We start from the raw sequence: 72089 nt of genomic DNA, 5'->3' as shown, positions 1-72089 counted from the left end.
ATACCCCTATAGTTGGAACACACCCTCCGGTCCCCCTTTTTAAAGAAGGGGGCCACCACCCCAATCTGCCAATCCAGAGGCACTGTCCCCGATGTCAACGCGATACTGCAGAAGCGTGTCAGCCAAGACAGCCCTACAACATCCAGAGCCTTGAGAAACTCAGGACGGACCTCATCCACCCCCGGGGCCTTGCCACCGAGGAGCTTTTTAACCACCTCGGCAACCTCAGCCCCAGAAATGGGAGGCCCCGTCTCCGAGCTCTCCGACTCTGCCTCTTCCGAGCACGTGTTGGTAGGATTGAGGAGTTCCTCGAAGTACTCCCCCCACCGACTCACAACATCCCTAGTTGAGGTCAGCAAAGCCCCGTCCCCACTGTAAACAGTGTTGACTGTGAGCCGCTTCCCCCCCCCTGAGACGCCGGATGGTGGACCAGAATCTTTTCGAGGCCGTCCGGAAATCGTTCTCCATGGTCTCACCGAACTCCTCCCAGGCCCGAGTTTTTGCCTCACAACCGCCGAAGCCGTGGCCCGTCTGGCCCGTCGGTACCTATCAGCTTCTTCCAGGGTCCCACTGGCCAAAAAGGCCCGATAGGACTCCTTCTTCAGCTTGACGGCTTCCCTCACCACTGGTGTCCACCAGCAGGTTCGAGGGTTGCCGCCACGACAGGCACCGACCACCTTACGGCCACAACTCCGACCAGCTGCCTCGGCAATGGAGTCACGGAACATGGCCCATTCGGACTCAATGTCCCCCACCTCAAATATGGTTGAAGCTCTGCCGGAGGTGGGAGTTAAAGCTCCTTCTGACGGGGGATTCTGACAAACGCTCCCAGCAGACCCTCACAATACGTATGGGCCTGCCAGGTCTGATCGGCATCCTCCCCCACCAGCGGAGCCAACTCACCACCAGGTGGTGATCAGTTGACAGCTCCGCCCCTCTCTTCACCCGAGTGTCCAGGACATACGGCCGCAAGTCCGATGATACAACCACAAAGTCGATCATCGAACTGCGGCCAAGGGTGTCCTGGTGCCAAGTGCACATATGGACACCCTTATGCCTGAACATGGTGTTCGTTATGGACAGTCTATGACTGGCACAGAAGTCCAACAACATAACACCACTCTGATTCAGATCGGGGGGGCCGTTCCTCCCAATCACACCCCTCCAGGTCTCACTGTCATTGCCCACGTGAGCATTGAAGTCCCCCAGCAGAATGAGGGAGTCTCCGGTAGGAGCATTCTCCAGTGCCTCCCCCAGAGACTCCAAAAAGGGTAGGTACTCTGAACTGCTGTTTGGCGCATAGGCACAAACAACAGTCAGGACTCGTCCCCCCACCCAAGGCGGAGGGAGGCTACCCTCTCGTTCACTGGGGTAAACCCCAATGTACTGGCACACAGCCGGGGGGCAATAAGTATGCCCACACCTGCTCTGCGCCTCTCACCACGGGCAACTCCAGAGTGGAAGAGAGTCCAACCCCTCTCAAGAGTACTGGTTCCAGATCCCAAGCCGTGCGTCGAGATGAGTCCGACTATATCTAACGGTCTGATGAAGTTTCAACAATAAACAACAAACTTTGTATTATGAGAAAGAACCAGACTCATTCTTCAGGAATCCGAAAATAAGCTCTATTTTACGAGTTATGCACGAATTCGGATTCTCCTATAAAACGAATTCCTTAACTCAAACCAAGTTAAGACTGCTTTGTCCTTCATATTTATTCATGTCTAATCAAGTTTCAATGATAAACAACGTTGTACTTTGTAGAATGAGAAAGAACTTCTTCAGCAATAAGCATCTCTCGACAAATGACGAAATAAAGATTTTGCTATAAAATTAATTGCTATCAGCCTGACTTAAAACTGTCTTCCTTATTTATCCACTTCAAATCAAGTTTCAACAATTAAAAAAAATTTGTAGTTTGAGAAAGAACAACTTAATCTTGAGCAATCAGTATAAAAAGAGGGTAAGCAAAGGTGCGAATGTCAAACCATACATGATCAAAACAGGGAGCGGAGGTGTTTGGCTGAGACAAGGTGTGAATGTCCACCCATAATTAATGAAAAGCGGGCAACAAGTAGGTTTGAATGCCCAACCATACATCATCAAAAGCAGGAGTGGATATGTTCGGCTACAAGAAGGTTTGAACGTCTGACCATATTTTGTAAAAAGCGGGTAAGAAAAGGTTCGAATGCCCGAACATACACCATCAAAGGAGGGAGCGGAGGTGTTCCGCTGTAAGAAGGTGTGAATGTCCGACCATAGTTGGTAAAAAACGGGTAAGAAAAGGTTAAAATACCCGACTGTACACAATCAGTAGCGGGTGCGGAGTTGTTCGGCTACTAAAAGGTGTGAAAGTCCGACCATGGTTTGTAAAAAGCGGGTAAGAAAAGGTGCGAATGCCCGAAAATGTATGATCAAAAGAGGGAGCGGAGGTGTTTGGCTGCAAGAAGGTGTGAATGTACACCCATAATTACTGAAAAATGGGTAAGAAAAGGTGCGAATGCCCAACTATACATAATCAAAAGCAGGAGTGGATGTGTTCGGCTCCAAGAAGGGTTGAATGTCTGACCATAGTTTGTAAAAAGCAGGTAAGAAAAGGTTTGACTGCCCGAACATACACCATCAAAAGAGGGAGCGGAGGTGTTCCGCTGTAAGAAGGTGTGAATGTCCGACCATAGTTGGTAAAAAGCGGGTAAGAAAAGGTTAAAATACCCAACTGTACACAATCAATAGCGGGAGCGGAGTTGTTCGGCTACTAAAAGATGTGAAAGTCCGACTATGGTTTGTAAAAAGCGGGTAAGAAAAGGTGCTAATGCCCGACAATGTATGATCAAAAGAGGGAGCGGAGGTGTTCGGCTGCAAGAAGGTCTGAATGTCCAACCATAATTTGTAAAAACCGGGAAGGAAAGGCTCGAAAGCCCGACTATACACCATCAAAAGCGGGAGCAGAGTGGTTCAGCTGCAAGAAGGTCTGAATGTCCATCAATAATTGCTTTAAAACATGAAAGAAAATTTTCGAATATCATCCGCACATGATCATAAGAAGGAGAGGAGGTGTTCAGCTGCAAGAAGGTGTGAATGTCCACCCATAATTCCTGAAAAATGGGTAAAAAAAGGTGCGAATGCCCAACCATAAATTATCAAAAGCAGGTGTGAATGTCAGATCATAATTTGCAAAAAGCTGATGAGAAAGGGTGAGAATGCCCGACTATACACCATCAAATGCGGGAGCGGAGGTGTTCGGCTCTGAGTAGGTGTGAATGTCCGACTATAATTGCTGAAAAATGTGTTAGAAAAGGAAAGAATGCCGGACCATACATCATCAAAAGCGACAGAGGTGGTGTTCGGCTGCAAAAAGGTGTAAATGTTCGACTAAAGTTTGTAAAAAGCGGGTAAGACATGGTGCGAATGCCTGACAAGGTATGATCAAAAGCAGGAGCGGAGGTGTTCAGCTGCAAGAAGGTCTAAATGTCCATCAATAATTGCTAGAAAACATGAAAGAAAATTTTCGAAAATCAAACCGCACATGATCATAAGTGGGAGAGGAGGTGTTCAGCTGCAAGAAGGTGTGAATGTCCACCCATTATTCCTGACAAATGGGTAAAAAAAAGGTGCGAATGCCCAACCATACATCATCAAAAGCAGGAGTGGATGTGTTCGGCTACAAGAAGGTGTGAACGTCCAACCAAAGTTTGTAAAAAGCAGTTAAGAAAAGGTTTGAATATCCAACCAAACATAATCAAAAGCGGGAGCATAGCTTTTCGACTGCAAGTAGGTGTGAATGTCAGATCATAATTTGCAAAAAGCTGATGAGAAAGGGTGAGAATGTCCGACTGCACACCATCAAATGCGGGAGCGGAGTTGTTCGGCTGTGAGTAGGTGTGAATCTCCGACCGTAATTTCTGAAAAATGTGTTAGAAAAGGTAAGAATGCCGGTCCATACATCATGAAAAGCGAGAGAGGTGGTGTTCGGCTGCAAGTAGGTGTGAATGTCCAGCCATAATTACTCACAAACGGGTAAGAAAAGGTAGTATTGCCAGACCATACATGATCAAAACAGGGAGCGGAGGTGGTTCAGCTGCAAGAAGGTGTGAATGTCTCACTAAAGTTAAAATATATTAACAAAAGCGGGAGGAGAGGTCTTCGGATGAGAGTGGTTGAGAATTTCCAACCATTATCTATAAAATTCGGTGAAAAAAAGGTGTGATAGAACACTAAAAGGTGGAGCGGAAGTGTTCGGCTGCAAGAAGGTGTGAATGTCCGACTATATTTGGTGAAAAGCAGGTGAAGCAAGGTCTGAATGCCCAACCTTACATTATCAAAAGTTAGATCAGAGGTGTTTGGCTGCAAGAAGGCCATAGTTTGCCAAAAGCGGGTAAGCTGCGAATGACCAACTAAATATCAACAAAAGTGGGGGCGGAGGTCTTCGGATGCAACTGGGTGTGAACATCCCACCATACAAGTATGGTGGAGAGGAAGCTGTGAACAGCCGACCATAGTTTGCAAAAAGCGGGTGAGACAAGGTGCGAATGTCCAACCATACATGATCAAAACAGGGAGCGGAGGTGTTTGGCTGTGACAAGGTGTGAATGTCCACCCAAAATTAATGAAAAGCGGGCAAAAAGTAGGTTTGAATGCCCAAGCATACATCATCAAAAGAAGGAGTGGATGTGTTCGGCTACAAGAAGGTTTCAATGTCCGAGCATAGTTTGTAAAAAGCGGGTAAGAAAAGGTTCGAATGCCCAAACATACACCATCAAAAGAGGGAGCGGAGGTGTTCCGCTGTAAGAAGGTGTGAATGTCCGACCATAGTTGGTAAAAAGTGGGTAAGAAAAGGTTAAAATACCCGACTGTACACAATCAATAGGGGGAGCGGATGTGTTCGGCTACAAGAAGATGTGAAAGTCCAACCATGGTTTGTAAAAAGCTGGTAAGAAAAGGTTCGAATGCCCGAATATATACCATCAAAAGCGGAAGCGGAGGTGTTCGGCTGCAAGAAGGTGTGAACGTCCGACCAAAGTTTGTAAAAAGCAGTTAAGAAAAGGTTCGAATATCCAACCAAACATAATCAAAAGCGGGAGCAGAGCTGTTCGACTGCAAGTAGGTGTGAATGTCCAGCCATAATTACTCACAAAGGGGTAAGAAAAGGTAGTATTGCCAGACCATACATGATCAAAACAGGGAGCTGAGGTGGTTCAGCTGCAAGGTGTGAATGTCTGACTATAGTTTGTAAAAAGCGGGTAAGATAAGGTGCGAATGCCCGACAATGTATAATCAAAAGAGGGAGCAGAGGTTTTCGGCTACACGAAGGTTTGAATGTCCGACCATAGTTTGTAAAAAGCGGGTAAGAAAAGGTTCAAATGCCTGACTATACACCATCAAAAGAGGGAGCGGAGATGTTCCGCTGTAAGACGGTGTGAATGTCCGACCATAGTTGGTAAAAAGCGGGTAAGAAAAGGTTAAAATACCCGACTGTACACAATCAATAGCGGGAGCGGAGTTGTTCGGCTACAAGAAGGTGTGAAAGTCCAACCATCGTTTGTAAAAAGCTGGTAAGAAAAGGTTCGAATGCCCGAATATATACCATCAAAAGCGGAAGCGGAGGTGTTCGGCTGCAAGAAGGTGTGAACGTCCGACCAAAGTTGGCAAAAAGCAGTAAAGAAAAGGTTCGAATATCCAAACATAATTAAAAGCGAGAGAGATTGTGTTCAGCTGCAAGTAGGTGTGAATATCCAGCCATAATTACTCACAAACGGGTAAGAAAATGTAGTATTGCCAGACCATACATGATCAAAACAGGGAGCGGAGGTGGTTTAGCTGCAAGGTGTGAATATCTGACTATAGTTTGTAAAAAGCGGGTAAGATAAGGTGCGAATGCCCGACAATGTATAATCAAAAGAGGGAGCAGAGGTTTTCGGCTACACGAAGGTTTGAATGTCCGACCATAGTTTGTAAAAAGCGGGTAAGAAAAGGTTCAAATGCCTGACTATACACCATCAAAAGCGGGAGCGGAGATGTTCCGCTGTAAGACGGTGTGAATGTCTGACCATAGTTGGTAAAAAGCGGGTAAGAAAAGGTTAAAATACCCGACTGTACACAATCAATAGCGGGAGCGGAGTTGTTCGGCTACAAGAAGGTGTGAAAGTCCAACCATCGTTTGTAAAAAGCTAGTAAGAAAAGGTAAAAAAAAAGGTGTGAAGGAATGAATTTTATAGCAAAATCCGAAATCATGCATAACTCCGCATAAGGAACGTATTGCTCAACCAAAGGGATGCTTCTTTCTCATTCAGGGTAATATGAGGAACTTTATGCTTGATACATTTTAGACATGGATTACTATGAAGGACAAAGCAATTTTAACTTGGTTTGAGCAAAGCAATTCATTTTATAGGAAAATCCGAAATCGTGCAGGACTCATGAAAGTAAGCTTATTCTCGGATTCCTGATCCTCCAGTGTTGCTCTTTCTTATACTGCAAAATACAGCCTTGTTCTTTGTTGAAATCGATATAGACATTGATAAATATGAAGGACAAAGCAGTTTCCACTTTTTTTGAGTGAAGGAATTAATTTTATACATAAAATCCCAAATCATGCAGAACGTATGAAAATAAGCTTATTCTCGGATTCCTGTTCCTTCAAGTGTTGCTCTTTCTACTACTGCAAAATACAATGTTGTTCTTTGTTGAAGTAAATCTAGACATTGATAAATATGAAGGACAAAGCAGTTTTCACTTGGTTTGAGTGAAGGAATTCATTTTATACATAAAATCCCAAATCATGCAGAACGTATGAAAAGAAGCTTATTCTCGGATTCCTGATCCTTCAGTGTTGCTTTTTCTACTACTGCAAAATACAATGTTGTTCTTTGTTGAAGTCGATCTAGACATTGATAAATATGAAGGACAAAGCAGTTTTAACTTGGTTTGAGTGAAGGAATTCATTTTATACATAAAATCCCAAATCATGCAGAACGTATGAAAATAAGCTTATTCTCGGATTACTGATCCTTCAGTGTTGCTCTTTCTTCTACTGCAAAATCCAGTGTTGTTCTTTGTTGAAGTCAATCTAGACATTGATAAATATGAAGGACAAAGCAGTTTTAACATAGTTTGAGTGAAGGCATTCATTTATAGTAAAATCAATAATCGTGCAGAACTCATGAAAATAAGCTTATTCTCGGATTCCTAAAACTTTTGATTTGATCTTTCTTTACTGCAAAGTAAGGATTTGCAGCTGAAAACCTCCCGCTCCCGCTTTTGATTGTGTATAGTTGGAATTTCGAGCCTTTTCTTACCCGGTTTTTAAAAATTATGGTTGGACATTCAGACCTTGCAGCCGAAGACCTCCACTCCCTCTTTTGATCATATATTGTCGGGCATTCGCACCTTGTCTTACCCGCTTTTTACAAACTATAGTCAGACATTCACACCTTGCAGCTGAACCACCTCAGCTCCCTGTTTTGATCATGTATGGTCTGGCAATACTACCTTTTCTTACCCGTTTGTGAGTAATTATGGCTGGACATTCACACCTACTTGCAGTCGAACACCTCCGCTTCCGCTTTTGATGGTATATATTCGGGCATTCGAACCTTTTCTTACCAGCTTTTTACAAACCATGGTTGGACTTTCACACCTTCTTGTAGCCGAACAACTCTGCTCCCCCTATTGATTGTGTACAGTCGGGTATTTTAACCTTTTCTTACCCGTTTTTTACCAACTATGGTCGGACATTCACACCTTCTTACAGCGGAACACCTCCGCTCCCTCTTTTGATGGTGTATGTTTGGGCATTCGAACCTTTTCTTACCCGCTTTTTACAAACTATGCTCGGACATTCAAACCTTCTTTTAGCCGAACATATCCACTCCTGCTTTTGATGATGTATGGTTTGGCATTCAAACCTACTTGTTGCCCGCTTTTCATTAATTATGGGTGGACATTCGCACCTTGTCTCAGCCAAACACCTCCGCTCCCTGTTTTGATCATGTATGGTTTGACATTCGCACCTTTGCTTACCCTCTTTTTATACTGATTGCTCAAGATTAAGTTGTTCTTTCTCAAACTACAAAATTTTTTTAATTGTTGAAACTTGATTTGAAGTGGATAAATAAGGAAGACAAACAGTTTTAAGTCAGGCTGATAGCAATTAATTTTATAGCAAAATCTGTATTTCGTCATTTGTCGAGAGATGCTTATTGCTGAAGAAGTTCTTTCTTATTCTACAAAGTACAACGTTGTTTATCATTGAAACTTGATTAGACATGAATAAATATGAAGGACAAAGCAGTCTTAACATGGTTTGAGTTAAGGAATTCGTTTTATAGGAGAATCCGAATTCGTGCATAACTCGTAAAATAGAGCTTATTTTCGGATTCCTGAAGAATGAGTCTGGTTCTTTCTCATAATACAAAGTTTGTTGTTTATTGTTGAAACTTCATCAGACCGTTAGATATAGTCGGACTCACCTCGACGCACGGCTTGGGATCTGGAACCAGTACTCTTGAGAGGGGTTGGACTCTCTTCCACTCTGGAGTTGCCCTTGGTGAGAGGCGCAGAGCAGGTGTGGGCATACATATTGTCCCCCGGCTGTGTGCCAGTACATTGGGGTTTACCCCAGTGAACGAGAGGGTAGCCTCCCTCCGCCTTTGGGTGGGGGGACGAGTCCTGACTGTTGTTTGTGCCTATGCGCCAAACAGCAGTTCAGAGTACCTACCCTTTTTGGAGTCTCTGGGGGAGGCACTGGAGAATGCTCCTACCGGAGACTCCCTCATTCTGCTGGGGGACTTCAATGCTCACGAGGGCAATGACAGTGAGACCTGGAGGGGTGTGATTGGGAGGAACGGCCCCCCCGATCTGAATCAGAGTGGTGTTATGTTGTTGGACTTCTGTGCCAGTCATAGACTGTCCATAACGAACACCATGTTCAGGCATAAGGGTGTCCATATGTGCACTTGGCACCCGCACACCCTTGGCCGCAGTTCGATGATCGACTTTGTGGTTGTATCATCGGACTTGCGGCCATATGTCCTGGACACTCGGGTGAAGAGAGGGGCGGAGCTGTCAACTGATCTGAGGATGCCGATCAGACCTGGCAGGCCCAAACGTATTGTGGCCCCAGCCGAGGCAGCTGGTCGGAGTTGTGGCCGTAAGGTGGTCGGTGCCTGTCGTGGCGGCAACCCTCGAACCTGCTGGTGGACACCAGTGGTGAGGGAAGCCGTCAAGCTGAAGAAGGAGTCCTATCGGGCCTTTTTGGCCAGTGGGACCCTGGAAGAAGCTGATAGGTACCGACGGGCCAGACGGGCCGCGGCTTCGGCGGTTGCTGAGGCAAAAACTCGGGCCTGGGAGGAGTTCGGTGAGACCATGGAGAACGATTTCCGGACGGCCTCGAAAAGATTCTGGTCCACCATCCGGCGTCTCAGGGGGGGGGGAGCGGCTCACAGTCAACACTGTTTACAGTGGGGACGGGGCTTTGCTGACCTCAACTAGGGATGTTGTGAGTCGGTGGGGGGAGTACTTCGAGGAACTCCTCAATCCTACCAACACGTGCTCGGAAGAGGCAGAGTCGGAGAGCTCGGAGACGGGGCCTCCCATTTCTGGGGCTGAGGTTGCCGAGGTGGTTAAAAAGCTCCTCGGTGGCAAGGCCCCGGGGGTGGATGAGGTCCGACCTGAGTTTCTCAAGGCTCTGGATGTTGTAGGGCTGTCTTGGCTGACACGCCTCTGCAGTATTGCGTGGACATCGGGGACAGTGCCTCTGGACTGGCAGATTGGGGTGGTGGTCCCCCTCTATACCCTCGGCAGGATCCTGCATGGGAGTTCGCCCAACCAGTCTACATGTGTTTTGTGGACTTGGAGAAAGCGTTCGACCGTGTCCCTTGTGGAGTCCTGTGGGGGGTGCTCCGGGAATATGGAGTGCCGGACCCCTTGATAGGGGCCGTTCGGTCTCTGTATGACCGGTGCCAGAGTTTGGTCCGCATTGCCGGCAGTAAGTCGGATACGTTTCCGGTGAGAGTTGGACTCCGTCAGGGCTGCCCTTTGTCACCGATTCTGTTCCTAACTTTTATGGACAGAATTTCTAGGCGGAGCCAGGGCGTTGAGGGTGTCCCATTTGGCGACCTCAGAATCGGGTCTCTGCTTTTTGCAGATGATGTGGTTCTGTTAGCGTCGTCAGGCCGTGACCTTCAGCTCTCACTGGAGTGATTCGCAGCCGAGTGTGAAGCGGCTGGGATGAGAATCAGCACCTCCAAATCCGAGACTATGGTTCTCAGCCGGAAAAGGGTGGAATGCTCTCTCCGGGTCGGGAATGAGATCCTTCCCCAAGAGGAGGAGTTCAAGTATCTCGGGGTCTTGTTCACGAGTGACGGACGAATGGAGCGGGAGATTGACGGGCGGATCGATGCGGCGCCTGCAGTGTTGCAGGCTCTGCACCGACCCGTCGTTGTGAAGAGGGAGCTGAGCCAGAAGGCGAAGCTCTCTACTTACTGGTCAATCTACGTTCCCATCCTCACCTATGGTCACGAGTTGTGGGTAGTGACCGAAAGAACAAGATCGCGAATACAAGCGGCCGAAATGGGTTTCCTCCGCAGGGTGTCTGGGCTCTCCCTTAGAGATAGGGTGAGAAGCTCAGTCATCCGGGAGGGGCTCGGAGTAGAACCGCTGCTCCTCCGCATTGAGAGGAGTCAGATGAGGTGGCTCGGGCATCTGGTTAGGATGCCCCCTGGGCGCCTCCCTGGGGAGGTGTTCCGGGCACGTCCCACTGGGAGGAGACCCCGGGGGAGACCCAGGACACGTTGGAGAGACTATGTCTCTCGGCTGGCCTGGGAACGCCTCGGGGTCCCCCCGGAAGAGCTGGAGGAAGTGGCCGGGGACAGAGACGTCTGGGTTTCTCTGCTCAAGCTGCTGCCCCCGCGACCCGACCCCCGGATAAGCGGCAGATGATGGATGGATGGATGGATATATCCTCCACCAACCAGACTTACAACCCCCGACTAGGGTAGCAGAATTTCTAAGCATCTGTACCCCAAAACTACTATAAAAAATATATAAATTATTGTCTAAGATAGATGACACAATGTCTCTTCCATCCTCAAAATGGGAGGCAGATTTATCCATCAGTTCTGGTCATAGCTTCTAACCACAAATATGTTTGAACACCTTCATAAAGACTCGAAATCCTAATTTACAGCTCATACAATACAAAATCCTTCATAGAACACACTATACAGGACAAAGGATGTTCAGGATGGGTCTAACACACTCAAACATCTGCTCACATTGCACAGATAACACACCTGATGATTATGCACACGCTTTGTGGTTTTTCTGCGCCTGTCCAGAAGTTCTGGCTTGAAGTCTGTGAGGACCTATCAACATGGCTAAAGTGTAGCATCCCTGCATGCCCCACACTGTGCATACTGGGTGACTTAGACAACATCAACATGGAAATTAACTCAGCACACATGGTTGTCACAGTGTTATGTATCGCAAAGAAAACTATTCTCATGAACTGGAAAGCGAAGAACAATCTGTGTATTAACCAGTTTAGAAATTTTCTTTTAGATTATATTAGCATGGAAACAATGTCTGCCTCCTCAAAACATCAATTGGCTGAATTTCATTCTCTCTGGTCCCCTCTGATTAGTTTTATCACATAGTGGTGGGTTGCTGAGTGATGGTGGGTCTCAGGCCCGGGCTGCTGCGACTGGTGTGACCGGGTGGTTTGTTTGTTTGTTTTTTGATGTTGTTTGTTTGTTTTTTGTAGAGGTCCTCCTGGGTGGGGTTGGGTTGAGTGGGGTGGGGCGGGATGGGTACCTTCTGGGGGTACAGTAGCTCCCAGAATATGGTCGCTGCAGCCTCGAGCCTGGTGGACATCAGGCCCTCCTGCCCATTGTTGGCTCCCAGGTAGCGGGGATGCCTATTGCAGCCAGTCCCTGGCTGCCCTCTCTGGGGGAGAGTAGCTCCCCCGGTATATATCCCCATACCCTTCTCCCTTCTGGCTCCTGTACACAGCACACACTCACACATGAAGGGTTTTGGTGGATTGTGGCCCTGTACGCTTATACACTCATAACTAAGCACGGTTATCATGTAGGTCCTGTGCCATGGGTGTTGCATGTTCTCACACACACACACACACATTCATTAGTCCAGTAGCATGGTCACTAAGCAGTTGATGTATTATCATGTCGTCTCAGGTCATCTATATCCACAGCTGTGTTGTATGCGATTGCCGCTTCTTGTGCTTGTTTTTGTTTGTTTTTGTGTTTGTTTTTTCTCTGCTTGTCTGCTTTCAGGTGCTCCTGGTGGCGCTAAGGCTGGATTCCCCTCAGAGGCCATGGATTGTTGTCTGTTTTGTTTTTTACAGGTGTAGCAGCTGGTTGTCTGGTTTTTGTTTCTATTTTTTTTTCTGTTTCCTCTTCTTTCCTCTTCTTCTTTCCTTGTCCCCCGGTCCGGTTTAGTTCAGTTCATGTCATATATTGTAAACAGAAATAAATAAATGGGCATCAAGGGGAGCTTTACATTTATAAAACTTCCCTTGGCAAAGCAAATCTGTTTGGCATCAAAGGTATTCAGACTACAATTCTTCTGACATAATGCTGAACAGGACAAGGGGAAAAAGTTCTATACTTTTTAAAAGGGGCATGTTTATCAACTATGGAATTAGAAGATTTACAAAAATGGTCAAGTGCTAGATCTTCATCTGAGATTTTAACAGTGTCATATAACTATTCAACAGATCAGTTAAAAAAAAGCCTGCTCATGGAGATGTTTCAGGATCTGGATACCAACCGTGGACCTAATGTTTTCATTTTTGCAATTCTGATACAAACTATTGAGCAGTGATAACTAACACCAAGTTCAGATACTGCGGATTTTCTACCTTTGATGTGTTAAGATTGAGCCAATCAGGGACAACCTTGAAGGATCTCTTAAGTTTGGTTTAGTAGGATCAGTAATTACCTGAGAAAGGTTGATATTGGTACACACCTTTTTTAAATGATCAGAGGCAGAGTTCAACTTGTTTAAATTAAAATTGCCACACAGAGATTGGGTTTAGGCCACATGCACACAGAATGACATCAACAAATATAAGAAATATTAAACATTTACACATAGATTTTTGAATACATGTAGAGGAATGATACTTTGAAATGTGCTCATTGCGGAGTTATGATCAGTTGAGTAATGAAGGTTGAACTATTCTGGGAAAGAGGTTCTATTCCCAGCATCATGATGGACACTCCTGATATAGAAGGTTTCGCTAACGCATTGGAATTGTTTTACTATTTTCATATGCATGTGCAATGAAGAATTGCTTGCTGCTGATAAATGCAAAGAAGAACAGCTTACACATAGATGCTCACATATAGGTTACTGAATGCAATGAAGACCTGCTTATCCAGTAAAGTTCAATGTCAATGTGTAATATTCAATTAGGATTTGCAAAACAGTGAAGTTAAACAATGAATGGGTCCATAGTCGGTATGAGAAGACTACAGGAATATTTACCTGGGTGTACGTTCAAACAGAGATGAGAAAATCGCGATAAATAATTGTTTGTTTGTTTGTTAGTATGTATATGAATGTTACGTGTATAAACTGTGTTGAGTTATAGTTACTCAGTAGTGTCTCAGTGAAACAACCGACGGGGGATGCCTTGCGGTGACAACAAAAGCAGTGTTTTACTGATCAGTCAAGTTGCTCCAGTGTACTCCATACAAACTGGTTGGCTACTGAAGGGATAGAAAATGGGGAATTCTTGTTTTAAAGCAAACAAGGAATTAGATGGGAAAAATACATGTTTTAACGGGACCTAGACAATATTAAATACTCAGACAGATGGGAGAAGAAGTGTAGTTTTGTAGGAAATCACAAAATTATTACATAGAATTAGTGAAATCAATTCAAGAATGCCTTTCTGAAGAGCTGTTTACCACAGATGAGCAGCTTTGCGACCAAGCACAATGTAGATTGCTTTACTGACAAAATGATCTAATTTAATGGATTGGTTTAGACATGCATAACAGCATTTTAAGAACAAAGAGAGAAACAAAAAGGGACAACGCTTCATGGTGGAAGGTGATGTATAAATAAAAGTTTATATGATGAAGGGGGTGGCAACACCCATTCCGAAATCCCGCCATTCCGACATCCCGCTATTCCGACATCCCACCATTCCGACATACCACCATTCCGACATACCACCATTCCGACATGCAAACGTCCCACCATTCCGACGTTCAAATGTCCCACCATTCCGACAAGGCTTTCTGTATAAGGAAATGTGTGTTACTCAACAGGTGAGTCCCTTCTTTCTGTTCATGCAATTTATATGTTTAACACATGTTTATAGACAAGCGTTATTAAAAACACAAAGTCTCGGCAACTGGAGGAGGAGAAGCAGTCCGCGGTGGTTTTCAATCACATACTCCAATGCCACTTGTTTCAACTTCCGAAAATTTAATCCAGGAAAAAAAGGCTTACAAACATGGACCAAAACGGCTCCATAACACGCACAAGAATCCAAAAGAAACGAAAATTAACTAAAAGAAAGCAAAAAAACAGTATGAAGTGGTCAAAATTGGTTTTACGCATGCCTATGTGCGTCTGGCACATGCGTCTTCGGGCTCTCCCACATTGGTTTGTGGATGAAAGCTATATGTTCAGCTGTAATGTCATGTAAAAACAATCTCTACATGACATTTACTACCAGGTGTGACCAGTTACGTCCTTAAGATATCAACAGGCTGTATAAAGCCTTGTGCAACGGCTGTGTGTTTGTGCCAAATGCGCAAAGCCCATCCGCGCTTCCCAAAATTGGAGCGAGTACTCATAAATCACGTGAATAACATGAATAAACGTTTTTACTGCATTTTGTTGTGTTTTATACGTTCTATGCTGTCATTTCTCTCTTCTCCTATTGGCAAGGCAAGGCAGAGTGCTCGCAACTGTGTCCTGTGCCGTAGCCGTGATATCTGTGCAATTATTACTTTTGTATATGATGACAGCGTGCAAAAGACGCATGGGCTCTGTGGAGAGCTCCGCTCCAGCTGGCTGCTGTGACAGCTCACTGACAATGTATTTCTGCTTAATCAGTTTCAGTCTCGCCAGAGTTACATTAATATCTGTATTTTTACATTTGAAATTCAGGGGATTTTGATAATAGATTATTAAAGTTTGTTTGCGAGGCTTTGGCCTCTGCATGTGCAGAGCTTGTGCGCCAAACTTTAGGGCGTATTTGCGCCGGCATATCATTAGTGCAAAATGTTTTGGGTAAAAAATAGGCTATTAAAAGGAACTGTCGGAATGGCGGTATGTTAAAAAAAAAAAACATACCGCCATTCCGACCATAGGAGGAAAAAAGTGTCGGAATGGTGGGACGTTTGATAAAAAATTAAGTGTCGCCATTCCGACAATTGGAGACCCATGTCGGAATGGCGAGATGTCGGAATGGCAGCATGTAACCATGATGAAGGAGAGACCATTTGAGCAGCACAGCCATTTCGCAGCACAGGGACAGCAGTCCAAGTTACAGGAGATCCCACGTGGTATCACCTGTCACATTGTGTCAAGGCATCAAAAGAAGAAAAAATCACCAAACTCAAGGACAAAAAGACGAAGACGCCGGTGAACGAAGAGAGAGCACTGACAAACCAGAAATACAAAAGGATTCTCGATATCAAGATCCAGAAGAAGAGGCTAACAATGCCACGAACACTTACGATGCTGGGAATGATGCCAGCAATGAACAGAGAAGAAGATTCAGTGTCATCAATCTGCAACACGTGCCTCTAATGAGGGGGTGAATATAGAATCCTCAACGATTACAACGTCTCTGGGAACTGTGACAAAAACAAGGTTTAAACCATTTTGATATATATTGTAACCTATTGGCTAAGGAATGGTGCTGAAAATGAGGTAAATCTAATCCACCATTGTCCTTGGTCTTCTGTAGGGTTTTTAAACTAATACGTGGTGGTTTGTTTTTCCACAGAAATTTGGAGATGCATGAATCTAGTGACTTAAACCAAGTAGCAGATGGTTTTATGGGGATCATTGAGAACAAATAGTTAACTTTTGGTAGTATCATCATTTTAATGGATGTAACTCTCCCCATAAGTGATATAGGTAAGGACTTCCAACGAGAGATCGTCCTCTACTGTCTTTAATAATTGCACATAATTTAGCTTTGTTAGCTCTGAGAGCCTGGAGGAAATGTTTATGCCTAAATATCTAATATTTCCTGACTGTAAAGTGATCGCAGGTATATTATGGACCCTACAGTTAATGGGCAGAACTGTGGTCTTAGACCAGTTGATAGAGTAGTCAGAAAGTGTTGAGAATTTATTTATGAGTGTGATCGTGTGAGTGAGAGACGTCTGTGAGTTCTGAAGGAAAAGTAATACATCATCAGCATAAAGACTTATTTTATGCTCAATATTTTGGGATTAATTACTCACAAACGGGTAAGAAAAGGTAGTATTGCCAGACCATACATGATCAAAACAGGGAGCGGAGGTCGTTCAGCTGCAAGAAGGTGTGAATGTCCAACTAAAGTTTATAAAAAGCGGGTAAGACAAGGTACGAATGCCCGACAATGCATGATCAAAAGAGGGAGCGGAGGTTTTCGGCTGCAAGAAGGTCTGAATGTCCACCCATAATTCCTGAAAAATGGGTAAAAAAAGGGTGCGAATGCCAAACCATACATCATCAAAAGCAGGAGTGGATGTGTTCGGCTACAAGAAGGTTTGAATGTCCGACCATAGTTTGTAAAAAGCGGGTAAGAAAAGGTTCGAATGCCCAAACATAGACCATCAAAAGAGGGAGCGGAGGTGTTCCGCTGTAAGAAGGTGTAAATGTCCGACCATAGTTGGTAAAAAGCGGGTAAGAAAAGGTTAAACTACCCGACTGTACACAATCAATAGCGGGAGCGGAGTTGTTCGGCTACAAGAAGGTGTGAAAGTCCGACCACGGTTTGTAAAAAGCGGGTAAGAAAAGGTTCGAATGCCCGAATATATACCATCAAAAGTGGAAGTGGAGGTGTTCGGCTGCAAGAAGGTGTGAACGTCCGACCAAAATTTGTAAAAAGCAGTTAAGAAAAGGTTTGAATATCCAACCAAACATAATCAAAAGCGGGAGCAGAGCTGTTCGACTGCAAGTACGTGTGAATGTCAGATCATAATTTGCAAAAAGCTGATGAGAAAGGGTGAGAATGCCCGGTTATACACCATCAAATGCGGGAGCGGAAGTGTCCGGCTGTGAGTAGGTGTGAATGTCCGACCATAATTGCTGAAAAATGTGTTAGAAGAGACTAGAATGCCGGACAATACATCATCAAAAGCGGGAGAGGTGGTGTTCGGCTGCAAGTAGGTGTGAATGTCCAGCCATAATTACTCACAAATGGGTAAGAAAAGGTAGTATTGCCAGACCATACATGATCAAAAGAGGGAGCAGAGGTGTTCAGCTGCAAGAAGGTCTGAATGTCCACCAATAATTACTGAAAAATGGGTAAGAAAAGGTGCGAATGCCCAACCATACATCATCAAAAGCAGGAGTGGATGTGTTCGGCTACAAGAAGGTTTGAATGTCCGACCAAAGTTTGTAAAAAGCAGGTAAGAAAAGGTGAAAATACCCGACTGCACACAATCAAAAGAGGGAGCGGAGTTGTTCAGCAACAAAGAGTGAAAGTCTGACCAAGGTTTGTAAAAAGTGGGTAAGAAAAGGTTTGTATGCCCGAATATACAACATCAAAAGCGGAAGCGGAGGTGTTCGGCTGCTTGAAAGTTTGAACGTCCTACCAAAGTTTGTAAAAAGCAGTTAAGAAAAGTTTCGAATATCCAACCAAACATAATCAAAAGCGGGAGCAGAGCATTTCGACTGCAAGTAGGTGTGAATGTCAGATAATAATTTGCAAAAAGCTGATGAGAAAGGGTGAGAATGCCCGACTATACACCATCAAATGCGGGAGCTGAGTTGTTCGGCTGTGAGTAGGTGTGAATCTCCGAGCATATTTTGTAAAAAGGGGGTAAGAATAGATTCGAATGCCCGAACATACACTATCAAAAGAGGGAGCGGAGGTGTTCCGCTGTAAGAAGGTGTGAATGTAAGACCATAGTTGGTAAAAAAACGGGTAAGAAAAGGTTAAAATACCCGACTGTACACAATCAATAGTGGGAGCGGATGTGTTTGGCTACAAGAATGTGTGACAGTCCGACCATGGTTTGTAAAAAACGGGTAAGAAAAGGTGCGAATGCCCGACAATGTATGATCAAAAGAGGGAGCGGAGGTTTTCGGCTACAAGAAGGTTTAAATGTCCGACCATAGTTTGTAAAAAGCGGGTAAGAAAAGGTTCAAATGCCTGACTATACACCATCAAAAGCGGGAGCGGAGTTGTTCCGCTGTAAGACGGTATGAATGTCCGACCATAGTTGGTAAAAAGCGGGTAAGAAAAGGTTAAAATACCTGACTGTACACAATCAATAGCGGGAGCGGAGTTGTTCGGCTACAAGAAGGTGTGAAAGTTCAACCATGGTTTGTAAAAAGCTGCTAAGAAAAGGTTCGAATGCCCGAATATATACCATCAAAAGCGGAAGCGGAGGTGTTCGGCTGCAAGAAGGTGTGAACGTCCGACCAAAGTTTGTAAAAAGCAGTTAAGAAAAGTTTCGAATATCCAACCAAACATAATCAAAAGCGGGAGCAGAGCGTTTCGACTGCAAGTAGGTGTGAATGTCCAGCCATAATTACTCACAAACGGGTAAGAAAAGGTAGTATTGCCAGACCATACATGATCAAAACAGGGAGCTGAGGTTGTTCAGCTGCAAGGTGTGAATGTCTGACTATAGTTTGTAAAAACCGGGTAAGATAAGGTGCGAATGCCCAACATTGTATAATCAAAAGAGAGAGCAGAGGTTTTCGGCTACAAGAAGGTTTGAATGTCCGACCATAGTTTGTAAAAAGCGGGTAAGAAAAGGTTCAAATGCCTGACTATACACCATCAAAAGCGCGGAGCGGAGGTGTTCCGCTGTAAGACGGTGTGAATGTCCGACCATAGTTGGTAAAAAGTGGGTAAGAAAAGGTTAAAATACCCGACTGTACACAATCAATAGGGGGAGCGGAGTTGTTCGGCTACAAGAAGGTGTTAAAGTCCAACCATGGTTTGTAAAAAGCTGGTAAGAAAAGGTTCGAATGCCCGAATATATACCATCAAAAGCGGAAGCGGAAGTGTTCGGCTGCAAGAAGGTGTGAACGTCCGACCAAAGTTTGTAAAAAGCAGTTAAGAAAAGGTTCGAATATCCTACCAAACATAATCAAAAGCGGGAGCAGAGCTGTTCGACTGCAAGTAGGTGTGAATGTCCAGCCATAATTACTCACAAACGGGTAAGAAAAGGTAGTATTGCCAGACCATACATGATCAAAACAGGGAGCTGAGGTGGTTCAGCACCAAGGTGTGAATGTCTGACTATAGTTTGTACAAAGCGGGTAAGATAAGGTGCGAATGCCCGACAATGTATAATCAAAAGAGGGAGCAGAGGTTTTCGGCTACAAGAAGGTTTGAATGTCCGACCATAGTTTGTAAAAAGCGGGTAAGAAAAGGTTCAAATGCCTGACTATACACCATCAAAAGCGGGAGCGGAGATGTTCCGCTGTAAGACGGTGTGAATGTCCGACCATAGTTGGTAAAAAGCGGGTAAGAAAAGGTTAAAATACCCGACTGTACACAATCAATAGCGGGAGCGGAGTTGTTCGGCTACAAGAAGGTGTGAAAGTCCAACCATCGTTTGTAAAAAGCTGGTAAGAAAAGGTTCGAATGCCCGAATATATACCATCAAAAGCGGAAGCGGAGGTGTTCGGCTGCAAGAAGGTGTGAACGTCCAACCAAAGTTGGCAAAAAGCAGTAAAGAAAAGGTTCGAATATCCAAACATAATTAAAAGCGAGAGAGATTGTGTTCAGCTGCAAGTAGGTGTTAATATCCAGCCATAATTACTCACAAACGGGTAAGAAAATGTAGTATTGCTTGACCATACATGATCAAAACAGGGAGCGGAGGTGGTTTAGCTGCAAAAAGGGGTGAATGTCCAACTAAAGTTCAAATATATTAACAAAAGCGGGAGGAGAGGTCTTCGGATTAGAGTGGTTGAGAATTTCCAACCATAATCTATAAAATGTGGTGAAATAAAAAGGTGTGAAGGAATGAATTTTATAGCAAAGTCCGAAATCATGCATAACTCCGCAAAAGGAACGTATTGCTCAACCAAAGGGATGCTTCTTTCTCATTCAGGGTAATATGAGGAACTTTATGCTTGATATATTTTAGACATGGATAACTATGAAGGACAAAGCAATTTTAACTTGGTTTGAGCAAAGCAATTCATTTTATAGGAAAATCCGAAATCGTGCAGGACTCATGAAAGTAAGCTTTTTCTCGGATTCCTGATCCTCCAGTGTTGCTCTTTCCTATAATGAAAAATACAGCCTTGTTCTTTGTTGAAATTTATATAGACATTGATAAATATGAAGGACAAAGCAGTTTCCACTTTGTTTGAGTGAAGGAATTAATTTTATAGCAAAATCCCAAATCAAGCAGAACGTATGAAAATAAGCTTGTTTTCGGATTCCTGATCCTTCAGTGTTGCTATTTCTTCTACTGCAAAATACAATGTTGTTCTTTGTTGAAGTAAATCTAGACATTGATAAATATGAAGGACAAAGCAGTTTTCACTTGGTTTGAGTGAAGGAATTCATTTTATACATAAAATCCCAAATCATTCAAAACGTATGAAAAGAAGCTTATTCTCGGATTCCTGATCCTTCAGTGTTGCTTTTTCTTCTACTGCAAAATACAATGTTGTTCTTTGTTGAAGTCGATCTAGACATTGATAAATATGAAGGACAAAGCAGTTTTAACTTGGTTTGAGTGAAGGAATTCATTTTATACATAAAATCCCAAATCATGCAGAACGTATGAAAATAAGCTTATTCTCGGATTCCTGATCCTTCAGTGTTGCTTTTTCTTCTACTGCAAAATACAATGTTGTTCTTTGTTGAAGTCAATCTAGACATTGATAAATATGAAGGACAAAGCAGTTTTAACTTGGTTTGAGTGAAGGAATTCATTTTATACATAAAATCCCAAATCATGCAGAACGTATGAAAATAAGCTTATTCTCGGATTACTGATCCTTCAGTGTTGCTCTTTCTTCTACTGCAAAATCCAGTGTTGTTCTTTGTTGAAGTCAATCTAGACATTGATAAATATGAAGGACAAAGCAGTTTTAACATAGTTTGAGTGAAGGCATTCATTTATAGTAAAATCAATAATCGTGCAGAACTCATGAAAATAAGCTTATTCTCGGATTCCTAAAACTTTTGATTTGCTCTTTCTTTACTGCAAAGTACAATGTTGTTCTTTGTTGAAGTCGATCTAGACATTGATAAATATGAAGGACAAAGCAGTTTTCACTTGGTTTGAGTGAAGGATTTGCAGCTGAAAACCTCCCGCTCCCGCTTTTGATTGTGTATAGTTGGGCTTTCGAGCCTTTTCTTACCCGGTTTTTAGAAATTATGGTTGGACATTCAGACCTTGCAGCCGAAGACCTCCACTCCCTATTTTGATCATACATTGTCGGGCATTCGCACCTTGTCTTACCCGCTTTTTACAAACTATAGTCAGACATTCACACCTTGCAGCTGAACCACCTCAGCTCCCTGTTTTGATCATGTATGGTCTGGCAATACTACATTTTCTTACCCGTTTGTGAGTAATTATGGCTGGACATTCACACCTACTTGCAGTCGAACAGCTCTGCTTCCGCTTTTGATGGTATATATTCGGGCATTCGAACCTTTTCTTAACTGCTTTTTGCAAACTTTGGTCGGACGTTCACACCTTCTTGCAGCCGAACACCGCTTCCGCTTTTGATGGTATATATTCGGGCATTCGAACCTTTTCTTAGCAGCTTTTTACAAACCATGGTTGAACTTTCACACCTTCTTGTAGCCGAACAACTCCGCTCCCGCTATTGATTGTGTACAGTCAGGTATTTTAACCTTTTCTTATCCGCTTTTTACCAACTATGGTCGGACATTCACACCTTCTTGTAGCCGAAAACCTCCGCTCCCTCTTTTGATCATACATTGTCGGGCATTCGCACCTTTTCTTACCCGTTTTTTACAAACCATGGTCGGACTGTCACACATTTTTGTAGCCAAACACATCCGCTCCCGCTATTGATTGTGTACAGTCGGGTATTTTAACCTTTTCTTACCCGTTTTTTTACCAACTATGGTCGGACATTCACACCTTCTTACAGCGGAACACCTCCGCTCCCTCTTTTGATGGTGTATGTTTGGGCATTCGAACCTTTTCTTACCCGCTTTTTACAAACTATGCTCGGACATTCAAACCTTGTAGCCGAACACATCCACTCCTGCTTTTGATGATGTATGGTTGGGCATTCAAACCTACTTGTTGCCCGCTTTTCATTAATTTTGGGTTGACATTCACACCTTGTCACAGCCAAACACCTCCGCTCCCTGTTTTGATCATGTATGGTTGGACATTCGCACCTTTTCTCACCCGCTTTTTGCCAACTATGGTCAGCTGTTCACAGCTTCCTCTCCACCATACCTGTATGGTGGGATATTCACACCCAGTTGCATCCGAAGACCTTTTGTTGATATTTAGTCGGTCATTCGCAGCTTACCCGCTTTTGGCAAACTATGGCCTTCATGCAGCCAAACACCTCTGATCTCGCTTTTGATGATGTAAGGTTGGGCATTCAGACCTTGCTTCACCTGCTTTTCACCAAATATAGTCGGACATTCACACCTTCTTGCAGCCGAACACTTCCGCTCCACCTTTTAGTGTTCTATCACACCTTTTTTTTCACCGCATTTTATAGATTATGGTTGGAAATTCTCAACCACTCTCATCCGAAGACCTCTCCTCCCGCTTTTGTTAATATATTTGAACTTTAGTCGGACATTCACACCTTCTTGCAGCTGAACCACCTCCGCTCCCTGTTTTGATCATGTATGGTCTGGCAATACTACCTTTTCTTACCCGTTTGTGAGTAATTATGGCTGGACATTCACATCTACTTGCAGCCGAACACCACCTCTCCCGCTTTTGATGATGTATGGACCGGCATTCTTACCTTTTCTAACACATTTTTTAGCAATTATGGTCGGAGATTCACACTTACTCACAGCCGAACAACTCCGCTCCCGCATTTGATGGTGTATAGTCGGGCATTCTCACCCTTTCTCATCAGCTTTTTTCAAATTATGATCTGACATTCACACCTGCTTTTAATAATGTATGGTTGGGCATTCGTACCTTTTCTTACCCATTTTTCAGTAATTATGGGTGGACATTCACACCTTCTTGCAGCTGAACACCTCCTCTCCCGCTATTGATTGTGTACAGTCGGGTATTTTAACCTTTTCTTACCCGCTTTTTACAAACTATGGTCGGACATTCAAACCTTCTTGTAGCCGAAAACCTCTGCTCCCTCTTTTGATTATACATTGTTGGGCATTCGCACCTTATTTACAAACTATAGTCAGACATTCACACCTTGCAGCTGAGCCACCTCAGCTCCCTGTTTTGATAGTGTATGTTCGGGCATTCGAACCTATTCTTACCCCCTTTTTACAAACTATGCTCGGAGATTCACACCTACTCACAGCCGAACAACTCCGCTCCCGCATTTGATGATGTATTGTCCGGCATTCTAGTCTCTTCTAACACATTTTTCAGCAATTATGGTCGGACATTCACACCTACTCACAGCCAAAAACTTCCGCTCCCGCATTTGATGGTGTATAGCCGGGCATTCTCACCCTTTCTCATCAGCTTTTTGCAAATTATGATCTGACATTCACACCTACTTGCAGTCGAACAGCTCTTTTCCCGCTTTTGATTATGTTTGGTTGGATATTCGAACCTTTTCTTAACTGCTTTTTACAAACTTTGGTCGGACGTTCACACCTTCTTGCAGCCGAACACATCCACTTCCACTTTTGATGGTATATATTCGGGCATTCGAACCTTTTCTTACCCGCTTTTTACAAACCGTGGTCGGACTTTCACACCTTCTTGTAGCCAAACAACTCCGCTCCCGCTATTGATTGTGTACAGTCGGGTATTTTAACCTTTTCTTACCCGCTTTTTACCAACTATGGTCGGACATTTACACATTCTTACAGCGGAACACCTCCGCTCCCTCTTTTGATGGTCTATGTTCGGGCATTCGAACCTTTTCTTACCCGCTTTTTACAAACTATGGTCGGACATTCAAACCTTCTTGTAGCTGAACACATCCACTCCTGCTTTTGATGATGTATGGTTTGGCATTTTCACCTTTTCTTACCCATTTTTCAGTAATTATGGGTGGACATTCACACCTTCTTGCAGCTGAACAACTCCTCTCCCGCTTATGATCATGTGCGGTTTGATATTCGAAAATTTTCTTTCATGTTTTAAAGCAATTATTGATGGACATTCAAATCTTCTTGTAGCCGAACACATCCACTCCTGCTTTTGATGATGTATGGTTTGGCATTCGCACCCTTTTTTTACCCATTTTTCAGGAATTTTGGGTGGACATTCAGACCTTCTTGCAGCCGAAAACCTCCGCTCCCTCTTTTGATCATACATTGTCGGGCATTCGCACCTTATCTTACCCGCTTTTTACAAACTATAGTCAGACATTCACACCTTGCAGCTGAACCACCTCCGCTCCCTGTTTTGATCATGTATGGTCTGGCAATACTGCCTTTTCTTACCCGTTTGTGAGTAATTATTCCCAAAATATTGAGCATAAAATAAGTCTTTATGCTGATGATGTATTACTTTTCCTTCAGAACTCACAGACGTCTCTCAGTCACACGATCACACTCATAAATAAATTCCACAGTTCCCAGAGACGTTGTAATCGTTGAGGATTCTATATTCACCCCCTCATTAGAGGCACGTAATGCAGATTGATGACACTGAATCTTCTTCTCTGTTCATTGCTGGCATCATTCCCAGCATCGTAAGTGTTCGTGGCATTGTTAGCCTCTTCTTCTGGATCTTGATATCGAGAATCCTTTTGTATTTCTGGTTTGTCAGTCCTCTGTCTTCGTTCACCGGAGTCTTTGTCTTTTTGTCCTTGAGTTTGGTGATTTTTTCTTCTTTTGATGCCTTGACACAATGTGACAGGTGATACGACGTGGGAGATCCTGTAACTTGGACTGCTGTCCCTGTGCTGCGAAATGGCTGTGCTGCTCAAATGGTCTCTCCTTCATCATGGTTACATGCTGCCATTCCGACATCTCGCCATTCCGACATGGGTCTCCAATTGTCGGAATGGCGACACTTAATTTTTTATCAAACGTCCCACCATTCCGACACTTTTTTCCTCCTATGGTCGGAATGGCGGTATGTTTTTTGTTTTTTTTAACATACCGCCATTCCGACAGTTCCTTTTAATAGCCTATTTTTTACCCAAAACATTTTGCACTAATGATATGCCGGAGCAAATACGCCCTAAAGTTTGGCGCACAAGCTTTGCACATGCAGAGGCCACAGCCTCGCAAACAAACTTTAATAATCTATTATCAAAATCCCCTGAATTTCAAATATAAAAATACAGATATTAATGTAACTCTGGCGAGACTGAAACTGATTAAGCAGAAATACAGTGTCAGTGAGCTGTCACAGCAGCCAGCTGGAGCGGAGCTCTCCACAGAGCCCATGCGTCTTTTGCACGCTGTCATCATATACAAAAGTAATAATTGCACAGATATCACGGCTACGGCACAGGACACAGTTGCGAGCACTCTGCCTTGCCTTGCCAATAGGAGAAGAGAGAAATGACAGCATAGAACGTATAAAACACAACAAAATTCAGTAAAAACGTTTATTCATGTTATTCACGTGATTTATGAGTACTCACTCCAATTTTTGGAAGCGTGGATGGGCTTTGCGCATTTGGCACAAACACACAGCCGCAACGGTTGTAGCTTTATACAGCCTGTTGATATCTTAAGGACCTAACTGGTCACACAATGTCATGTAGAGATTGTTTTTACATGACATTACAGCTGAACATATAGCTTTCATCCACAAACCAACGTGGGAGAGCCCGAAGACGCATGTGCCAGACGCACATAGGCATGCGTAAAACCAATTTTGACCACTTCATACTGTTTATTTGCTTTCTTTTAGTTAACTTTCGTTTCTTTTGGATTCTTGTGCGTGTTATGGAGCCGTTTTGGTCCATGTTTGTAAGCCTTTTTTTCCTGGATTAAATTTTCGGAAGTTGAAACAAGTGGCATTGGAGTGTGTGATTGAAAACCACCGCGGACTGCTTCTCCTCCTCCAGTTGCCGAGACTTTGTGTTTTTAATAACGCTTGTCTATAAACATGTGTTAAACATATAAATTGCATGAACAGAAAGAAGGGACTCACCTGTTGAGTAACACACATTTCCTTATACGGAAAGCCTTGTCGGAATGGTGGGACATTTGAACGTCAGAATAGCGGGATGTCGCAATGGTGGGATGTCGGAATGGTGGGACGTTTGCATGTCGGAATGGTGGTATGTCGGAATGGTGGTATGTCGGAATAGCGGGATGTCGGAATGGCGGGATTTCGGAATGGGTGTTGCCACCCCCTTCATCATATACACAGTTATTTATACATCACCTTCCACCATGAAGCGTTGTCCCTTTTTGTTTCTCTCTTTGTTCTTAAAATGCTGTTATGCATGTCTAAACCAATCCATTAAATTAGATCATTTTGGCAGTAAAGCGATCTACAATGTGCTTGGTCGCAAAGCTGCTCATCTGTGGTAAACAGCTCTTCAGAAAGGCATTCTTCAATTGATTTCACTAATTCTATGTAATAATTTTGTGATTTCCTACAAAACTACACTTCTTCTCCCATCTGTCTGAGTATTTAATATTGTCTGGGTCCCGTTAAAACATGTATTTTTCCCATCTAATTCCTTGTTTGCTTTAAAACAAGTATTCCCCATTTTCTATCCCTTCAGTAGCCAACCAGTTTGTATGGAGTACACTGGAGCCACTTGACTGATCAGTAAAACACTGCTTTTGTTGTCACCGCAAGGCTTCCCCCGTCGGTTGTTTCACTGAGACACTACTGAGTAACTATAACTCAACACAGTTTATACACATAACATTCCTATACATACTAACAAACAAACAAACAATTATTTATCGCAATTTTCTCATCTCTGTTTGAACGTACACCCAGGTAAATATTCCTGTAGTCTTGTCATACCGACTATGGACCCATTCATTGTTTAACTTCACTGTTTTGCAAATCCTAATTGAATATTACACATTGACATTGAACTTTACTTGATAAGCAGGTCTTCATTGCATTCAGCAGCCTATATGTGAGCATCTATGTGTAAGCTGTTCTTCTTTGCATTTATCAGCAGCAAGCAATTCTTCATTGCACATGCATATGAAAATAGTAAAACAATTCCAATGCGTTAGCGAAACCTTCTATATCAGGAGTGTCCATCATGATGCTGGGAATAGAACCTCTTTCCCAGAATAGTTCAACCTTCATTACTCAACTGATCATAACTCCGCAATGAGCACATTTCAAAGTATCATTCCTCTACATATATTCAAAAATCTATGTGTAAATGTTTAATATTTCTTATATTTGTTGATGTCATTCTGTGTGCATGTGGCCTGAACCCAATCTCTGTGTGGCAATTTTAATTTAAACAAGTTGAACTCTGCCTCTGATCATTTAAAAAAGGTGTGTACCAATATCAACCTTTCTCAGGTAATTACTGATCCTACAAAACCAAAGAGATCCTTCAAGGTTGTCCCTGATTGGCTCAATCTTAACAAATCAAAGGTAGAAAATCCGCAGTATCTGAACTTGGTGTTAGTTATCACTGCTCAATAGCCTGTATCAGAATTGCAAAAATGAAAACATTAGGTCCACGCTTGGTATCCAGATCCTGAAACATCTCCATGAGCAGGCTTTTTTTTAACTGATCTGTTGAATAGTTATATGACACTGTTAAAATCCCAGATGAAGATCTAGCACTTGACCATTTTTGTAAATCTTCTAATTCCATAGTTGATAAACACGCCCCTTTTAAAAAGTATAGAACTTAGAACAGGTCTATCCCTGGCTTTCGGCAGAACTGTCTTCTTTACTTTTTTTTCCCCTTGTCCTGTTCAGCATTATGTCAGAAGAATTGTAGTCTGAATACCTTTGATGCCAAACAGATTTGTTTTGCCAAGGGAAGTTTTATAAATGTAAAGCTCCCCTTGATGCCCATTTATTTATTTCTGTTTACAATATATGACATGAACTGAACTGAACCGGACCGGGGGACAAGGAAAGAAGAAGAGGAAAGAAGAGGAAACAGAACAAAAATAGAAACAAAAACCAGACAACCAGCTGCTACACCTGTAAAAAACAAAACAGACAACAATCCATGGCCTATGAGGGGAATCCAGCCTTAGCGCCACCAGGAGCACCTGAAAGCAGACAAGCAGAGAAAAAACAAACACACAAACAAACAAAAACAAGCACAAGAAGCGGCAATCGCATACAACACAGCTGTGGATATAGATGACCTGAGACGACATGATAATACATCAACTGCTTAGTGACCATGCTACTGGACTAATGAATGTGTGTGTGTGTGTGTGAGAACATGCAACACCCATGGCACAGGACCTACATGATAACCGTGCTTAGTTATGAGTGTATAAGCGTACAGGGCCACAATCCACAGCCCCCCCCCCCAAGCAATCAGAAGCAGGCAGAGAGGGCCACAAGACCCAGGCCACCAGCAGCCCCCACAGAGCACAGAACCCAGGCAGCCCACCGCAGGGGCAACCACGCATCCACCCAGAAGACTGCAGAGGAAGCCCCCGGAAAGAGCCCCCATAAGCATAGGGCAGAGGCACTCCGGAAACCAGGGGTAACAGCCCACCGACCCCGCCAGGCCCCAGCCGCCCAGACATGGGCCGTGCACTGGACCTGGGCCCCAGGAGCCCGAGCGCCCCCAAACCCCCCGGCAGAGGCCCCACCCAATACCCAGGAGGGCCAAGCGCCCCAGACAGCCACAAAGTGGGTCAGCGCCTGCCCCAGCGCCCCTGGCCAAGTGCCCTGGGAGTCAAGACGTGCCCACAGGTGGGTGAAGTCGCGAGCAGTGGGGAGAGGCAACGCTGATGCCCCATCGGGAGAAACACAGGCAGGCCAGGCGACAGCAAGTCCCAGATCCAGGCCCAATCATTACCACACACACTTTCACGTCCCATACATCCACACATCCACACATCCTACCTCCCTCGACTCTGCTGGGGTGTAGTGCAGCGGGCACACCAGGAGGCCAGCAACCCCCCAGCCACCACAGACCCCGAACCAGCAGAACAATTAATTAATCCTCCTGGCCCCTCCTGCCCCGAGCAGACACCAGGAAGCAGGGGTGTGCGAAGAAGACCCCTCCCCTCACCCTTCTGGCTCTTCAATATTTTCTAATAGTGAGCAATTAAAATTGAGGGGCAGCCAAACTTGTAGAACTGGGAGCGCGGCCCTCTGGGCAGCCTACATACCCAAAGAGCCCCGCCCACCAGATGCCACTCAGTGTAACCACCCCCCAAGACCTAATGTGTGTGTGTGAGTGTGTTTGATAAGTAGTAATGTCTAAGGTGAAATTAAAACAGGGGCAGGGAACTGCAGAGTGCAACCAAAGGGGACCACCTACGTGGCCCCATCCACTACACCCCACCGAACACACACGCCCCCAAAACCCTTCATGTGTGAGTGTGTGCTGTGTACAGGAGCCAGAAGGGAGAGGGGTATGGGGATATATACCGGGGGAACTACTCTCCCCCAGAGAGGGCAGCCAGGGACTGGCTGCAATAGGCATCCCCGCTACCTGGGAGCCAACAATGGGCAGGAGGGCCTGATGTCCACCAGGCTCGGCCTGCAGCGACCATATTCCGGGAGCTACTGTACCCCCAGAAGGTACCCATCCCGCCCCACCCCACTAAACCCAACCCCACCCAGGAGGACCTCAACAAAAAACAAACAAACAACATCAAAAAACAAACAAACAAACCACCCGGTCACACCAGTCGCAGCAGCCCGGGCCTGAGACCCACCATCACCCAGCAACCCACCATTACCACTATGTGATAAAACTAATCAGAGGGGACCAGAGAGAATGAAATCCAGCCAATTGATGTTTTGAGGAGGCAGACATTGTTTCCATGCTTATATAATCTAAAAGAAAATTTCTAAACTGGTTAATACACAATTGTTCTTCGCTTTCCAGTTCATGAGAATAGTTTTCTTTGCGATACATAACACTGTGACAACCATGTGTGCTGAGTTAATTTCCATGTTGATGTTGTCTAAGTCACCCAGTATGCACAGTGTGGGGCATGCAGGGATGCTACACTTTAGCCATGTTGATAGGTCCTCACAGACTTCAAGCCAGAACTTCTGGACAGGCGCAGAAAACCACAAAGCGTGTGGATAATCATCAGGTGTGTTATCTGTGCAATGTGAGCAGATGTTTGAGTGTGTTAGACCCATCCTGAACATCCTTTGTCCTGTATAGTGTGTTCTATGAAGGATTTTGTATTGTATGAGCTGTAAATTAGGATTTCGAGTCTTTATGAAGGTGTTCAAACATATTTGTGGTTAGAAGCTATGACCAGAACTGATGGATAAATCTGCCTCCCATTTTGAGGATGGAAGAGACATTGTGTCATCTATCTTAGACAATAATTTATATATTTTTGATAGTAGTTTTGGGGTACAGATGCTTAGAAATTCTGCTACCCTAGTCGGGGGTTGTAAGTCTGGTTGGTGGAGGATATATACATCCATCCATCCATCATCTGCCGCTTATCCGGGGGTCGGGTCGCGGGGGCAGGAGCTTGAGCAGAGAAACCCAGACGTCTCTGTCCCCGGCCACTTCCTCCAGCTCTTCCGGGGGGACCCCGAGGCGTTCCCAGGCCAGCCGAGAGACATAGTCTCTCCAACGTGTCCTGGGTCTCCCCCGGGGTCTCCTCCCAGTGGGACGTGCCCGGAACACCTCCCCAGGGAGGCGCCCAGGGGGCATCCTAACCAGATGCCCGAGCCACCTCATCTGACTCCTCTCAATGCGGAGGAGCAGCGGTTCTACTCCGAGCCCCTCCCGGATGACTGAGCTTCTCACCCTATCTCTAAGGGAGAGCCCAGACACCCTGCGGAGGAAACCCATTTCGGCCGCTTGTATTCGCGATCTTGTTCTTTCGGTCACTACCCACAACTCGTGACCATAGGTGAGGATGGGAACGTAGATTGACCAGTAAGTAGAGAGCTTCGCCTTCTGGCTCAGCTCCCTCTTCACAACGACGGGTCGGTGCAGAGCCTGCAACACTGCAGGCGCCGCACCGATCCGCCCGTCAATCTCCCGCTCCATTCGTCCGTCACTCGTGAACAAGACCCCGAGATACTTGAACTCCTCCTCTTGGGGAAGGATCTCATTCCCGACCCGGAGAGAGCATTCCACCCTTTTCCGGCTGAGAACCATAGTCTCGGATTTGGAGGTGCTGATTCTCATCCCAGCCGCTTCACACTCGGCTGCGAATCACTCCAGTGAGAGCTGAAGGTCACGGCCTGACGACGCTAACAGAACCACATCATCTGCAAAAAAGCAGAGACCCGATTCTGAGGTCGCCAAATGGGACACCCTCAACGCCCTGGCTCCGCCTAGAAATTCTGTCCATAAAAGTTAGGAACAGAATCGGTGACAAAGGGCAGCCCTGACGGAGTCCAACTTTCTGTCTTCTCAAACCCCAGCTGGTCGAGGCGGATGGCCACCCTTCCTGAGTCTGGTTCTGCCAGAGGTTTCTTCCTGTTAAAAGGGAGTCGTTCCTTTCCACAGTTGCCACAGGCACGCTCAGGACGGGAGATTGGACTGAAGACACATTTCGGTGCAATCTGTTGGTTTCCTTAGCTAGGATATTAATTTTTTTAATTAGCTCTATATGAATTAATTGGATTATGATTACAATGAATTGAATTCCAATTGGCTTGAATTGGACTATATTACTTAAGTGCCTTGAGATGACAATTGTTGTAATCTGGCGCTATATAAATAAAATTGAATTGAATTGAATTGAATTGAACTCTCACCGGAAACGTATCCGACTTACTGCCGGCAATGCGGACCAAACTCTGGCACCGGTCATACAGAGACCGAACGGCCCCTATCAAGGGGTCCGGCACTCCATATTCCCGGAGCACCCCCCACAGGACTCCACGAGGGACACGGTCGAACGCTTTCTCCAAGTCCACAAAACACATGTAGACTGGTTGGGCGAACTCCCATGCACCCTCCAGGATCCTGCTGAGGGTATAGAGCTGGTCCACTGTTCCACGGCCAGGACGAAAGCCACACTGCATCTCCTGAATCCGAGGCTCGATTATCCGACGGATCCTCCTCTCCAATACCCCCGAATAGACCTTACCAGGGAGGCTGAGGAGTGTGATACCCCTATAGTTGGAACACACCCTCCGGTCCCCCTTTTATAAGAGGGGGACCACCACCCCAATCTGCCAGTCCAGAGGCACTGTCCCCGATGTCCACGCGATACTGCAGAGGCGTGTCAGCCAAGACAGCCCTACAACATCCAGAGCCTTGAGAAACTCAGGACGGACCTCTTCCACCCCCGGGGCCTTGCCACCGAGGAGTTTTTTAACCACCTCGGCAACCTCAGCCCCAGAAATGGGAGGCCCCGTCTCCGAGCTCTCCGACTCTGCCTCTTCCGAGCATGTGTTGGTAGGATTGAGGAGTTCCTCGAAGTACTCCCCCCACCGACTCACAACATCCCTAGTTGAGGTCAGCAAAGCCCCGTCCCCACTGTAAACAGTGTTGACTGTGAGCCGCTTCCCCCCCCCGAGACGCCGGATGGTGGACCAGAATCTTTTCGAGGCCGTCCGGAAATCGTTCTCCATGGTCTCACCGAACTCCTCCCAGGCCCGAGTTTTTGCCTCAGCAACCGCCGAAGCCGTGGCCCGTCTGGCCCGTCGGTACCTATCAGCTTCTTCCAGGGTCCCACTGGCCAAAAAGGCCCGATAGGACTCCTTCTTCAGCTTGACGGCTTCCCTCACCACTGGTGTCCACCAGCAGGTTCGAGGGTTGCCGCCACGACAGGCACCGACCACCTTACGGCCACAACTCCGACCAGCTGCCTCGGCAATGGAGTCACGGAACATGGCCCATTCGGACTCAATATCCCCCACCTCAAATATGGTTGAAGCTCTGCCGGAGGTGGGAGTTAAAGCTTCTTCTGACGGGGGATTCTGACAAACGCTCCCAGCAGACCCTCACAATACGTTTGGGCCTGCCAGGTCTGATTGGTATCCTCCCCCACCAGCGGAGCCAACTCACCACCAGGTGGTGATCAGTTGACAGCTCCGCCCCTCTCTTCACCCGAGTGTCCAGGACATACGGCCGCAAGTCCGATGATACAACCACAAAGTCGATCATCGAACTGCGGCCAAGGGTGTCCTGGTGCCAAGTGCACATATGGACACCCTTATGCCTGAACATGGTGTTCGTTATGGACAGTCTATGACTGGCACAGAAGTCCAACAACATAACACCACTCTGATTCAGATCGGGGGGGCCGTTCCTCCCAATCACACCCCTCCAGGTCTCACTCTCATTGCCCACGTGAGCATTGAAGTCCCCCAGCAGAATGAGGGAGTCTCCGGTAGGAGCATTCTCCAGTGCCTCCCCCAGAGACTCCAAAAAGGGTAGGTACTCTGAACTGCTGTTTGGCGCATAGGCACAAACAACAGTCAGGACTCGCCCCCCCACCCAAGGCGGAGGGAGGCTACCCTCTCGTTCACTGGGGTAAACCCCAATGTACTGGCACACAGCCGGGGGGCAATAAGTATGCCCACACCTGCTCTGCGCCTCTCACCACGGGCAACTCCAGAGTGGAAGAGAGTCCAACCCCTCTCAAGAGTACTGGTTCCAGATCCCAAGCCGTGCGTCGAGGTGAGTCCGACTATATCTAACGGTCTGATGAAGTTTCAACAATAAACAACAAACTTTGTATTATGAGAAAGAACCAGACTCATTCTTCAGGAATCCGAAAATAAGCTCTATTTTACGAGTTATGCACGAATTCGGATTCTCCTATAAAACGAATTCCTTAACTCAAACCAAGTTAAGACTGCTTTGTCCTTCATATTTATTCATGTCTAATCAAGTTTCAATGATAAACAACGTTGTACTTTGTAGAATGAGAAAGAACTTCTTCAGCAATAAGCATCTCTCGACAAATGACGAAATACAGATTTTGCTATAAAATTAATTGCTATCAGCCTGACTTAAAACTGTTTGTCTTCCTTATTTATCCACTTCAAATCAAGTTTCAACAATTAAAAAAATTTTGTAGTTTGAGAAAGAACAACTTAAACTTGAGCAATCAGTATAAAAAGAGGGTGGGCAAAGGTGCGAATGTCAAACCATACATGATCAAAACAGGGAGCGGAGGTGTTTGGCTGAGACAAGGTGTGAATGTCCACCCATAATTAATGAAAAGCGGGCAACAAGTAGGTTCGAATGCCCAACCATACATCATCAAAAGCAGGAGTGGATATGTTCGGCTACAAGAAGGTTTGAACGTCTGACCATAGTTTGTAAAAAGCGGGTAAGAAAAGGTTCAAATGCCTGACTATACACCATCAAAAGCGGGAGCGGAGGTGTTCCGCTGTAAGAAGGTGTAAATGTCCGACCATAGTTTGTAAAAAGCAGTTAAGAAAAGGTTCGAATATCCAACCAAACATAATCAAAAGCGGGAGCAGAGCTGTTCAACTGCAAGTAGGTGTGAATGTCAGATCATAATTTGCAAAAAGCTGATGAGAAAGGGTGAGAATCCCCGGCTATACACCATCAAATGCGGGAGCGGAAGTGTTCGGCTGTGAGTAGGTGTGAATGTCCGACCATAATTGCTGAAAAATGTGTTAGAAGAGACTAGAATGCCGGACAAGACATCATCAAATGCGGGAGCGGAGTTGTTCAGCTGTGAGTAGGTGTGAATCTCCGAGCATAGTTTGTAAAAAGGGGGTAAGAATAGGATCGAATGCCCGAACATACACTATCAAAACAGGGAGCTGAGGTGGCTCAGCTGCAAGGTGTGAATGTGTGACTATAGTTTGTAAATAAGGTGCGAATGCCCAACAATGTATAATCAAAAGAGGGAGCGGAGGTTTTCGGCTACAACAAGGTTTGAATGTCCGACCATAGATTGTAAAAAGCGGGTAAGAAAAGGTTCAAATGCCTGACTATACACCATCAAAAGCGGGAGCAGAGGTGTTCCGCTGTAAGACGGTGTGAATGTCCGACCATATTTGGTAAAAAGCGGGTAAGAAAAGGTTAAAATACCCGACTGTACACAATCAATAGCGGGAGAGGAGGTGTTCAGCTGCAAGAAGGTGTGAATGTCCACCCATAATTACTGAAAAATGGGTAAGAAAAGGTGCGAATGCCCAACCATACATTATCAAAAGCAGGTGTGAATGTCAGATCATAATTTGCAAAAAGCTGATGAGAAAGGGTGAGAATGCCCGACTATACACCATCAAATGCGGGAGCGGAGTTGTTCGGCTGTGAGTAAGTGTGAATCTCCGACCATAATTGCTGAAAAATGTGTTAGAAAAGGTAAGAATGCCGGTCCATACATCATCAAAAGCGGGAGAGGTGGTGTTCGGCTGCAAGTAGGTGTGAATGTCCAGCCAGAATTACTAACAAACGGGTAAGAAAAGGTAGTATTGCCAAACCATACATGATCAAAACAGGGAGCGGAGGTGGTTCAGCTGCAAGAAGGTGTGAATGTCCGACTAAAGTTCAAATATATTAACAAAAGCGGGAGGAGAGGTCTTCGGATGAGAGTGGTTGAGAATTTCCAACCATAATCTATAAAATGCGGTGAAAAAAAAGGTGTTATAGAACACTAAAAGGTGGAGCGGAAGTGTTCGGCTGCAAGAAGGTGTGAATGTCCGACTATATTTGGTGAAAAGCAGGTGAAGCAAGGTCTGAATGCCCAACCTAACATCATCAAAAGCGAGATCAGAGGTGTTTGGCTGCATGAAGGCCATAGTTTGCCAAAAGCGGGTAAGCTGCGAATGACCGACTAAATATCAACAAAAGGTCTTCGGATGCAAGTGGGTGTGAATATCCCACCATACAAGTATGGTGGAGAGGAAGCTGTGAACAGCCGACCATAGTTGGCAAAAAGCGGGTGAGAAAAGGTGCGAATGTCCAACCATACATGATCAAAACAGGGAGCGGAGGTGTTTGGCTGTGACAAGGTGTGAATGTCCGACCATAGTTGGTAAAAAGTGGGTAAGAAAAGGTTAAAATACCCGACTGTACACAATCAATAGCGGGAGCGGATGTGTTTGGCTACAAGAATGTGTGACAGTCCGACCATGGTTTGTAAAAAACGGGTAAGAAAAGGTGCGAATGCCCGACAATGTATGATCAAAAGAGGGAGCGGAGGTTTTCGGCTACAAGAAGGTTTGAATGTCCGACCATAGTTTGTAAAAAGCTGCTAAGAAAAGGTTCGAATGCCTGAATGTATACCATCAAAAGCGGAAGCGGAGGTGTTCGGCTACAAGAAGGTGTGAAAGTTCAACCATGGTTTGTAAAAAGCTGCTAAGAAAAGGTTCGAATGCCCGAATATATACCATCAAAAGCTGAAGCGGAGGTGTTCGGCTGCAAGAAGGTGTGAACGTCCGACCAAAGTTTGCAAAAAGCAGTTAAGAAATGGTTGGAATGCCCGAATATATACCATCAAAAGCGGGAGCAGAGCTGTTCGACTGCAAGTAGGTGTGAATGTCCAGCCATAATTACTCACAAACGGGTAAGAAAAGGTAGTATTGCCAGACCATACATGATCAAAACAGGGAGCTGAGGTGGTTCAGCTGCAAGGTGTGAATGTCTGACTATAGTTTGTAAAAAGCGGGTAAGACAAGGTGCGAATGCCCGACAATGTATGATCAAAAGAGGGAGTGGAGGTCTTCGGCTGCAAGGTCTGAATGTCCAACCATAATTTCTAAAAACCGGGTAAGAAAAGGCTCGAAAGCCCGACTATACACAATCAAAAGCGGGAGCGGGAGGTTTTCAGCTGCAAATCCTTCACTCAAACCAAGTGAAAACTGCTTTGTCCTTCATATTTATCAATGTCTAGATTTACTTCAACAAAGAACAACATTGTATTTTGCAGTAGTAGAAAGAGCAACACTTGAAGGAACAGGAATCCGAGAATAAGCTTATTTTCATACGTTCTGCATGATTTGGGATTCTATGTATAAAATGAATTCCTTTACTCAAACTATGTTAAAACTGCTTTGTCCTTCATATTTATCAATGTCTAGATTGACTTCAACAAAGAACAACATTGTATTTTGCAGTAGAAGAAATAGCAACACTGAAGGATCAGGAATCCGAAAACAAGCTTATTTTCATACGTTCTGCTTGATTTGGGATTTTGCTATAAAATTAATTCCTTCACTCAAACAAAGTGGAAACTGCTTTGTCCTTCATATTTATCAATGTCTATATCGATTTCAACAAAGAACAAGGCTGTATTTTGCAGTATAGGAAAGAGCAACACTGGAGGATCAGGAATCCGAGAATAAGCTTACTTTCATGAGTCCTGCACGATTTCGGATTTTCCTATAAAATGAATTGCTTTGCTCAAACCAAGTTAAAATTGCTTTGTCCTTCATAGTTATCCATGTCTAAAATGTATCAAGCATAAAGTTCCTCATATTACCCTGAATGAGAAAGAAGCATCCCTTTGGTTGAGCAATACGTTCCTTTTGCGGAGTTATGCATGATTTCGGATTTTGCTATAAAATTCATTCCTTCACACCTTTTTTTTTCACCGCATTTTATAGATTATGGTTGGAAATTTCAACCACTCTAATCCGAAGACCTCTCCTCCCGCTTTTGTTAATATATTTGAACTTTAGTTGGACATTCACCCCTTTTTGCAGCTAAACCACCTCAGCTCCCTGTTTTGATCATGTATGGTCTGGCAATACTACATTATCTTACCCGTTTGTGAGTAATTATGGTTGGATATTCACACCTACTTGCAGCTGAACACAATCTCTCTCGCTTTTAATTATGTTTGGATATTCGAACCTTTTCTTTACTGCTTTTTGCCAACTTTGGTCGGACGTTCACACCTTCTTGCAGCCGAACACCTCCGCATCCGCTTTTGATGGTATATATTCTGGCATTCGAACCTTTTCTTACCAGCTTTTTACAAACGATGGTTGGACTTTCACACCTTCTTGTAGCCGAACAACTCCGCTCCCGCTATTGATTGTGTACAGTCGGGTATTTTAACCTTTTCTTACCCGCTTTTTACCAACTATGGTCGGACATTCACACCGTCTTACAGCGGAACATCTCCGCTCCCGCTTTTGATGGTGTATAGTCAAGCATTTGAACCTTTTCTTACCCGCTTTTTACAAACTATGGTCGGACATTCAAACCCTCTTGTAGCCGAAAACCTCTGCTCCCTGTTTTGATTATACATTGCCGGGCATTCGCACCTTATCTTACCCGCTTTTTACAAACTATAGTCAGACATTCACACCTTGGTGCTGAACCACCTCAGCTCCCTGTTTTGATCATGTATGGTCTGGCAATACTACCTTTTCTTACCCGTTTGTGAGTAATTATGGCTGGACATTCACACCTACTTGCAGTCGAACAGCTCTGCTCCCGCTTTTGATTATGTTTGGTTGGATATTCGAACCTTTTCTTAACTGCTTTTTACAAACTTTGGTCGGATGTTCACACCTTCTTGCAGCCGAACACCTCCGCTTCCGCTTTTGATGGTATATATTCGGGCATTCGAACCTTTTCTTACCAGCTTTTTACAAACCATGGTTGGACTTTCACACCTTCTTGTAGCCGAACAACTCCGCTCCCCCTATTGATTGTGTACAGTCGGGTATTTTAACCTTTTCTTACCCACTTTTTACCAACTATGGTCGGACATTCACACCTTCTTACAGCGGAACACCTCCGCTCCCTCTTTTGATGGTGTATGTTTGGGCATTCGAACCTTTTCTTACCCGCTTTTTACAAACTATGCTCGGACATTCAAACCTTCTTGTAGCCGAACACATCCACTCCTTCTTTTGATGATGTATGCTTGGGCATTCAAATCTACTTTTTGCCCGCTTTTCATTAATTTTGGGTGGACATTCACACCTTGTCACAGCCAAACACCTCCGCTCCCTGTTTTGATCATGTATGGTTGGACATTCGCACCTTGTCTCACCCGCTTTTTGCAAACTATGGTCGGCTGTTCACAGCTTCCTCTCCACCATACTTGTATGGTGGGATGTTCACACCCAGTTGCATCCGAAGACCTCCGCCCCCACTTTTGTTGATATTTAGTTGGTCATTCGCAGCTTACCCGCTTTTGGCAAACTATGGCCTTCTTGCAGCCAAACACCTCTGATCTCGCTTTTAATGTAAGGTTGGGCATTCAGACCTTGCTTCACCTGCTTTTCACCAAATATAGTCGGACATTCACACCTTCTTGCAGCCGAACACTTCCGCTCCACCTTTTAGTGTTCTATCACACCTTTTTTTCACCGAATTTTATAGATTATGGTTGGAAATTCTCAACCACTCTCATCCGAAGACCTCTCCTCCCGCTTTTGTTAATATATTTGAACTTTAGTCGGACATTCACACCTTCTTGCAGCTGAACCACCTCCGCTCCCTGTTTTGATCATGTATGGTCTGGCAATACTACCTTTTCTTACCCGTTTGTGAGTAATTATGGCTGGACATTCACACCTACTTGCAGCCGAACACCACCTCTCTCGCTTTTGATGATGTATGGACCGGCATTCTTACCTTTTCTAACACATTTTTCAGAAATTACGGTCGGAGATTCACACCTACTCACAGCCGAACAACTCCGCTCCCGCATTTGATGGTGTGCAGTCGGACATTCTCACCCTTTCTCATCAGCTTTTTGCAAATTATGATCTGACATTCACACCTACTTGCAGTCGAAAAGCTATGCTCCCGCTTTTGATTATGTTTGGTTGGATATTCAAACCTTTTCTTAACTGCTTTTTACAAACTTTGGTTGGACGTTCACACCTTCTTGTAGCCGAACACATCCACTCCTGCTTTTGATGATGTATGGTTGGGCATTCGCAGCTTTTTTTTACCCATTTGTCCGGAATAATGGGTGGACATTCACACCTTCTTGCAGCTGAACACCTCCTCTCCCACTTATGATCATGTGCGGTTTGATTTTCGAAAATTTTCTTTCATGTTTTCTAGCAATTATTGATGGACATTTAGACCTTCTTGCAGCTGAACACCTCCGCTCCTGCTTTTGATCATACCTTGTCAGGCATTCGCACCATGTCTTACCCGCTTTTTACAAACTTTAGTCGAACATTTACACCTTTTTGCAGCCGAACACCACCTCTCTCGCTTTTGATGATGTATGGTCCGACATTCTTTCCTTTTCTAACACATTTTTCAGCAATTATGGTCGGACATTCACACCTACTCAGAGCCGAACACCTCCGCTCCCGCATTTGATGGTGTATAGTCGGGCATTCTCACCCTTTCTCATCAGCTTTTTGCAAATTATGATCTGACATTCACACCTGCTTTTGATAATGTATGGTTGGGCATTCGCACCTTTTTTTACCCATTTTTCAGGAATTATGGGTGGACATTCACACCTTCTTGCAGCCGAACACCTCCTCTCCTTCTTATGATCATGTGCGGATGATATTCGAAAATTTTCTTTCATGTTTTAAAGCAATTATTGATGGACATTCAGACCTTCTTGCAGCTGAACCACTCTGCTCCCGCTTTTGATGGTGTATAGTCGGGCTTTCGAGCCTTTCCTTCCCGGTTTTTACAAATTATGGTTGGACATTCAGACCTTCTTGCAGCCGAACACCTCCGCTCCCTCTTTTGATCATACATTGTCGGGCATTAGCACCTTTTCTTACCCGCTTTTTACAAACCATAGTCGGACTTTCACATCTTTTAGTAGCCGAACAACTCCGCTCCCGCTATTGATTGTGTACAGTCGGGTATTTTAACCTTTTCTTACCCGCTTTTTACCAACTATGGTCGGACATTCACACCTTCTTTCAGCGGAACACATCCGCTCCCTCTTTTGATGGTGTATGTTCGGGCAGTCAAACCTTTTCTTACCTGCTTTTTACAAACTATGGTCAGATATTCAACCCTTCTTGGAGCCGAACACATCCACTCCTGCTTTTGATTATGTATAGTTGGGCATTCGCACCTTTTCTTACCCATTTTTCAGTAATTATGGGTGTACATTCACACCTTCTTGCAGCCGAACACCTCCGCTCCCTCTTTTGATCATACATTTTCGGGCATTCGCACCTTTTCTTACCCGCTTTTTACAAACCATGGTCGGACTTTCACACCTTTTAGTAGCCAAACAACTCCGCACCCGCTACTGATTGTGTACAGTCGGGTATTTTAACCTTTTCTTACCCGTTTTTTACCAACTATGGTCGGACATTCACACCTTCTTACAGCGGAACACCTCCGCTCCCTCCTTTGATGGTGTATGTTTGGGCATTCGAACCTTTTCTTACCCGCTTTTTACAAACTATGGTCAGACGTTCAAACCTTCTTGTAGCCGAACATATCCACTCCTGCTTTTGATGATGTATGGTTGGGCATTCGAACCTACTTGTTGCCCGCTTTTCATTAATTATGGGTGGACATTCACACCTTGTCTCAGCCAAACACCTCCGCTCCCTGTTTTGATCATGTATGGTTTGACATTCGCACCTTTGCCCACCCTCTTTTTATACTGATTGCTCAAGATTAAGTTGTTCTTTCTCAAACTACAACATTTTTTTAATTGTTGAAACTTGATTTGAAGTGGATAAATAAGGAAGACAAACAGTTTTAAGTCAGGCTGATAGCAATTAATTTTATAGCAAAATCTGTATTTCGTCATTTGTCGAGAGATGCTTATTGCTGAAGGGTACTGGAACCAGTACTCTTGAGAGGGGTTGGACTCTCTTCCACTCTGGAGTTGCCCGTGGTGAGAGGCGCAGAGCAGGTGTGGGCATACTTATTGCCCCCCGGCTGTGTGCCAGTACATTGGGGTTTACCCCAGTGAACGAGAGGGTAGCCTCCCTCCGCCTTTGGGTGGGGGGACGAGTCCTGACTGTTGTTTGTGCCTATGCGCCAAACAGCAGTTCAGAGTACATACCCTTTTTGGAGTCTCTGGGGGAGGCACTGGAGAATGCTCCTACCGGAAACTCCCTCATTCTGCTGGGGGACTTCAATGCTCACGTGGGCAATGACAGTGAGACCTGGAGGGGTGTGATTGGGAGGAACGGCCCCCCCGATCTCAATCAGAGTGGTGTTATGTTGTTGGACTTCTGTGCCAGTCATAGACTGTCCATAATGAACACCATGTTCAGGCATAAGGGTGTCCATATGTGCACTTGGCACCAGGACACCCTTGGCCGCAGTTCGATGATCAACTTTGTGGTTGTATCATCGGACTTGCGGCCGTATGTCCTGGACACTCGGGTGAAGAGAGGGGCGGAGCTGTCAACTGATCACCACCTGGTGGTGAGTTGGCTCCGCTGGTGGGGGAGGATGCCGATCAGACCTGGCAGGCCCAAACGTATTGTGAGGGTCTGCTGGGAGCGTTTGTCAGAATCCCCCGTCAGAAGGAGCTTTAACTCCCACCTCCGGCAGAGCTTCAACCATATTTGAGGTGGGGGACATTGAGTCCGAATGGGCCATGTTCCGTGACTCCATTGCCGAGGCAGCTGGTCGGAGTTGTGGCCGTAAGGTGGTCGGTGCCTGTCGTGGCGGCAACCCTCGAACCTGCTGGTGGACAGCTGAAGAAGGAGTCCTATCGGGCCTTTTTGGCCAGTGGGACCCTGGAAGAAGCTGATAGGTACCGACGGGCCAGACGGGCCACGGCTTCGGCGGTTGCTGAGGCAAAAACTCGGGCCTGGGAGGAGTTCGGTGAGACCATGGAGAACGATTTCCGGACGGCCTCGAAAAGATTCTGGTCCACCATCCGGCGTCTCAGGGGGGGGGAAGCGGCTCACAGTCAACACTGTTTACAGTGGGAACGGGGCTTTGCTGACCTCAACTAGGGATGTTGTGAGTCGGTGGGGGGAGTACTTCGAGGAACTCCTCAATCCTACCAACACGTGCTCGGAAGAGGCAGAGTCGGAGAGCTCGGAGACGGGGCCTCCCATTTCTGGGGCTGAGGTTGCCGAGGTGGTTAAAAAGCTCCTCGGTGGCAAGGCCCCGGGGGTGGATGAGGTCCGTCCTGAGTTTCCCAAGGCTCTGGATGTTGTAGGGCTGTCTTGGCTGACACGCCTCTGCAGTATCGCGTGGACATCGGGGACAGTGCCTCTGGACTGGCAGATTGGGGTGGTGGTCCACCTCTTTAAAAAGGGGGACCGGAGGGTGTGTTCCAACTATAGGGGTATCACACTCCTCAGCCTCCCTGGTAAGGTCTATTCGGGGGTATTGGAGAGGAGGATCCGTCGGATAATCGGGCCTCGGATTCAGGAGATGCAGTGTGGCTTTCGTCCTGGCCGTGGAACAGTGGACCAGCTCTATACCCTCAGCAGGATCCTGAAGGGTGCATGGGAGTTCGCCCAACCAGTCTACATGTGTTTTGTGGACTTGGAGAAAGCGTTCGACCGTGTCCCTCGTGGAGTCCTGTGGGGGGTGCTCCGGGAATATGGAGTGCCGGACCCCTTGATAGGGGCCGTTCGGTCTCTGTATGACCGGTGCCAGAGTTTGGTCCGCATTGCCGGCAGTAAGTCGGATACGTTTCCGGTGAGAGTTGGACTCCGTCAGGGCTGCCCTTTGTCACCGATTCTGTTCCTAACTTTTATGGACAGAATTTCTAGGCGGAGCCAGGGCGTTGAGGGTGTCCCATTTGGCGACCTCAGAATCGGGTCTCTGCTTTTTGCTGATGATGTGGTTCTGTTAGCGTCGTCAGGCCGTGACCTTCAGCTCTCACTGGAGTGATTCGCAGCCGAGTGTGAAGCGGCTGGGATGAGAATCAGCACCTCCAAATCCGAGACTATGGTTCTCAGCCGGAAAAGGGTGGAATGCTCTCTCCGGGTCGGGAATGAGATCCTTCCCCAAGAGGAGGAGTTCAAGTATCTCGGGGTCTTGTTCACGAGTGACGGACGAATGGAGCGGGAGATTGACGGGCGGATCGGTGCGGCGCCTGCAGTGTTGCAGGCTCTGCACCGACCCATCGTTGTGAAGAGGGAGCTGAGCCAGAAGGCGAAGCTCTCTACTTACTGGTCAATCTACGTTCCCATCCTCACCTATGGTCACGAGTTGTGGGTAGTGACCGAAAGAACAAGATCGCGAATACAAGCGGCCGAAATGGGTTTCCTCCGCAGGGTGTCTGGGCTCTCCCTTAGAGATAGGGTGAGAAGCTCAGTCATCCGGGAGGGGCTCGGAGTAGAACCGCTGCTCCTCCGCATTGAGAGGAGTCAGATGAGGTGGCTCGGGCATCTGGTTAGGATGCCCCCTGGGCGCCTCCCTGGGGAGGTGTTCCGGGCACGTCCCACTGGGAGGAGATCCCGGGGGAGACCCAGGACACGTTGGAGAGACTATGTCTCTCGGCTGGCCTGGGAACGCCTCGGGGTCCCCCCGGAAGAGCTGGAGGAAGTGGCCGGGGACAGAGACGTCTGGGTTTCTCTGCTCAAGCTGCTGCCCCCGCGACCCGACCCCCGGATAAGCGGCAGATGATGGATGGATGGATGGATATATCCTCCACCAACCAGACTTACAACCCCCGACTAGGGTAGCAGAATTTCTAAGCATCTGTACCCCAAAACTACTATCAAAAATATATAAATTATTGTCTAAGATAGATGACACAATGTCTCTTCCATCCTCAAAATGGGAGGCAGATTTATCCATCAGTTCTGGTCATAGCTTCTAACCACAAATATGTTTGAACACCTTCATAAAGACTCGAAATCCTAATTTACAGCTCATACAATACAAAATCCTTCATAGAACACACTATACAGGACAAAGGATGTTCAGGATGGGTCTAACACACTCAAACATCTGCTCACATTGCACAGATAACACACCTGATGATTATGCACACGCTTTGTGGTTTTCTGCGCCTGTCCAGAAGTTCTTGCTTGAAGTCTGTGAGGACCTATCAACATGGCTAAAGTGTAGCATCCCTGCATGCCCCACACTGTGCATACTGGGTGACTTAGACAACATCAACATGGAAATTAACTCAGCACACATGGTTGTCACAGTGTTATGTATCGCAAAGAAAACTATTCTCATGAACTGGAAAGCGAAGAACAATCTGTGTATTAACCAGTTTAGAAATTTTCTTTTAGATTATATAAGCATGGAAACAATGTCTGCCTCCTCAAAACATCAATTGGCTGAATTTCATTCTCTCTGGTCCCCTCTGATTAGTTTTATCACATAGTGGTGTTGGTGGGTTGCTGGGTGATGTTGGGTCTCAGGCCCGGGCTGCTGCGACTGGTGTGACCGGGTGGTTTGTTTGTTTGTTTTTTGTAGAGGTCCTCCTGGGTGGGGTTGGGTTGAGTGGGGTGGGGCGGGATGCGTACCTTCTGGGGGTACAGTAGCTCCCGGAATATGGTCGCTGCAGGCCCCGAGCCTGGTGGACATCAGGCCCTCCTGCCCATTGTTGGCTCCCAGGTAGCGGGGATGCCTATTGCAGCCAGTCCCTGGCTGCCCTCTCTGGGGGAGAGTAGCTCCCCCGGTATATATCCCCATACCCCCCTCCCTTCTGGCTCCTGTACACAGCACACACTCACACATGAAGGGTTTTGGGGGCGTGTGTGTTTGGTGGGGTGTAGTGGATGGGGCCACGTAGGTGGTCCCCTTTGGTTGCACTCTGCAGTTCCCTGCCCCTGTTTTAATTACACCTTAGACATTACTACTTATCAAACACACTCACACACACACATTAGGTCTTGGGGGGTGGTTACACTGAGTGGCATCTGGTGGGCGGGGCTCTTTGGGTATGTAGGCTGCCCAGAGTGCCGCGCTCCCAGTTCTACAAGTTTGGCTGCCCCTCAATTTTAATTGCTCACTATTAGAAAATATTGAAGAGCCAGAAGGGTGAGGGGAGGGGTCTTCTTCGCACACCCCTGCTTCCTGGTGTCTGCTCGGGGCAGGAGGGGCCAGGAGGATTAATTAATTGTTCTGCTGGTTCGGGGTCTGTGGTGGCTGGGGGGTTGCTGGCCTCCTGGTGTGCCCGCTGCACTACACCCCAGCAGATTCGAGGGAGGTAGGATGTGTGGATGTGTGGATGTATGGGACGTGAAAGTGTGTGTGGTAATGATTGGGCCTGGATCTGGGACTTGCTGTCGCCTGGCCTGCCTGTGTTTCTCCCGATGGGGCATCAGCGTTGCCTCTCCCCACTGCTCGCGACTTCACCCACCTGTGGGCACGTCTTGACTCCCAGGGCACTTGGCCAGGGGCGCTGGGGCAGGCGCTGACCCACTTTGTGGCTGTCTGGGGCGCTTGGCCCTCCTGGGTATTGGGTGGGGCCTCTGCCGGGGGGTTTGGGGGCGCTCGGGCTCCTGGGGCCCAGGTCCAGTGCACGGCCCATGTCTGGGCGGCTGGGGCCTGGCGGGGTCGGTGGGCTGTTGCCCCTGGTTCCCGGAGTGCCTCTGCCCTATGCTTATGGGGGCTCTTTCCGGGGGCTTCCTCTGCAGTCTTCTGGGTGGATGCGTGGTTGCCCCTGCGGTGGGCTGCCTGGCTGCCTGGGTTCTGTGCTCTGTGGGGGCTGCTGGTGGCCTGGGTCTTGTGGCCCTCTCTGCCTGCTTCTGATTGCTTGGGGGGGGGGCTGTGGATTGTGGCCCTGTACGCTTATACACTCATAACTAAGCACGGTTATCATGTAGGTCCTGTGCCATGGGTGTTGCATGTTCTCACACACACACACACACATTCATTAGTCCAGTAGCATGGTCACTAAGCAGTTGATGTATTATCATGTCGTCTCAGGTCATCTATATCCACAGCTGTGTTGTATGCGATTGCCGCTTCTTGTGCTTGTTTTTGTTTGTTTGTGTGTTTGTTTTTTTCTCTGCTTGTCTGCTTTCAGGTGCTCCTGGTGGCGCTAAGGCTGGATTCCCCTCATAGGCCATGGATTGTTGTCTGTTTTGTTTTTTACAGGTGTAGCAGCTGGTTGTCTGGTTTTTGTTTCTATTTTTGTTCTGTTTCCTCTTCTTTCCTCTTCTTCTTTCCTTGTCCCCCGGTGCGGTTCAGTTCAGTTCATGTCATATATTGTAAACAGAAATAAATAAATGGGCATCAAGGGGAGCTTTACATTTATAAAACTTCCCTTGGCAAAACAAATCTGTTTGGCATCAAAGGTATTCAGACTACAATTCTTCTGACATAATGCTGAACAGGACAAGGGGAAAAAAAGTAAAGAAGACAGTTCTGCCGAAAGCCAGGGACTAGACCTGTTCTAAGTTCTATACTTTTTAAAAGGGGCGTGTTTAGCAACTATGGAATTAGAAGATTTACAAAAATGGTCAAGTGCTAGATCTTCATCTGGGATTTTAACAGTGTCATATAACTATTCAACAGATCAGTTAAAAAAAAGCCTGCTCATGGAGATGTTTCAGGATCTGGATACCAAGCGTGGACCTAATGTTTTCATTTTTGCAATTCTGATACAGGCTATTGAGCAGTGATAACTAACACCAAGTTCAGATACTGCGGATTTTCTACCTTTGATTTGTTAAGATTGAGCCAATCAGGGACAACCTTGAAGGATCTCTTTGGTTTTGTAGGATCAGTAATTACCTGAGAAAGGTTGATATTGGTACACACCTTTTTTAAATGATCAGAGGCAGAGTTCAACTTGTTTAAATTAAAATTGCCACACAGAGATTGGGTTTAGGCCACATGCACACAGAATGACATCAACAAATATAAGAAATATTAAACATTTACACATAGATTTTTGAATATATGTAGAGGAATGATACTTTAAAATTCGTTGACAAAACCGTAAAAGAGAATGCACACTTGACACAGGATTTTACTGCTTTAGAGTTAAAAAAAATGCCTAACAGGTTTTAAGAGAAGTCGAGCTCCGGGTTTAGACGGGCTTCCTGCAGAATTCTATCTGACCTTTTGGGACCTTTTATCATCAGACATTTTAGATGTTTTTAAAGATTTTGAAAAACTCGACCGACTGCCTGACAGTTTTAGAGTGGGAATAGTGACTCTACTTTATAAAAAAAATGATAAGACTGACCTAAAGAATTGGAGGCCCATCACACTTTTAAACTTTGACTGTAAACTTTTTAGCAAGGTTTTAGCGACACGGATGTCCTCTGTTTTAGAGGAGGTAATTCACCCAGACCAGGCTTGTGCAATCTCAGGGAGACAACTCACTGACAGCCTCGTACTGATTCGAGACATCATTGATTACGATAGAGAAAGAAACACCCGGCTTGTCATCTTAAATTTAGACTTTGAAAAAGCTTTTCATCAGGTCTCGCAAAGCAGTTTTAACATAGTGAAGGAATTCATTTTATAGATAAAATCCCAAGAGTCTGCTGAGAAAAGAGAGTGAATACGAAGTAGACTTTAACACGGCTCTGGGAGCAATCCGAGTGCGGGCTAACCGGGAGAATTGCTTGAAAGAAACGCGACACCGAATGAGCGGTCAGAAAAAAGCCTCAATACGGTGTTCCCATGGTGTTTTTGTTGCTGCCTTGTCTTTTGCACAGAGTAAAAGACAAGGCAGCCATCGTATAGGGCCCGATTGTCCCTACTTGGTCAGCCGAGGAGCAAGGGGGGGGAGCAAACGTCTCTACCAAGCAAAGCTCACCATGGGGAAGGTGGCTATGCCAACTAGCCTGATGCCCTGCTCCTGCAGTGACGGATAATCGTACTCTGGTTTCTCTTCATAACGTACAAGTCTTTCGCCTTTTACTAAAGACTTCCGTGGAGAGCAGCACTAGTGAGTTGTTTCTATTTTTGGCAGGCTTTACCTTTGCGGGTGAAGCCCTTTCTGTCTGTGCAAAAGAAATCTTGTTACTGTGCAGAGTGACTTCTCTGAGTAGAGTCGCCTTACTTGTTGCGACTGTGCTGACGTTGTTGCTTGAATGGTGCTTGCTGGAGCGTGCAGGAGTGCAAAGTTATACCATTTAAAAGGGCTGAAGAGTGCTCAGTGCGGAGGTGCAAAGTGACACTAAAAAGAACACCGCTACAAGTGCGCATTGTGCCAGGAAGGGCCCTCGGACGTGAACCAGTGGACAGTTATCGCTTCTCGGCCTTTTGGCTAAGATCAAGTGTGGTATCTGTTCTTATCAGTTTAATATTTGATATGTCCTCTATACGAGGACTACATATTAAATGGATTTTTAGCAATAGGAGTTGAAAAAGGAGCTTGCTCCGTTCACTCCAAACATCGACCCAGTACTGCAGTGCCGCTGGGAACGGTGCGCTCTTCTCTGCTCTAGTGAAAAAGCAAACAGCGGTGCAGGATGGAAGTTTCTTTTAGTCTGCTGAGAAGAGAGTGTGAATGCGAAGTAGACTTTAACACGGCTCTGGGAGCAAGCCGAGTGCGGGCTAACCGGGAGAATTGCTTGAAAGAAACGCGACACCGAATGAGCGGTCAGAAAAAAGCCTCAATACGGTGTTCCCATGGTGTTTTTGTTGCTGCCTTGTCTTTTGCACAGAGTAAAAGACAAGGCAGCCATCGAATAGGGCCCGATTGTCCCTACTTGGTCAGCCGAGGAGCAAGGGGGGGGGAGCAAACGTCTCTACCAAGCAAAGCTCACCATGGGGAAGGTGGCTATGCCAACTAGCCTGATGCCCTGCTCCTGCAGTGACGGATAATCGTACTCTGGTTTCTCTTCATAACGTACAAGTCTTTCGCCTTTTACTAAAGACTTCCGTGGAGAGCAGCACTAGTGAGTTGTTTCTATTTTTGGCAGGCTTTACCTTTGCGGGTGAAGCCCTTTCTGTCTGTGCAAAAGAAATCTTGTTACTGTGCAGAGTGACTTCTCTGAGTAGAGTCGCCTTACTTGTTGCGACTGTGCTGACGTTGTTGCTTGAATGGTGCTTGCTGGAGCGTGCAGGAGTGCAAAGTTATACCATTTAAAAGGGCTGAAGAGTGCTCAGTGCGGAGGTGCAAAGTGACACTAAAAAGAACACCGCTACAAGTGCGCATTGTGCCAGGAAGGGCCCTCGGACGTGAACCAGTGGACAGTTATCGCTTCTCGGCCTTTTGGCTAAGATCAAGTGTGGTATCTGTTCTTATCAGTTTAATATTTGATATGTCCTCTATACGAGGACTACATATTAAATGGATTTTTAGCAATAGGAGTTGAAAAAGGAGCTGGCTCCGTTAACTCCAAGCATCGACCCGGTACTGCAGTGCCGCTGGGAACGGTGCGATCTTCTCTGCTCTTGTGAAAAAGCAAACAGCGGTGCAGGATGGAAGTTTCAGGGTCCTATTCGATGGCTGCAACACCTGAAAGAGATATTGATGCGAGACCTGATGAAAAGCTTTTTCAAAGTCTAAATTTAAGATGACAAGCCGGGTGTTTCTTTCTCTATCGTAATCAATGATGTCTCGAATCAGTACGAGGCTGTCAGTGAGTTGTCTCCCTGAGATTGCACAAGCCTGGTCTGGGTGAATTACCTCCTCTAAAACAGAGGACATCCGTGTCGCTAAAACCTTGCTAAAAAGTTTACAGTCAAAGTTTAAAAGTGTGATGGGCCTCCAATTCTTTAGGTCAGTCTTATCATTTTTTTTATAAAGTAGAGTCACTATTCCCACTCTAAAACTGTCAGGCAGTCGGTCGAGTTTTTCAAAATCTTTAAAAACATCTAAAATGTCTGATGATAAAAGGTCCCAAAAGGTCAGATAGAATTCTGCAGGAAGCCCGTCTAAACCCGGAGCTCGACTTCTCTTAAAACCTGTTAGGCATTTTTTTTAACTCTAAAGCAGTAAAATCCTGTGTCAAGTGTGCATTCTCTTTTACGGTTTTGTCAACGAATTTTAAAATTTCTGCCGATGTTTCCAAGTGCACTGGTTTCTCTTTGTACATGTTACTATAAAAGGTATGTACAGTTTCAATCATCTCTTGTGTGGATTTTGTTCAAAACCCATCTTCTCTTTTTAGATTTTGAATACACTCCTTTTTATTTATAACTTTCTTAAAAAAGTACCGTGTGCATTTTTCACCTTCCTCAATTTCCTGCTCCCTGCTTCTTACAAAAATTCCTTTACTCTTTATTTCTGCTAAAACTGACATTTCCTTTTTGACATCTTTGATTTCTTCATTAAAGTTTATGCCACACTGATTTAGTTTAAAGTAGCGCTGTAAGCGTTTCTGTTGTCCCATCATACATCTATTCTCTTTCCTTTTTTTACGTTTACCTTGCTGTTTAAAAAAAGTCTGGGTCGTTTCCTTCACCATTTCCCACCATTGTGCATGTGTTTCGTAGAGGTCTTGAAGGGTCTGCCACTCTTTATAACATTCCCTGTACTGACTGACTATGATTTCATCCTCCAACAGGGAACAGTTGAGTTTCCACAGACCACGTCCTACCGTCACACCAGAAGGGGGTGAAAGGGTGCAGGAGAGCATAAGGTGGTTTGAAAAGAAAACAGGGGTTAATCTAACATCAGTGGGTGGGCAATCTCTAGTAAAGAAATAATCGATGCGAGAGGCTCTGGTGCCATCATGACTAAACCAGGTGAAGCCCTCCTCTCTGGGATGCATGGTTTTAAAACAGTCAGTAAGCTTAAAATCCCTGCATATGCCCTGAAGTAAAATCGAAGTCTTATCCACTTTAAAATCTCCCCCTGCTCTTTTTCTATCTTTCCTGCTCAAGATACAGTTAAAATCCTGCTACAACTAAAGGTACTTGCCCTAGCATGTAAAGCTGTATATCTTCTAAAAGGTCATACCTGTCATTTTTCCATTAAAACCATAAATATTTAAGAGGTTAAAGTCTTGCCCCATAAAATTCAAGTGTGCTAAAAGTGCCCGTCCGTCTCTCACCACTGTGCTACCTTTCACCAGAACATGCGGATTTTTAATTAGAATGGCCACACCATCATTTTTATTTTGATTTGAACCACTCCATATCGATAAATGGGGCCACATTTCCTCCCATTGTCTATGGTTTTTTAAAAAAGGTAGTCCACATTCTTGTATTAAAAACACATCTGATTTTATGGAGTCTAAGAAGGATAAAATACTCTGGGCTCTTGTCTTTGATTTCACACTTCTCACATTTAGTGTTGAGAAGGTGAGAACCATTAAAAGGATAAAGGAAAGTAGGTATGTCATTTTCGTTTTTCTAAGTTATCAAAACAAATTACACACTCAGGTTATTTCTTGGGAAACTAGCTCTTCCTTCATTTCTTTAGGTGAAAAGTGAGTAGGGTGATCTATATTTCCTTTTCGGACTCTCGGTGTTACCCGTTTGGGAGTAATTATGGCTGGACATTCACACCTACTTGCAGCCGAACACCACCTCTCCCGCTTTTGATGATGTATGGACCGGCATTCTTACCTTTTCTAACACATTTTCCAGCAATTATGGTCGGACATTCACACCTACTCACAGCCGAACAACTCCGCTACCGCATTTGATGGTGTATAGTCAGGCATTCTCACCCTTTCTCATCAGCTTTTTGCAAATTATGATCTGACATTCACACCTACTTGCAGTCGAACAGCTCTGCTCCCGCTTTTGATTATGTTTGGTTAGATATTCGAAACTTTTCTTAACTGCTTTTTACAAACTTTGGTTGGACGTTCACACCTTCTTGCAGCCGAACACCTCCGCTTCTGCTTTTGATAGTGTATATTAGGGCATACGAACCTTTTCTTACCCGCTTTTTACAAACCATGGTCGGACTTTCACACCATCTCTTAGCTGAACAACTCCGCTCCCTCTTTTGATTGTGTACAGTCGGGTATTTCAACCTTTTCTTACCCGGTTTTTACCAACTATGGTTTGGACATTCACACCTTCTTACAGCGGAACACCTCCGCTCCCTCTTTTGATGGTGTATGTTCGGGCATTCGGACCTTGTCTTACCCGCTTTTTACAAACTTTAGTCGAACATTCACACCTTTTTGCAGCTGAACACCACCTCTCCCGCTTTTGATGATGTATGTTCCGGCATTCTTACCTTTTCTAACACATTTTTCAGCAATTATGGTCGGACATTCACGCCTACTCAGAGCCGAACACCTCTGCTCCCGCATTTGATGGTGTATAGTCAGGCATTCTCACCTTTTCTCATCAGCTTTTTGCAAATTATGATCTGACATTCACACCTGCTTTTGATAATGTATGGTTGGGCATTCGCACCTTTTTTTACCCATTTTTCAGGAATTATGGGTGGACATTCACACCTTCTTGCAGCTGAACACCTCCTCTCCCGCTTATGATCATGTGCGGTTTGATATTCGAAAATTTTCATTCCTGTTTTAAAGCAATTATTGATGGACATTCAAACCTTCTTGTAGCCGAAAACATCCACTCCTGCTTTTGATGATGTATGGTTGGGCATTTGGACCCTTTTTTTACCCATTTTTCAGGAATTATGGGTAGACATTCAGAACTTCTTGCAGCCGAAAACCTCCGCTCACTCTTTTGATCATACATTGTCAGGCATTCGCACCTTGTCTTATCCGCTTTTTACAAACTTTAGTCGGACATTCACACCTTCTTGCAGCTGAACCACCTCCGCTCCCTGTTTTGATCATGTATGGTCTGGCAATACTACCTTTTCTTACCCGTTTGTGAGTAATTATGGCTGGACATTCACACCTACTTGCAGCCGAACACCACCTTTCTCGCTTTTGATGATGTATGGACTGGCATTCTTACCTTTTCTAACACATTTTTCAGCAATTATGGTCGGAGATTCACACCTACTCACAGCCGAAAAACCGTTCCCGCATTTGATGGTGTATAGTCAGGCATTCATACCTTTTCTTACCCGCTTTTTACAAACCATTTTTCAGTAATTATGGGTGGACATTCACACCTTCTTGCAGCTGAACACCTCCTCTCCCGCTTATGATCATGTGCGGTTTGATATTAGAAAATTTTCTTTCATGTTTTCTAGCAATTATTGATGGACATTCAGACCTTCTTGCAGCTGAACACCTCCGCTCCCTCTTTTGATCATACATTGTCGGGCATTCGCACCTTTTCTTACCCGCTTTTTACAAACCCTGGTCGGACTTTCACACCTTTTAGTAGCCGAACAACTCCGCTCCCGCTATTGATTGTGTACAGTCGGGTATTTTAACCTTTTCTTACCCGCTTTTTACCAACTATGGTCGGACATTCACACCTTCTTACAGCGGAACCCCTCCGCTCCCTCTTTTGATGGTGTATGTTCGGGCATTCAAACCTTTTCTTACCCGCTTTTTACAAACTATGGTCGGATATTCAAACCTTCTTGTAGCCGAACACATCCACTCCTGCTTTTGATGATGTATGGTTGGGCATTCGAACCTACTTGTTGCCCGCTTTTCATTAATTATGGGTGGACATTCACACCTTGTCGCAGCCAATCACCTCCGCTCACTGTTTTGATCATGTATGGTTTGACATTCGCACCTTCTCTCACCCGCTTTCTACTATGGTCGGCCATTCACAGCTTCCTCTACACCATACTTGTATGGTGGGATATTCACACCCACTTGCATCCGAAGACCTCCGCCCCCACTTTTGTTGATATTTAGTCGGTCATTCGCACCTTACCCGCTTTTGGCAAACTATGGCCTTCTTGCAGCCAAACACCTCTGATCTCGCTTTTGATGATGTAAGGTTGGGCATTCAGACGTTGCTTCACCTGCTTTTCACCAAATATAGTCGGACATTCACACCTTCTTGCAGCCGAACACTTCCGCTCCACCTTTTAGTGTTCTATGGGGTATTCACACCTTTTTTTTCACCGCATTTTATAGATTATGGTTGGAAATTCTCACCCACTCTCATCCGAAGATCTCTCCTTCCGCTTTTGTTAATATATAGTCGGGTATTCGAACCTTTTCTTACCCGCTTTTTACAAATTATGGTCGAACAGTCACACCTACTTGCAGCCGAATACTTCCGCTCCACCTTTTAGTGATGTATGGTTGGCATTTGCACCTTTTCTTACCCTCTTTTTATACTGATAGCTGAAGATTAAGTTGTTCTTTCTCAAACTACAAAATTTTTTTAATTTTTGAAATTTGATTTGAAGTGGATAAATAAGGAGGACAAACAGTTTTAAGTCAGGCTGATAGAAGGAATTAATTTTATAGCAAAATCTGTATTTCGTCATATGTCGAGAGATGCTTATTGCTGAAGAAGTTCTTTCTCATTCTACAAAGTACAACGTTGTTTATTGTTGAAACTTGATTAGACATGAATAAATATGAAGGACAAAGCAGTCTTAACTTGGTTTGAGTTAAGGAATTTGTTTTATAGGAGAATCCGAATTTGTGCATAACTCGTGAAATAGAGCTTATTTTCGGATTCCTGAAGAATAAGTCTGGTTCTTTCTCATAATACAAAGTTTGTTGTTTATTGTTGAAACTTCATCAGAAATGAAGAAATAAGAACAAACCGTTTTAAGTCAGTTTGATAGAAGTATTTCATTTTATAGCAAAATCTGTATTCCTTCATATCTCCTCGAGAGAAGCTAATTGCTGAAAATTAGGTCTGGTTCTTTTTCATACTACAAAATACAGTGTTGTTTATTGTTGAAACTAGATTAGAAGTAGATAAATATGAAGGACAAAGCAGTTTGAACTTGGTTTGAGAGAAGGAATTAATTTTATTGCAAAATCCGAATTCATGCATAACTCGTCAAATAGATAGTGATGTGTCGTTCGTGAGCGATTCGTTCGATATAAACTAATTTTTTATATGACTCGGGAGTAACGAGTTGTCTCAGTGAGTGATTCGTTCATTTTCATGCAGTACCCTTCCTCACCACATGGCAGGCGGCAGCTTCATAAGCTCAGTCAGCAGGACAGGAAACAGTATTGATTCGTTCACGACTCAACTCCTCGGGAGACGGGTCCTCGCACAGGAAACAGTATTGATTCGTTCATGACTCAACTCCTCGGCTGACGGGTCCTTGCACAGGAAACAGTATTGATTTGTTTACGACTCAACTCCTTGGGTCTTCGTTCATTTGTCACGTTTCAAATTATACATTTCATTTGACAGGCTGAAGAGCAATAGGCACAACGGTTCATTCACAAACCGGATCATTAATCTCAAAGACTATTCTACCATCAACAACTTGGAAGCCACAATCGACTCTATAGATGCAGAAAAAGCATTTGATGGAGTGAACTGGAAACTTTTATTCGCAGCATTAAACAAATTCGGGTTTGGGTCACACTTCATCAACTGGATAAGGATATTATATAGCTCCCCAAATGCAAGTGTCAGGACAAATGATCAAACTTTTCCAAGCTTCAGTCTGCAGAGAGGTACAAGACAAGGTTGCCCACTTTCTCCCTCACTTTTTGCTATTTTCATCAAACCTTTAGCAGCTTCTATCAGACAAGATAGAAATATTAAAGGCATCCAATCCCAAAATATTGAGCATAAAATAAGTCTTTATGCTGATGATGTATTACTTTTCCTTCAGAACTCACAGACGTCTCTCACTCACACGATCACACTCATAAATAAATTCTCAGCACTTTCTGACTACTCTATCAACTGGTCTAAGACCAAAGTTCTACCCATTAACTGCAGGGTCCAGAATATACCTGTGATCACTATACAGTCAGGAAATATTAGATATTTAGGCATAAACATTTCCTCCAGGCTCTCAGAGCTAACAAAGCTAAATTATGTGCAATTATTAAAGATAGAGATCTCTCTCGTTGGAAGTCCTCACCTATATCACTTATGGGGAGAGTTACAACCATTAAAATGATGATACTACCAAAAGTTAACTATTTAAGTTAACCATGAAGCGTTGTCCCTTTTTGTTTCTCTCTTTGTTCTTAAAATGCTGTTATGCATGTCTAAACCAATCCATTAAATTAGATCATTTTGGCAGTAAAGCGATCTACAATGTGCTTGGTTGCAAAGCTGCTCATCTGTGGTAAACAGCTCTTCAGAAAGGCATTCTTCAATTGATTTCACTAATTTTATGTAATAATTTTGTGATTTCCTACAAAACTACACTTCTTCTCCCATCTGTCTGAGTATTTAATATTGTCTGGGTCCCGTTAAAACATGTATTTTTCCCATCTGATTCCTTGTTTGCTTTAAAACAAGTATTCCCCATTTTCACTTCAGTAGCCAACCAGTTTGTATGGAGTACACTGGAAAACTTGACTGATCAGTAAAACACTGCTTTTGTTGTCACCGCAAGGCTTCCCCCGTCGGTTGTTTCACTGAGACACTACTGAGTAACTATAACCCAACACAGTTTATACACATAACATTCATATACATACTAACAAACAAACAATTATTTATCGCAATTTTTTCATCTCTGTTTGAACGTACACCCAGGTAAATATTCCTGTAGTCTTCTCATACCGACTATGGACCCATTCATTGTTTAACTTCACTGTTTTGCAAATCCTAATTGAATATTACACATTGACATTGAACTTTACTGGATAAGCAGGTCTTCATTGCATTCAGCAGCCTATATGTGAGCATCTATGTGTAAGCTGTTCTTCTTTGCATTTATCAGCAACAAGCCATTCTTCATTGCACATGCATATGAAAATAGTATAACAATTCCAATGCGTTAGCGAAACCTTCTATATCAGGAGTGTCCATCATGATGCTGGGAATAGAACCTCTTTCCCAGAATAGTTCAACCTTCATTACTCAACTGAGCATAACTCCGCAATGAGCACATTTCAAAGTATCATTCCTCTACATGTATTCAAAAATCCATGTGTAAATGTTTAATATTTCTTATATTTGTTGAGGTCATTCTGTGTGCATGTGGCCTAAACCCAATCTCTGTGTGGCAATTTTAATTTAAACAAGTTGAACTCTGCCTCTGATCATTTAAAAAAGGTGTGTACCAATATCAACCTTTCTCAGGTAATTACTGATCCTACTAAACCAAACTTAAGAGATCCTTCAAGGTTGTCCCTGATTGGCTCAATCTTAACAAATCAAAGGTAGAAAATCCGCAGTATCTGAACTTGGTGTTAGTTATCACTGCTCAATAGCTTGTATCAGAATTGCAAAAATGAAAACATTAGGTTCACGGTTGGTATCCAGATCCTGAAACATCTCCATGAGCAGGCTTTTTTTAAACTGATCTGTTGAATAGTTCATGACACTGTTAAAATCCCAGATGAAGATCTAGCACTTGACCATTTTTGTAAATCTTCTAATTCTATAGTTGATAAACACGCCCCTTTTAAAAAGTATAGAACTTAGAACAGGTCTAGTCCCTGGCTTTCGGCAGAACTGTCTTCTTTACTTTTTTTTTTTTTCCCCTTGTCCTGTTCAGCATTATGGCAGCAGAATTGTAGTCTGAATACCTTTGATGCCAAACAGATTAGCTTTGCCAAGGGAAGTTTTATAAATGTAAAGCTCCCCTTGATGCCCATTTATTTATTTCTGTTTACAATATATGACATGTAATAGAACTGAACCGGACCGGGGGACAAGGAAAGAAGAAGAGGAAAGAAGAGGAAAGAGAACAAAAATAGAAACAAAAACCAGACAACCAGCTGCTACACCTGTAAAAAACAAAACAGACAACAATCCATGGCCTCTGAGGGGATTCCAGCCTTAGCGCCACCAGGAGCACCTGAAAGCAGACAAGCAGAGAAAAAACAAACACACAAACAAACAAAAACAAGCACAAGAAGCGGCAATCGCATACAACACAGCTGTGGATATAGATGACCTGAGACGACATGATAATACATCAACTGCTTAGCGACCATGCTACTGGACTAATGAATGTGTGTGTGTGTGTGCGAGAACATGCAACACCCATGGCACAGGACCTACATGATAACCGTGCTTAGTTATGAGTGTATAAGCGTACAGGGCCACAATCCACAGCCCCCCCAAACAATCAGAAGCAGGCAGAGAGGGCCACAAGACCCAGGCCACCAGCAGCCCCCACAGAGCACAGAACCCAGGAAGCCCACCGCAGGGGCAACCATGCATTCACCCAGAAGACTGCAGAGGAATCCCCCGGAAAGAGCCCCCATAAGCATAGGGCAGAGGCCCTCCGGGAGCCTTTTCCTTCAGAACTCACAGACGTCTCTCACTCACACGATCACACTCATAAATAAATTCTCAGCACTTTCTGACTACTCTATCAACTGGTCTAAGACCAAAGTTCTGCCCATTAACTGCAGGGTCCAGAATATACCTGTGATCACTTTACAGTCAGGAAATATTAGATATTTAGGCATAAACATTTCCTCCAGGCTCTCAGAGCTAACAAAGCTAAATTATGTGCAATTATTAAAGAGAGTAGAGGACGATCTCTCTCGTTGGAAGTCCTCACCTATATCACTTATGGGGAGAGTTACAACCATTAAAATGATGATACTACCAAAAGTTAACTATTTGTTCTCAATGATCCCCATAAAACCATCTGCTACTTGGTTTAAGTCACTAGATTCATGCATCTCCAAATTTCTGTGGAAAAACAAACCACCACGTATTAGTTTAAAAACCCTATAGAAGACCAAGGACAGTGGTGGATTAGATTTACCTCATTTTCAGCACTATTCCTTAGCCAATAGGTTACAATATATATCAAAATGGTTTAAACCTTGTTGTTGTCACAGTTCCCAGAGACGTTGTAATTGTTGAGGATTCTATATTCACCCCCTCATTAGAGGCACGTGTTGCAGATTGATGACACTGAATCTTCTTCTCTGTTCATTGCTGGCATCATTCCCAGCATCGTAAGTGTTCGTGGCATTGTTAGCCTCTTCTTCTGGATCTTGATATCGAGCATCCTTTTGTATTTCTGGTTTGTCAGTCCTCTCTCTTCGTTCACCGGAGTCTTCGTCTCTTTGTCCTTGAGTTTGGTGATTTTTTCTTCTTTTGATGCCTTGAGACAGTGTGACAGGTGATACCACGTGGGAGATCCTTTAACTTGGACTGCTGTCCCTGTGCTGCGAAATGGCTGTGCTGCTCAAATGGTCTCTCCTTCATCATATACACAGTTATTTATACATCACCTTCCACCATGAAGCGTTGTCCCTTTTTGTTTCTCTCTTTGTTCTTAAAATGCTGTTATGCATGTCTAAACCAATCCATTAAATTAGATCATTTTGGCAGTAAAGCGATCTACAATGTGCTTGGTCGCAAAGCTGCTCATCTGTGGTAAACAGCTCTTCAGAAAGGCATTCTTCAATTGATTTCACTAATTTTATGTAATAATTTTGTGATTTCCTACAAAACTACACTTCTTCTCCCATCTGTCTGAGTATTTAATATTGTCTGGGTCCCGTTAAAACATGTATTTTTCCCATCTAATTCCTTGTTTGCTTTAAAACAAGTATTCCCCATTTTCTATCCCTTCAGTAGCCAACCAGTTTGTATGGAGTACACTGGAAAACTTGACTGATCAGTAAAACACTGCTTTTGTTGTCACCGCAAGGCTTCCCCCGTCGGTTGTTTCACTGAGACACCACTGAGTAACTATAACCCAACACAGTTTATACACATAACATTCATATACATACTAACAAACAAACAATTATTTATCGCAATTTTTTCATCTCTGTTTGAACGTACACCCAGGTAAATGTTCCTGTAGTCTTCTCATACCGACTATGGACCCATTCATTGTTTAACTTCACTGTTTTGCAAATCCTAATTGAATATTACACATTGACATTGAACTTTACTGGATAAGCAGGTCTTCATTGCATTCAGCAGCCTATATGTGAGCATCTATGTGTAAGCTGTTCTTCTTTGCATTTATCAGCAACAAGCAATTCTTCATTGCACATGCATATGAAAATAGTAAAACAATTCCAATGCGTTAGCGAAACCTTCTATATCAGGAGTGTCCATTATGACGCTGGGAATAGAACCTCTTTCCCAGAATAGTTCAACCTTCATTACTCAACTGAGCATAACTCCGCAATAAGCACATTTCAAAGTATCATTCCTCTACATGTATTCAAAAATCCATGTGTAAATGTTTAATATTTCTTATATTTGTTGAGGTCATTCTGTGTGCATGTGGCCTAAAATTTTCTTTCATGTTTTCTAGCAATTATTGATGGACATTCAGACCTTCTTGCAGCCGAGCACCTCCGCTTCTGCTTTTGATAGTGTATATTTGGGCATACAAACCTTTTCTTACCCGCTTTTTACAAACCATGGTCGGGCTTTCACACCATCTCTTAGCTGAACAACTCCGCTCTCTCTTTTGATTGTGTACAGTCGGGTATTTTAACCTTTTCTTATCCGCTTTTTACAAACTATGGTCGGACATTCACACCTTACAGCGGAACACCTCCTCTCCCTCTTTTGATGGTGTATGTTTGGACATTGGAACCTTTTCTTACCCGCCTTTTACAAACTATGGTCGGACATTCAAACCTTCTTGTAGCCGAACACATCCACTCCTGCTTTTGATGATATATGGTTGGGCATTCGCACCTTTTCTTAACCATTTTTCAGTAATTATTGGTGGACATTCAGACCTTGAAGCTGAACCACCTCCGCTCCCTGTTTTGATCATGTATGGTCTGGCAATACTATCTTTTCTTACCCGTTTGTGAGTAATTATGGCTGGACATTCACACCTACTTGCAGCCGAACACCACCTCTCCCGCTTTTGATGATATATGGACCGGCATTCTTATCTTTTCTAACACATTTTCCAGCAATTATGGTCGGACATTCACACCTACTCACAGCCGAACAACTCCGCTACCGCATTTGATGGTGTATAGTCGGGCATTCTCACCCTTTCTCATCAGCTTTTTGCAAATTATGATCTGACATTCACACCTACTTGCAGTCGAACAGCTCTGCTCCCGCTTTTGATTATGTTTGGTTAGATATTCGAAACTTTTCTTAACTGCTTTTTACAAACTTTGGTTGGACGTTCACACCTTCTTGCAGCCGAACACCTCCGCTTCTGCTTTTGATAGTGTATATTAGGGCATACGAACCTTTTCTTACCCGCTTTTTACAAACCATGGTCGGACTTTCACACCATCTCTTAGCTGAACAACTCCGCTCCCTCTTTTGATTGTGTACAGTCGGGTATTTCAACCTTTTCTTACCCGGTTTTTACCAACTATGGTTTGGACATTCACACCTTCTTACAGCGGAACACCTCCGCTCCCTCTTTTGATGGTGTATGTTCGGGCATTCGGACCTTGTCTTACCCGCTTTTTACAAACTTTAGTCGAACATTCACACCTTTTTGCAGCTGAACACCACCTCTCCCGCTTTTGATGATGTATGTTCCGGCATTCTTACCTTTTCTAACACATTTTTCAGCAATTATGGTCGGACATTCACGCCTACTCAGAGCCGAACACCTCTGCTCCCGCATTTGATGGTGTATAGTCAGGCATTCTCACCTTTTCTCATCAGCTTTTTGCAAATTATGATCTGACATTCACACCTGCTTTTGATAATGTATGGTTGGGCATTCGCACCTTTTTTTACCCATTTTTCAGGAATTATGGGTGGACATTCACACCTTCTTGCAGCTGAACACCTCCTCTCCCGCTTATGATCATGTGCGGTTTGATATTCGAAAATTTTCATTCCTGTTTTAAAGCAATTATTGATGGACATTCAAACCTTCTTGTAGCCGAAAACATCCACTCCTGCTTTTGATGATGTATGGTTGGGCATTTGGACCCTTTTTTTACCCATTTTTCAGGAATTATGGGTAGACATTCAGAACTTCTTGCAGCCGAAAACCTCCGCTCACTCTTTTGATCATACATTGTCAGGCATTCGCACCTTGTCTTATCCGCTTTTTACAAACTTTAGTCGGACATTCACACCTTCTTGCAGCTGAACCACCTCCGCTCCCTGTTTTGATCATGTATGGTCTGGCAATACTACCTTTTCTTACCCGTTTGTGAGTAATTATGGCTGGACATTCACACCTACTTGCAGCCGAACACCACCTTTCTCGCTTTTGATGATGTATGGACCGGCATTCTTACCTTTTCTAACACATTTTTCAGCAATTATGGTCGGAGATTCACACCTACTCACAGCCGAAAAACCGTTCCCGCATTTGATGGTGTATAGTCAGGCATTCATACCTTTTCTTACCCGCTTTTTACAAACCATTTTTCAGTAATTATGGGTGGACATTCACACCTTCTTGCAGCTGAACACCTCCTCTCCCGCTTATGATCATGTGCGGTTTGATATTAAAAAAATTTCTTTCATGTTTTCTAGCAATTATTGATGGACATTCAGACCTTCTTGCAGCTGAACACCTCCGCTCCCTCTTTTGATCATACATTGTCGGGCATTCGCACCTTTTCTTACCCGCTTTTTACAAACCCTGGTCGGACTTTCACACCTTTTAGTAGCCGAACAACTCCGCTCCCGCTATTGATTGTGTACAGTCGGGTATTTTAACCTTTTCTTACCCGCTTTTTACCAACTATGGTCGGACATTCACACCTTCTTACAGCGGAACCCCTCCGCTCCCTCTTTTGATGGTGTATGTTCGGGCATTCAAACCTTTTCTTACCCGCTTTTTACAAACTATGGTCGGATATTCAAACCTTCTTGTAGCCGAACACATCCACTCCTGCTTTTGATGATGTATGGTTGGGCATTCGAACCTACTTGTTGCCCGCTTTTCATTAATTATGGGTGGACATTCACACCTTGTCGCAGCCAAACACCTCCGCTCACTGTTTTGATCATGTATGGTTTGACATTCGCACCTTCTCTCACCCGCTTTCTACTATGGTCGGCCATTCACAGCTTCCTCTACACCATACTTGTATGGTGGGATATTCACACCCACTTGCATCCGAAGACCTCCGCCCCCACTTTTGTTGATATTTAGTCGGTCATTCGCACCTTACCCGCTTTTGGCAAACTATGGCCTTCTTGCAGCCAAACACCTCTGATCTCGCTTTTGATGATGTAAGGTTGGGCATTCAGACGTTGCTTCACCTGCTTTTCACCAAATATAGTCGGACATTCACACCTTCTTGCAGCCGAACACTTCCGCTCCACCTTTTAGTGTTCTATGGGGTATTCACACCTTTTTTTTCACCGCATTTTATAGATTATGGTTGGAAATTCTCACCCACTCTCATCCGAAGATCTCTCCTTCCGCTTTTGTTAATATATAGTCGGGCATTCGAACCTTTTCTTACCCGCTTTTTACAAATTATGGTCGAACAGTCACACCTACTTGCAGCCGAATACTTCCGCTCCACCTTTTAGTGATGTATGGTTGGCATTTGCACCTTTTCTTACCCTCTTTTTATACTGATAGCTGAAGATTAAGTTGTTCTTTCTCAAACTACAAAATTTTTTTAATTTTTTAAATTTGATTTGAAGTGGATAAATAAGGAGGACAAACAGTTTTAAGTCAGGCTGATAGAAGGAATTAATTTTATAGCAAAATCTGTATTTCGTCATATGTCGAGAGATGCTTATTGCTGAAGAAGTTCTTTCTCATTCTACAAAGTACAACGTTGTTTATTGTTGAAACTTGATTAGACATGAATAAATATGAAGGACAAAGCAGTCTTAACTTGGTTTGAGTTAAGGAATTTGTTTTATAGGAGAATCCGAATTTGTGCATAACTCGTGAAATAGAGCTTATTTTCGGATTCCTGAAGAATAAGTCTGGTTCTTTCTCATAATACAAAGTTTGTTGTTTATTGTTGAAACTTCATCAGAAATGAAGAAATAAGAACAAACCGTTTTAAATCAGTTTGATAGAAGTATTTCATTTTATAGCAAAATCTGTATTCCTTCATATCTCCTCGAGAGAAGCTAATTGCTGAAAATTAGGTCTGGTTCTTTTTCATACTACAAAATACAGTGTTGTTTATTGTTGAAACTAGATTAGAAGTAGATAAATATGAAGGACAAAGCAGTTTGAACTTGGTTTGAGAGAAGGAATTAATTTTATTGCAAAATCCGAATTCATGCATAACTCGTCAAATAGATAGTGATGTGTCGTTCGTGAGCGATTCGTTCGATATAAACTAATTTTTTATATGACTCGGGAGTAACGAGTTGTCTCAGTGAGTGATTCGTTCATTTTCATGCAGTACCCTTCCTCACCACATGGCAGGCGGCAGCTTCATAAGCTCAGTCAGCAGGACAGGAAACAGTATTGATTCGTTCACGACTCAACTCCTCGGGAGACGGGTCCTCGCACAGGAAACAGTATTGATTCGTTCATGACTCAACTCCTCGGCTGACGGGTCCTTGCACAGGAAACAGTATTGATTTGTTTACGACTCAACTCCTTGGGTCTTCGTTCATTTGTCACGTTTCAAATTATACATTTCATTTGACAGGCTGAAGAGCAGTAGGCACAACGGTTCATTCACAAACCGGATCATTAATCTCAAAGACTATTCTACCATCAACAACTTGGAAGCCACAATCGACTCTATAGATGCAGAAAAAGCATTTGATGGAGTGAACTGGAAACTTTTATTCGCAGCATTAAACAAATTCGGGTTTGGGTCACACTTCATCAACTGGATAAGGATATTATATAGCTCCCCAAATGCAAGTGTCAGGACAAATGATCAAACTTTTCCAAGCTTCAGTCTGCAGAGAGGTACAAGACAAGGTTGCCCACTTTCTCCCTCACTTTTTGCTATTTTCATCAAACCTTTAGCAGCTTCTATCAGACAAGATAGAAATATTAAAGGCATCCAATCCCAAAATATTGAGCATAAAATAAGTCTTTATGCTGATGATGTATTACTTTTCCTTCAGAACTCACAGACGTCTCTCACTCACACGATCACACTCATAAATAAATTCTCAGCACTTTCTGACTACTCTATCAACTGGTCTAAGACCAAAGTTCTGCCCATTAACTGCAGGGTCCAGAATATACATGTGATCACTTTACAGTCAGGAAATATTAGATATTTAGGCATAAACATTTCCTCCAGGCTCTCAGAGCTAACAAAGCTAAATTATGTGCAATTATTAAAGAGAGTAGAGGACGATCTCTCTCGTTGGAAGTCCTCACCTATATCACTTATGGGGAGAGTTACAACCATTAAAATGATGATACTACCAAAAGTTAACTATTTGTTCTCAATGATCCCCATAAAACCATCTGCTACTTGGTTTAAGTCACTAGATTCATGCATCTCCAAATTTCTGTGGAAAAACAAACCACCACGTATTAGTTTAAAAACCCTATAGAAGACCAAGGACAGTGGTGGATTAGATTTACCTCATTTTCAGCACTATTCCTTAGCCAATAGGTTACAATATATATCAAAATGGTTTAAACCTTGTTGTTGTCACAGTTCCCAGAGACGTTGTAATTGTTGAGGATTCTATATTCACCCCCTCATTTGAGGCACGTGTTGCAGATTGATGACACTGAATCTTCTTCTCTGTTCATTGCTGGCATCATTCCCAGCATCGTAAGTGTTCGTGGCATTGTTAGCCTCTTCTTCTGGATCTTGATATCGAGCATCCTTTTGTATTTCTGGTTTGTCAGTCCTCTCTCTTCGTTCACCGGAGTCTTCGTCTCTTTGTCCTTGAGTTTGGTGATTTTTTCTTCTTTTGATGCCTTGAGACAGTGTGACAGGTGATACCACGTGGGAGATCCTTTAACTTGGACTGCTGTCCCTGTGCTGCGAAATGGCTGTGCTGCTCAAATGGTCTCTCCTTCATCATATACACAGTTATTTATACATCACCTTCCACCATGAAGCGTTGTCCCTTTTTGTTTCTCTCTTTGTTCTTAAAATGCTGTTATGCATGTCTAAACCAATCCATTAAATTAGATCATTTTGGCAGTAAAGCGATCTACAATGTGCTTGGTCGCAAAGCTGCTCATCTGTGGTAAACAGCTCTTCAGAAAGGCATTCTTCAATTGATTTCACTAATTTTATGTAATAATTTTGTGATTTCCTACAAAACTACACTTCTTCTCCCATCTGTCTGAGTATTTAATATTGTCTGGGTCCCGTTAAAACATGTATTTTTCCCATCTAATTCCTTGTTTGCTTTAAAACAAGTATTCCCCATTTTCTATCCCTTCAGTAGCCAACCAGTTTGTATGGAGTACACTGGAAAACTTGACTGATCAGTAAAACACTGCTTTTGTTGTCACCGCAAGGCTTCCCCCGTCGGTTGTTTCACTGAGACACCACTGAGTAACTATAACCCAACACAGTTTATACACATAACATTCATATACATACTAACAAACAAACAATTATTTATCGCAATTTTTTCATCTCTGTTTGAACGTACACCCAGGTAAATGTTCCTGTAGTCTTCTCATACCGACTATGGACCCATTCATTGTTTAACTTCACTGTTTTGCAAATCCTAATTGAATATTACACATTGACATTGAACTTTACTGGATAAGCAGGTCTTCATTGCATTCAGCAGCCTATATGTGAGCATCTATGTGTAAGCTGTTCTTCTTTGCATTTATCAGCAACAAGCAATTCTTCATTGCACATGCATATGAAAATAGTAAAACAATTCCAATGCGTTAGCGAAACCTTCTATATCAGGAGTGTCCATTATGACGCTGGGAATAGAACCTCTTTCCCAGAATAGTTCAACCTTCATTACTCAACTGAGCATAACTCCGCAATAAGCACATTTCAAAGTATCATTCCTCTACATGTATTCAAAAATCCATGTGTAAATGTTTAATATTTCTTATATTTGTTGAGGTCATTCTGTGTGCATGTGGCCTAAACCCAATCTCTGTGTGGCAATTTTAATTTAAACAAGTTGAACTCTGCCTCTGATCATTTAAAAAAGGTGTGTACCAATATCAACCTTTCTCAGGTAATTACTGATCCTACTAAACCAAACTTAAGAGATCCTTCAAGGTTGTCCCTGATTGGCTCAATCTTAACAAATCAAAGGTAGAAAATCCGCATTATCTGAACTTGGTGTTAGTTATCACTGCTCAATAGCTTGTATCAGAATTGCAAAAATGAAAACATTAGGTCCACGGTTGGTATCCAGATCCTGAAACATCTCCATGAGCAGGCTTTTTTTTAACTGATCTGTTGAATAGTTCATGACACTGTTAAAATCCCAGATGAAGATCTAGCACTTGACCATTTTTGTAAATCTTCTAATTCTATAGTTGATAAACACGCCCCTTTTAAAAAGTATAGAACTTAGAACAGGTCTAGTCCCTGGCTTTCGGCAGAACTGTCTTCTTTACTTTTTTTTTTTTTTCCCTTGTCCTGTTCAGCATTATGGCAGCAGAATTGTAGTCTGAATACCTTTGATGCCAAACAGATTTGCTTTGCCAAGGGAAGTTTTATAAATGTAAAGCTCCCCTTGATGCCCATTTATTTATTTCTGTTTACAATATATGACATGTAATAGAACTGAACCTGACCGGGGGACAAGGAAAGAAGAAGAGGAAAGAAGAGGAAAGAGAACAAAAATTGAAACAAAAACCAGACAACCAGCTGCTACACCTGTAAAAAACAAAACAGACAACAATCCATGGCCTCTGAGGGGATTCCAGCCTTAGCGCCACCAGGAGCACCTGAAAGCAGACAAGCAGAGAAAAAACAAACACACAAACAAACAAAAACAAGCACAAGAAGCGGCAATCGCATACAACACAGCTGTGGATATAGATGACCTGAGACGACATGATAATACATCAACTGCTTAGCGACCATGCTACTGGACTAATGAATGTGTGTGTGTGTGTGCGAGAACATGCAACACCCATGGCACAGGACCTACATGATAACCGTGCTTAGTTATGAGTGTATAAGCGTACAGGGCCACAATCCACAGCCCCCCCAAACAATCAGAAGCAGGCAGAGAGGGCCACAAGACCCAGGCCACCAGCAGCCCCCACAGAGCACAGAACCCAGGAAGCCCACCGCAGGGGCAACCATGCATTCACCCAGAAGACTGCAGAGGAATCCCCCGGAAAGAGCCCCCATAAGCATAGGGCAGAGGCCCTCCGGGAGCCTTTTCCTTCAGAACTCACAGACGTCTCTCACTCACACGATCACACTCATAAATAAATTCTCAGCACTTTCTGACTACTCTATCAACTGGTCTAAGACCAAAGTTCTGCCCATTAACTGCAGGGTCCAGAATATACCTGTGATCACTTTACAGTCAGGAAATATTAGATATTTAGGCATAAACATTTCCTCCAGGCTCTCAGAGCTAACAAAGCTAAATTATGTGCAATTATTAAAGAGAGTAGAGGACGATCTCTCTCGTTGGAAGTCCTCACCTATATCACTTATGGGGAGAGTTACAACCATTAAAATGATGATACTACCAAAAGTTAACTATTTGTTCTCAATGATCCCCATAAAACCATCTGCTACTTGGTTTAAGTCACTAGATTCATGCATCTCCAAATTTCTGTGGAAAAACAAACCACCACGTATTAGTTTAAAAACCCTATAGAAGACCAAGGACAGTAGTGGATTAGATTTACCTCATTTTCAGCACTATTCCTTAGCCAATAGGTTACAATATATATCAAAATGGTTTAAACCTTGTTGTTGTCACAGTTCCCAGAGACGTTGTAATTGTTGAGGATTCTATATTCACCCCCTCATTAGAGGCACGTGTTGCAGATTGATGACACTGAATCTTCTTCTCTGTTCATTGCTGGCATCATTTCCAGCATCGTAAGTGTTCGTGGCATTGTTAGCCTCTTCTTCTGGATCTTGATATCGAGCATCCTTTTGTATTTCTGGTTTGTCAGTCCTCTCTCTTCGTTCACCGGAGTCTTCGTCTCTTTGTCCTTGAGTTTGGTGATTTTTTCTTCTTTTGATGCCTTGAGACAGTGTGACAGGTGATACCACGTGGGAGATCCTTTAACTTGGACTGCTGTCCCTGTGCTGCGAAATGGCTGTGCTGCTCAAATGGTCTCTCCTTCATCATATACACAGTTATTTATACATCACCTTCCACCATGAAGCGTTGTCCCTTTTTGTTTCTCTCTTTGTTCTTAAAATGCTGTTATGCATGTCTAAACCAATCCATTAAATTAGATCATTTTGGCAGTAAAGCGATCTACAATGTGCTTGGTTGCAAAGCTGCTCATCTGTGGTAAACAGCTCTTCAGAAAGGCATTCTTCAATTGATTTCACTAATTTTATGTAATAATTTTGTGATTTCCTACAAAACTACACTTCTTCTCCCATCTGTCTGAGTATTTAATATTGTCTGGGTCCCGTTAAAACATGTATTTTTCCCATCTAATTCCTTGTTTGCTTTAAAACAACTATTCCCCATTTGCTATCCCTTCAGTAGCCAACCAGTTTGTAAGGAGTACACTGGAAAACTTGACTGATCAGTAAAACACTGCTTTTGTTGTCACCGCAAGGCTTCCCCCGTCGGTTGTTTCACTGAGACACTACTGAGTAACTATAACCCAACACAGTTTATACACATAACATTCATATACATACTAACAAACAAACAATTATTTATCCCAATTTTTTCATCTCTGTTTGAACGTACACCCAGGTAAATATTCCTGTAGTCTTCTCATACCGACTATGGACCCATTCATTGTTTAACTTCACTGTTTTGCAAATCCTAATTGAATATTACACATTGACATTGAACTTTACTGGATAAGCAGGTCTTCATTGCATTCAGCAGCCTATATGTGAGCATCTATGTGTAAGCTGTTCTTCTTTGCATTTATCAGCAACAAGCCATTCTTCATTGCACATGCATATGAAAATAGTAAAACAATTCCAATGCGTTAGCGAAACCTTCTATATCAGGAGTGTCCATCATGATGCTGGGAATAGAACCTCTTTCCCAGAATAGTTCAACCTTCATTACTCAACTGAGCATAACTCCGCAATGAGCACATTTCAAAGTATCATTCCTCTACATGTATTCAAAAATCCATGTGTAAATGTTTAATATTTCTTATATTTGTTGAGGTCATTCTGTGTGCATGTGGCCTAAACCCAATCTCTGTGTGGCAATTTTAATTTAAACAAGTTGAACTCTGCCTCTGATCATTTAAAAAAGGTGTGTACCAATATCAACCTTTCTCAGGTAATTACTGATCCTACTAAACCAAACTTAAGAGATCCTTCAAGGTTGTCCCTGATTGGCTCAATCTTAACAAATCAAAGGTAGAAAATCCGCAGTATCTGAACTTGGTGTTAGTTATCACTGCTCAATAGCTTGTATCAGAATTGCAAAAATGAAAACATTAGGTCCACGGTTGGTATCCAGATCCTGAAACATCTCCATGAGCAGGCTTTTTTTTAACTGATCTGTTGAATAGTTCATGACACTGTTAAAATCCCAGATGAAGATCTAGCACTTGACCATTTTTGTAAATCTTCTAATTCTATAGTTGATAAACACGCCCCTTTTAAAAAGTATAGAACTTAGAACAGGTCTAGTCCCTGGCTTTCGGCAGAACTGTCTTCTTTACTTTTTTTTTTTTTCCCCTTGTCCTGTTCAGCATTATGGCAGCAGAATTGTAGTCTGAATACCTTTGATGCCAAACAGATTAGCTTTGCCAAGGGAAGTTTTATAAATGTAAAGCTCCCCTTGATGCCCATTTATTTATTTCTGTTTACAATATATGACATGTAATAGAACTGAACCGGACCGGGGGACAAGGAAAGAAGAAGAGGAAAGAAGAGGAAAGAGAACAAAAATAGAAACAAAAACCAGACAACCAGCTGCTACACCTGTAAAAAACAAAACAGACAACAATCCATGGCCTCTGAGGGGATTCAAGCCTT

General features: G+C 44.0%; 4 non-coding genes across 4 annotated transcripts; all 4 read left to right on the top strand.

The window, feature by feature from the left end:
• Positions 1 to 49048: 49048 nt before the first annotated feature.
• LOC140272531 (U5 spliceosomal RNA) lies at positions 49049 to 49162 on the top strand. Its single transcript, XR_011907943.1, has one exon. It is a non-coding gene; the product is annotated as a U5 spliceosomal RNA (small nuclear RNA).
• A 259-nt stretch (positions 49163 to 49421) lies between these two features.
• On the top strand, positions 49422 to 49612 carry LOC140272512 (U2 spliceosomal RNA). The gene has a single exon (XR_011907926.1). It is a non-coding gene; the product is annotated as a U2 spliceosomal RNA (small nuclear RNA).
• Positions 49613 to 50003: 391 nt separating this feature from the next.
• LOC140272530 (U5 spliceosomal RNA) lies at positions 50004 to 50117 on the top strand. Its single transcript, XR_011907942.1, has one exon. It is a non-coding gene; the product is annotated as a U5 spliceosomal RNA (small nuclear RNA).
• Positions 50118 to 50376: 259 nt separating this feature from the next.
• Positions 50377 to 50567, top strand: LOC140272536 (U2 spliceosomal RNA). The gene has a single exon (XR_011907948.1). It is a non-coding gene; the product is annotated as a U2 spliceosomal RNA (small nuclear RNA).
• Positions 50568 to 72089: the final 21522 nt, after the last annotated feature.

Source organism: Leuresthes tenuis, unplaced genomic scaffold (genome assembly GCF_036924035.1).
Source record: "Leuresthes tenuis unplaced genomic scaffold, fLeuTen1.0.hap1 SCAF_16, whole genome shotgun sequence".
Classification (NCBI taxonomy): domain Eukaryota; kingdom Metazoa; phylum Chordata; class Actinopteri; order Atheriniformes; family Atherinopsidae; genus Leuresthes; species Leuresthes tenuis.
This window is presented reverse-complemented; position numbering and strand designations above follow the sequence as displayed.